This window comes from Vipera berus (genome assembly GCF_964194415.1).
Source record: "Vipera berus genome assembly, chromosome: W".
Classification (NCBI taxonomy): domain Eukaryota; kingdom Metazoa; phylum Chordata; class Lepidosauria; order Squamata; family Viperidae; genus Vipera; species Vipera berus.
The window spans coordinates 17,683,761-17,755,849 of record NC_138210.1 but is presented as its reverse complement, the minus strand read 5'-3'; the positions used below and the strand labels follow the sequence as shown (position 1 = coordinate 17,755,849).

Below are 72,089 nucleotides of genomic sequence, written 5' to 3'. Positions count from 1 at the left end.
TGGGGAACTCAATCACCAACCCAGAGAGGATATCGAGAAGCTCAGGCAGGGCTGCTGCTGCATGACTAGGTGAAAGGTACACCAGCAGCAAGCCCAACTGCGCACCAGGGCCACATCTCAAGAAGAGAGACTCACACCCGATTATCTGGGGAACGGTGGTCTCCCGCGGACACAAGGTCTCCCTCATGACAACCGCCACTCCCCCGCCCCTACCCTGAGCCCGAGGCTGGTGTAGCACCCGGAAACCTGGTGGGCAAAGATCGACCAGAGGAATACCGCCCTCTGGGCCCAACCAAGTCTCCGTGGTTGTATCCTCTCCTCTCTCACCCGTCCTCCTTTTGTCTTCAGTGCACCTCCAGCTATGCGCTGCTTCTGGAAGCACCAATCAGCTTGTAGCCATACACGCAGATCCTGGGGCTTCTGCTGAGCCCCAACAGCCCTGCAGCTCCAGCTGTTTCTCCCTCCGGCTTGTGCTGCACATCTGCCACCACTGCAGCTCATTCCCCTCCCCCACTGCTCTTGTCTAGGACAGTCACATACCACCTGCCATGTGCCAAAGTACCACCTGTGGTACACGTACCACTGGTTGAAAAGCCCTGGTCTAGGAAACTGAAGTTCTCTTGATGACACCAGTTTTTATGCCAGTGGTTTGTTTCTACTTTGCTCACTCATTGGATGTTGGCCTTTAGTTGGAAGTATAGATGAAAATACCACTTAAGCTCCTAATTCTTTAACTTTGTTCCCTAGCTGTTCATAATTGCTTGTTATTGTTTCCCACCACACACACTTGGGAGGGGGGAAGACACTGCCAGAAGGCCACCTTGCAGCCAGAAGCCGGTGATCCAATGCCGGAAACATTGCTAGGGAGGCCATGTGGCTCAGCGCGACTCCAGAGTCTCCAGGGGAGGCCTACTGGCCGGCAAACGCACTCCACGGCTCAGGCCCAGGGACGCCAATGCGGGGCAGGGGCAGTCCCATGGCCCAGACTGAGAGGCAGTGAGGGGAACAGCCTCCGGACACTGCATGGACCACACTAAAGCAGCTTACCGTGGTGGTAAGGGGAAGACCGGGTTCCTACCTGGAGTCCGGTACTCCGCAGCATGTCATGCAGTGTGTTGTCTAGCAGGGGTGGGGTGGGGCGGGGAGGCTATGTAAAGCGCTGGGAGCAGATTACTCCCAGCGCTGACTTTCTTCCTGCTCTGTTTAAACCGCATGTCAACCCATTCCTGCCTACTGGTCATTCTTCAAAGACCGCAAAGGACGTGTGAAAGTAAGTCAGCACTCACCTTTTTGTGCACCCTTCCCATTTCCCTTGTGCTCTCTAGGGAATGGCTGAGGGAACACAGGATGCCACACTGGTGGCTGAGGAGGGAGAGCCAGCCAGGGCAACAGGACCAATGCCTGATGCAGGGGCTGGGGATGCTCAGCCAGCGGTGAGGCCCAAGGTACAGGAAACACGACCCCATGGTGAGTGAGCCGATATGCCCTTTTGCTATCCCTATTGTACTGACAAGCCCATAGACAGGTCACCGGGGTGGTGGTGGTACAGGGCCCTGATTGATTCTGGCTGTACTCGCTGTCTGATTAGTAAGGCTGTGGTGGCTGAAACCGGGATCAGAGTGAGATGGCTGGCAAACCCGATCCGGTTTGAGCAGGTGGATGGGTCTCTCCTGGGGGGTGGCTCTGGCTACCCTCATAACAGAGCCTGTTAGGCTGGAGATGGGGGACCATTGGGAGCTCCTTTGTTTCATTGTGGCCCCTTCCATGACTGAGGCCGTGATCCTGGGACTGGCATGGCTGGACAAGTAGGGTCCAACGATTTGGTGGGAGGTTGGGGGTACCAGAAATTACGCCTCAGGATTGGCCCCTGGCCACCAAACCAGGATGCTGAGGATTGGGGAGGAGAAAGTAGGGAGGAAAAGGCAAGCCAAGAGAGCACCAGGCAAGAGAACCCCTTCCTGGCTGTGTATACTAACCTTGTTGAGGTGTTCGGCGAGCAGGAGTGCAACATCCTGCCACCCCACTAGTCGACCAACTGTGCAATTGACATTGTACCAGGCGCAAAACTATCCAAGCCCAGGATGTACACGATGATGCCCAGGGAGATGGAGGAGCTGCGTCGCTATATTGACTGGAATCTGGCCAGGGGCTTCATCCAACCAGCCCACTCATGGATCGCAGCAACAGTCCTGTTTAAGGAGAAGAAGGATGGCTCCCTACACTTGTATGTGGACTTCCGTGGCATCAACAGGGTTTGTGTGGAACATATGTACCCCAATCCCCTGATGAAGGACATGCTGGCCCATTTGGCAAAGGGAAAGGTATTTACCAAGCTGGACCTGCAGGAGGCATATTATAGGGTCCATATCAAGCGGGGGGATGAGTGGAAGATGGCGTTCAACTGCCCGCTTAGTAGCTACCAGTTCAGGGTCATGCCGTTTGGATTGCAAGGGGCCCCTGCAGTATTTATACAACTCATTAATGAAGTGTTACATGAACACCTGTACCATGGGGTGCTAGTATACCTGAATGACATACTCATTTACACCACCAACATGGAGGAACACATCCGATTGGTGTGACAGGTGTTGGAGAAATTGTTGAAGGCACACCTGTTCATAAAACTCTCCAAATGCGACTTCCACCAAACCCGACTGGACTATCTGGGCTACTGGATATCTGGGGCAGGGGTGGAAATGGACCCCAACAAGGTTAAGGCCGTACTGGAGTGGCAGGCACCACGAACCCACCGTCAACTACAGAGCTTCCTGGGCTTTGCCAACTTTTATTGGCAATTCATCCCCTCATTTTCTGTGGTGGCCTTACCCCGACAGATCTGCTCTGCACATGACAGACTGCAGCTAAGCCACACCCCAGTCAACCACTGGCATGGACTATGGCAGGGGTGTCAAACTCAATTTCATTGAGGGCCGCATCAGCATTGCATTTGCCCTCAGGGGGCTGGGTGGGTATGGCCAGGGTAGGCGTGGCCTACTGGGTGGGCATGGCTAGACTGCGTATGGCCTGCTGGGTGGGCGTGGCCAGCTCTACATCATTCGCATCAAGGGTGCCTATGGGGGCCTGGACAGGAGTGGGACAGATCTGAGGGTCTCTGGCAGAAGGAGGGTCTCTGGGCCAGGGCCAAGGCAGTGGGGGCCGTTCCCTCACTGTTTCCAGGATGGCTTCATGGGCCACATGAAACCACTTCGCGGGCCGGATCCGGCCCCCGGGCCTTGTGTTTGACATGTCTGGACTATGGCATGTCAGAAGGCCTTTGAGGACCTGAAGGCTTTTTTTGCAAGGGAGCCGGTCTTGCTCCACCCAGACCCTGACATGCCTTTTGTAGTGCACGCTGATGCCAGTGACATCACAGTGGGGGCAGTTTTGCTCCAAAGGAATGGCCAGGGGACATTACAGCCCTGTGTCTACATGTCACGGATACCGAGAGGGCATGGGCCATCTGGGAGAAGGAGGCATTTGCTGTATGGTGGGCACTCTCTACATGGAGACACCAGTTGGAGGGGGGCAAAGGAACCATTTGAGGTCTGGACAGACCACAAGAATCTCAAGGTACTGCAGACACTGAGGTGCCTGTCTCCTAAACATAACTGGTGGGCATAGTACTTCCGACGCTTCCATTTCCAGTTAAAGTATGTACCAGGGGGGAAAAACTTCCTAGCTGACGCCTTGTTGAGAATGCCCCAATACAACAGTAAGCAAGAGGAGGTGGTACAGGCAATCATGCCCCCGGTCCGACAAGCTGCAGTGCGAGCGGTGAGTGACCTGGTCCAACAACTGCAGAAGGCGGTCTGAGATGACCCCTGGTTACAGGACCACCCAGACCTGCTGACAAGATGGGAGGGGCTGGTATGGAAAGGTGACAAGCTCTATGTCCCACAAACTCTGAGACAGGGAGTGCTACAATGGTGCTATGACATAAAACAAGCAGGCCATTTCGGGTTTCTCAAGACCCTACATTTAGCAAGGTACCAGTTCTGATGGCCGCAGATGAAAGCGGACGTAGAGATGCCACATCTACATCCGGGGGTGCCACGTCTGTGCCACCACAAAGCCCTGTATAAGAAAGCCCTTGGGGTTGTTGCAAACAGTGGCGGACCCAACTCGACCATGGGAGGACATTGCAATGGACTTCATCATTGAATTGCCAGAGAGCTGGGGCTACACTGTCATCTGGACCATCATAGACCTCTTCTCCAAGCAGGCACACTTTGTCCTGTGTAAGGGGTTGCCTTCTGCCCAGAGACTGGCCAGGCTCTTCATCACGCATGTGTATCGCTTGCATGGAGTACCCCGACAAATTATCTCGGACCGGGGAGTGCAGATCATGGCCCACTTCTGGTGTGAGTTTCTCCGGTTCATCAGATCGTCCCAAGGTCTCAGCTCGGCGTACCACCCCAGCACCAATGGGGCAGCAGAAAGAGCAAATGCCATGGTGGAGCCCTATCCGTGCAGCTATGTGTCGTACCAACAAACGGACTGGGTTGGGCTACTGGCATTCACGGGAGTGGCTTACAATAATGCTGTGCACAGCAGCACTGGGTTTGCTCCCTTCTGGGTGGTGCATGGCATAGACTTCGTCCCGATCCCCGAGTACAACCAAGGGCCCCCCCTGCCAACCCCAGGAGTGGATAACGCATGTTGGGGGTGGGTGGTGGGTGGAATGCTGTTAAGAAGGCCCTAGTGAAAGCCAGGGAAGCCACAAAGGTGCAGGCCGACAAGAAAAGGAGGCCCCAAAAGCCTTTTCAGGTGGGCGACCTGGTATACCTCTCAATGAAATATCTACACCTGAGGGTGCCCTGTAAAAAGCTAGGGCCAAAATTCCTAGGGCCCTTCTGGGTTACACAAGTCATCAACCTGGTGGCCGTGCAATTACAGCTACCTCAGTTCTTGGGGAAAATACACCCAGTTTTCCACAGCAGTCTCTTGAAGCCGATAGGGGGATCCTTGTCAAGCCTCATGGGCTCGACACACTCGGGAGGGGGGGAAGACAGTCAGAAGCTGGTGGTCCGAGAATGCTGCCAGGAAAGCCGGGCGGCCCGGCATGACTCCAGTGTCACTGGCACGGGAGGCAACTCCACAGCCCGAGGCTGAGGATGCCAACGGAGTGGGAAATGGCCCAAGAATGCTGCCAGGGAGGCCGAGCAGCTCGGCTCAACTCCAGCGGAGTGGGAGACGGCATGAGAATGCTGCCAGGGAGGCTGAGTGGCTTGGCACAACTCCAGAGGAGTGGGAAATGGCCTGAGAATGCTGCCGGGGAGGCCAGGCATCCTGGCGTGACTCCAGCAGAGAGGGAAATGGACCAGTGACGCCATCAGGTGGTGGGGTGTCCACGCGGCCTGTGGCTCAAGCTCAAGGACGCCAGCGGCTCAGGGGATGGCTTGGTGATGCCCGAGGAAGACAGCAGCACAGGGGATGGGCTGGTAACATAAGCACGGCTCCCGGAGAGGACAGCAGGATCCCTACCTGAGGTCTGGTGCTCCACGGTATGTTACTCTGCATGTCTTCCAGCAGAGACTGGGACGGCGGGTCAGGGGAGAGGCAAGGGCCCGGACTGCTGTTTATCAAGACTAAACACCGGATGCTGGCTTGTTGACCGGGGGGTGGAGCTATGGGGCGGGGAGGCTATGTAAAGCGCTGGGAGCGTTTCACTTCCAGTGCTTTGTTCCTGATCGGATTAAACCGCATGTCAACCCATTCCTGTCTACTAGTCATTCCTCAAGGACAGTGAAGGACGCATGACAATCCTCATGTAGGCCTGTGAAAGGGGTACCAGGGCCTGTCACGGGGGATCACTATGAGATACAGGAGGTCCTGGACTCTTGAATCTGACAGGGACGGTTACAATACCTGGTATGATGGAAGGGGTACCCCATCACAGAGGCATCGTGGGTGGGGGAGGTGGACGTTCATACCCCTTGTTCCATCACTAGTGTCCTGGTAAGCCGGGTGGGGGGTCGGCCGAACCATCCACCATGGCAGACAAACGTGTTTCTCCTTGCCTTCCAGGTGGAGCCCTGATAGAGGGAGCCACCTGTCAAGCCCCATTGGCTTGACATACTTGGGAGTGGGGGAAGACAGCACCAGGAGGCCGCCTTGCAACCACAAGCCGGCAGTCTGATGCTGGAAACATTGCCAAAGAGGCCGTGTGGCTAAGCACGACTCCAGCATTGCCAGGGGAGACCTACCGGCCAGCGAACGGACTACACGGCTCAGGCCCAGGGACGCCAACATGGGGTAGGGGCAGTCCCATGGCCCGGAGCAAGAGGTGCTGAGCAGAACAGCGCCTCACGGCCAGAAGCCGGCGGTTCGATGCCAGAAACATTGCCAGGGAGGCCGCGCGGCTTGGTGTGACTCCAGCATCACCAGGGGAGACCTACCAGCTGGCAAATGCACTCCACAGCTCAGGCCCATGGATGCCAACACAGGGCAGGGGTGTTTCCACAGCCCAGACTGAGAAGCACTGAGTGGAATGGCCTCCGGACACCGCTGGACCACACCAAAGCAGCTTACCAGGGCGGCAAGGGGAAGACCAGTTTCCTACCTGGAGTCTGGTGGTCCACAGCACATCATGCAGCATGTCATCTGGCAGGGACTGGACGGCAGGTCAGGAGGGAGGCAGGGCCCTGGGTGGCTGCTTATCAGGCCTGCATGCCAGATGCTGGCTTGTTAACTGGGGGGTGGAGCTGCGGGGCGGGGAGGCTATGTAAAGCACTGGGAGCAGATCACTCCCAGCGCTGACTTTGTTCCTGCTCGGATTAAACCACATGTCAACCCGTTCCTGTCTACTGGCCATTCTTCAAAGACTGCAAAGGACATATGACATTTTTGCTGTGTCATTGGTTCCCACGTGTAGGAGAGAAAGGGGTGGTAATCCATGGGGTTGATTATTTTAGTAAGTTTCTCAGTTATATCTTTGATTTTTGTGCTAGGGAGACAACATACCTCCCCAGATTGACTGTTCAGTGTGCAAACTATAGTTTCTGTTCCCCAAAGAATTGAATCTCCTATCACCAATATTTGCCTTTTTTTCCTTGGGGAGCCTGGGATACTAATCTATCATCTGTCTATCTATCTATCTATCTATCTATCTATCTATCTATCTATCTATCTATCTATCTATCTATCTATCTATCATCTATCATCTATCTATCAAGTAGGAGATATAGGAAGCATATCCCATACCCACAAAGGACTCAAATACCTATACACAAATGCTCATAGTTTGCGGAACAAAGAAAGTGAACTTGAAGTACTAGTACACAAAGGCAATTATGATATAATTGTTATTACCAAAACTTGGTGGAATGAAAGTCATGACTAGAACATACTGATGGAAGGATACAAACTGTTCAAAAGAAACAGACCTAACAGAAGAGAAGGTGGCATTGCATTACATGTAAGAGATCAGTACACCACTTCAGAAATGTATAAAACCAAGAATGAAAGGCCTCTAGAATTCATATGGGTCAATATAAAAGGAAAAAAAGAATGACATTGCTATAGGCATATACTACAGGCCACCCAACCAAGTAGAAGAAATAGATGAACTCTTTGCTAATCAATTAACAAATGATTGTAGGAGACATACCACAGTAGTAAAGGGAGTCTTTAACTACCCTGATATCAACTGGGGGACAAACTCTGCAGCAAGCGGGAGATCAAAAAGATTCCTAACCAACTTAGCTGACAACTTTGTCATCCAAAAGGTAGAGGAGGGAACTAGAGGAAAAGCTATACTGGATCTAATTCTTACTAATAGAGAAGAAGTGATAGAGTGAGTTGCAATTGCCGGAACCATGAGCGACAGTGACCACGTCATATTGGAATTCAATATATTGCAAACACAAGCAATAAAATATAATCCAACCATTGCTTTAAACTTTAAAAGAGCTGATTTTAAAAAACTGAGAGACAGCCTAAGCAAAATTTCATGGATGAAAACTCAAGAAGCATGGGAAACACTGAAAAATACGATCATGAAAGCCCAGTCAAACACAATACCACTAAAAAAGAAAAACAAGAAATCCAAGAAGAAACCAGCATGGTTGCATAAAGCAGTTAAAAGCAGTTTTATTTATTTATTTATTTATTTATTTTTGGGACTTATATGCCGCCCTATCTCCTGAAGGACTCAGGGCGGCTAACAACAATAAAAACAACAATACAAAAGTTTAAAAAAATTAAATAAACAGCCCCAAAATAAATTAACTAAACAATTAAAAATTAAAACATTTTAAAAACCCGTCATCAATCCAGGTCAGCCTGATGAAAAAGGAAAGTTTTGAGGTCGCGGCCAAAGGACCGGAGATCCAGGGCCATCCGGAGCTCAAGGGGGAGTTGGTTCCACAGGGCTGGCGCTCCCACAGAGAAGGCCCTCCCCCTGGGGGTCGCCAGCCGACATTGTCTAGCCGACGGCACCCTGAGGAGGCCCTCTCTGTGTGAGCGCACTGGGCGATGGGAACTCGTCCCCAGCAGCAGACGGTCCTGCAAATATCCCGGGCCTAGGCCATGTAGGGCTTTAAAGGTAAGTACCAGCACCTTAAATCTCACCCGGAAGACAACCGGTAACCAATGCAGCTCATGCAGGAGGGGTGTAATATGGGAGTATCGGGATGCTCCCATCACAACCCGCGCGGCCGCATTCTGTACCAGCTGGAGCCTCTGGGTGGTCTTCAAGGGCAGCCCCATGTAGAGAGCATTGCAGTAATCTATCGGAGAGGTAACGAGTGCATGAGTGACCGTACGTAGGGCATCTCGGTCCAGATAGGGACGCAACTGGCGCACCAGGCGAACCTGGGCAAATGCCCCCCTGGCCACGACTCCAATATGATCTTCAAAACTGAGTCGTGAGTCCAGGAAGACGCCTAAATTGCGCACCCTTTAATGGGAGGCAACACCTCTCCTCCCATAACCAAAGATGGAACCTCTTGGACAAGTCGAGATGCCGGTACGTAAAGCCACTCAGTCTTGGCCGGGTTGAGCTGGAGCCTGTTCTTTCCCATCCAAATCCGTACCGCTTCCAGGCAACGGGACATCACATCAAGGGCATCGCTGGGTTGGTTCGGGGTGGAGATAAAAAGCTGGGTATCATCAGCATATTGATGATACCTCACCCCGAAACCACGGATGATCTCACCCAGCGGCTTCATATAGATGTTGAACAGGAGGGGCAAGAGTACCGACCCCTGAGGCACCCCACAACTAAGGGGCCTAGGGGTTGACCTCTGCCCTCCTGCCAACACCGTCTGTGAACGGCCTGAGAGGTAGGAGGAGAACCACCATAAAATGGTGCCTCCCACTCCCAACCCCTCAAGACGTCGCACCAAGATACCACGGTCGATGGTATCAAAAGCCGCTGAGAGGTCTAAAAGGACCAGGACAGAGGAATAACCCCTGTCTCGGGCCCGCCAGAGATCATCCACCAGCGCGACCAATGCCGTCTCCGTGCTGTACCCGGGCCTGAAACCCGATTGGTATGGATCCAGATACTCAGTTTCCTCCAGGACCAAAGGGAGCTGCCGTGCCACCACGCTCTCAACAACCTTCGCAAGAAAGCGAAGGTTGGAGACAGGACGAAAGTTATTTAAAATAGCTGGATCCAAGGCAGGTTTCTTGAGTAGGGGCCTTACCACCCCCTCTTTCAAGGCGGCAGGGAAGCACCCCTCACTCAAGGAAGCATTGATAACTGCCAGGAGCCAGCCTCGTGTAACCTCCCAAGCCGCATAAACCAGCCAGGAGGGACATGGGTCCAACAAACACGTGGCGGCACTTAATTTCCCCATGATCCTGTCCACTTCATCCGGAGTCACAGGATTGAACTCTTCCCAAATGTTATTGGCCAAACCCATCGCTTCCCCCTCATCAGATACTACCCAGTCGGAGTCCAAGCCAGCCCGAATCTGAGCGATTTTATCCACCATATACTCACTAAACTCCTCGGCCCGTCCCTGCAAGGGGTCCTCTCCCGTCCCCTGATTTAAAAGGGAACGGGTCACCCTAAACAGGGTGGCTGGGCGGTTATCTCCGGATGCAATGAGGGTGGCAAAGTGAGCACGCTTCGCCACCTCCATTGCCACAAGATAAGATCTAGAAAAGGATCTTAACTGTGTTCGGTCAGACTCGGACCGACTGGACCTCCAAATGCTCTCTATGCCCCTTCTCCGGCGCTTCATCTCCCGCAGGTCCGCAGAGAACCAAGGAGCGAGCCGGGATCTGCGCCGGGTCAGAGGCCGCAAAGGCACAACATGGTCGAGAGCCTCCGAAGCAGCCCGTTGCCAGGCGTCAACTAAGGTCTCGACCGGGCTGTGGGAAAGGGAGGAAGGAATCAGTCCAAGCGCCGTCTGGAACCTATCTGGGTCCATCAGGTGCCTGGGGCGGAACCACCTGGTCGGTTCCACCTCCCAGCAGTGGGGAGTGGCATGACGGAGGCCCAACCGCAGGAGATAATGGTCTGTCCATGAAAGGGGTTGAGATGTTGGAGTAACCCCACCCAGACCATTAAGCCACTGTCCAGAGGTAAAAATAAGGTCGGGCATGTTTCCCCCCTCGTGAGTCGGACCCTGAATAATCTGGGTCAGGTCCATGGCTATCATGGAAGCCATGAACTCTCGGGCCACCCCCGACGCACCATCCAGGGAAGGCAGGTTAAAATCTCCCAGAACCATAAGCCTGGGAAACTCAACCACCAACCCCGAGAGAGCATCGAGTAGCCCGGGCAGGGCTGTTGCCACGCAGCTGGGAGAAAGGTATGTAAGCAACAGAGCCAACTGACCCCCAGGACCTCACCTCAGGAGAAGGGACTCACATCTGCCTATCTGAGGGGCAGTGGTCTCCCGTGGACAAAGGGCCTCCTTAATAACAACTGCCACCCCTCTGCCCCTACCCTGAGCCCGAGGCTGGTGAAGCACACGGAGGCCTGGTGGGCATAATTCAATCAAAGGGACCCCTCCCTCCGGGCCCAACCAGGTTTCAGTGATGCATGCCAGGTCTGCGTCTTCCTCCTCAATCAATTCCCGAATGAGGGGAGCTTTATTCACCACAGACCTGGCATTCAAATAAACCAGCCTGAGCTCAGGTACCTGTCCTCCCCCACCCCCGGAAAAGCAGGATGAAGCCAGAGGGTCGGAACATGCCACTGCTAGGAGATAGCGGGGGTGCGATCCCAAGTTTTGATATGGCCCTCTGTTCATCCATCTGCCGCCATTCCCAATCACCATGGGTATCACTGTCCCCACCCCATCCCCTCGGCCGCCAAGACCCTCCCCCCCACCGCCGTGACCATTTACCAACCTGGATTGAGAAAGATCCAGCAAAATCCCCCCATCTTTCTGCTGGAACTTACACCCCTCCCCCCTCCCTAACCCATTAAAAAGTTTACATAAAAAATCCCTAAGCCTCCTTTTTGTGCCATGCCACCTCTCGGGATCCCAGGATCCGTCATTAAGGAACCGGCGGCACAAACCAGAGGGCCAGACCTGGGAGAGGGGGGAATCTCTCAGGGTAAGCAATGTGCCCGCGGAATAAATCATCAATAAGATAAAAAGATAAAATAAGCTAAAAGCAGGAGGAGATGAATCGGCAGGAATCGATACAACAACAATTGATGATAAAATTACAGAGCTGGACAGCAACTCCCGAGCGAAGTCACCCTCTCACAGTGCCAAGAAGATCTTCCGGCATCAGGGAATGCCACTATCCAGCTCCGGGCAGGTCGCAGAGAGGGAAAAGAAAAATCCAATGACTGGGAGGTAGTAATAGTCCATTTGTCGGTGGAGGCGTCCATAGTTCCAATAATGAATGGATGTAATCAAGTCTCTAGCTTCAGGTTCCAGGTCCGGCCAATAACAGCCGGGGCCCCCTGCCGCCCAACATCGCCAGGCACCACCGACAACACCTCCAAAGCCACCACAGATGGAAAATGGCAGCAATAAAGTTCAACCAGTCATGCATCCCCATCTCCAGTTAAACTCACGACCAAATGGCTATAGCAAGCCTCAGAATATAAATATCATCCAGGGAAATGGGGTGGTCTCACCACGATCTTCTTCGGGCGGCATCGTCGGCAGCCTCCATCCCTCAAAAAGCGGCCCCAAAAGGGCCTTCGCAGAGGAGGAAAAGCTCGTGGCCCCTCGGTCGGCATGTCTCCACCCCCGCGGAACTTCCACCAGAGGGGAAAGTCCACCAACCAATCGTCAGTTGGGCACTCGGCCATCCCAGGCCAAGTGCCCCTCTGCCCGGATCACCAATGGCCTTGAGAGAATCGTCCCGGCCGCCACAGGCCCTGGGCGTCTCGCCGCCCGGATCATCACCCCGAACGGGCCTCCAAAAATGTTCCTGCAGTTGTCGTAGGCCCAAAAAGCCTCGCCGGAGCATCCCGACTGCCGTGGATTCCAGGCGCCTCGCCGCCCAAACGTCGTCCCGAACGGCCTCGAATGGAGTTGTCGCGGTCGCCGCAGGCCCCAGGCGTCCCGCCGCTCAAATCATCCTGACCGCTTTAGGCCCCAGGTACCTCGCCGCCCGACTCATCTCCGGCGGCCTCAAGGAAGTTGTATTCGGCCGCCGCAGTTCAGGCCCGGTCCACCCGGACCGCCACACCACCATCTCCCACCGCCTCAGCAAGTTGTCATGGCCCCGGGAACTCCTGGTGCCCAGCCAAGGCCATGCGGCAAGCAACAGCCTCCTCAGGACTCAACAAGCCAAAACTCATCCTCCCGCATTCTCTAGCTCAGCCGCGGGCCGCGGCCATCTTCTCCAGAGGTAAAAAAAAAAAGTTTTCCATTCATCCCCCTCCTTAATTCTGACTCGATAATATGCTTCCTGTAAGTCCAGTTTAGAGAATATTTTGCCTTTCAAAAGATGGGCCAGCATATCTTTCATGAGTGGAAGGGGGTACACATTTTCCATGCACACTGTGTTCAGACCCCTATAATCAATGCAGAGATGAAGAGATACATCTTTCTTCTCCCAGAACAGAACTGGGGCAGCTGCCCTGGGTCTGGCCAGTTGAATAAAACCTTGGACCATGTTTTTGTCTATAAACTTGCACAGTTCATCTAACTCCCTTGGAGTCATGGAATACAGCTTTGGCTTAGGCAACTTGGCCCTGTGGACAATTTTGATGGCATAGTCTGTGGGTCGGTGAGGAGGGAGTTCGTCCAAACCTCTCTCACTAAATACATCGACCAGATTATGGTATTCTCAGGGTATGCTCTGCAGTAACTCACTTTTTGAAGCAGCCGCTGCTTCTCTGTGAGGTTCCTTTCTTGCTTTGTGGCCACTTTGCGTGGCCAATCCACCCATGGGTTCCATTTCTTGAGCCAAGCCAGTCCTAAGACAAGGGGCCATTCCATGCTGGGTGCCACTATAAATGTCAAAGTCTCAGAGTGGCTTCCAATGGCTAGGTCCAGGGGTTCAGTGGTGAACATGGCCAAGATGCCCCCTGCAACTGACCCATCTAATTGCCAGAAAGTGATTTGGTTCTTTAATCTCTTCATGCGGATCTCCAGTTTTCCTACTAAGGTTGGGCTTATTAAACATCTGGTGCACCCCGAGTCTAACAAAGCCTTTAGGGCCACTTTCTTCCCCAAGCTTTGGATTAACAGTTGTATGGGCATGGTTACTGGCATGATTGACCCACATACCAGGGGGTTGTCATCATAGTCACTGTCGGAGGGTCCCAGGTCTTCCAATGGGGTTGGAATTCCCTCTCTGCATTTTGAGGAGGGGCAGAACTCCATGACCTCGGTGGTCTTTAGGGCCGTTTCTTTGGTGTGCTGTGAGGGCTTCGTCGGCTTCCCCCCCCGACAGTCGGTCTTCTTTCTTTGTTGGTGTCTTCATGCAGCTTTTTGCTGCCCAATAGGGAGTTTCCAATTCAAGGTGATGCCTTTTGGCATCCAAGGGGCCCCTGCTGTATTTATGCAATTGATTAACCAGGTGCTGCATGATCACCTATACAAGGGGGTCTTAGTTTACCTTGACAATATCCTCATCTACACTGAAACCATGGAAGAGCACATCAAGTTAGTCTGCAAAGTGCTCAAGAAGTTGCTAAAAGAGAGTCTCTATGCTAAACTTTCTAAGTGCGAGTTTCATCAGATGTGCCTCGATTTCCTGGGGTACTGAATCTCCAGTGAGGGGGTGGAACTGGACCCTGCCAAAGTCAAGGCATTATTAGAATGGCAGCCTCCATGAATCCGCAAACAACTTCAAAGTTTTTTGGGATTTGCAAACTTTTACCAGCAGTTCATTCCCTCTTTTGCAAAAATAGCTATGCCAATCACTGAGCTATTGAAAACTGGAAAAAGGGGGGGGGAGCCCCAGCCTTGTCAATCTCTACCATGGACTATGCAATGCCAAGCAGCATTCAAGCAATTAAAAAGACTGTTCATGGAGGAACCAGTTCTTAAGCACCCTAATCCTGAAGAATGATTCTTCATCCAAGCCAATGCAAGAGATGTCACTGTAGGCACTGTTCTCCTACAAAGAAATAATAAGTGGGACCTACAGCCCTGCACCTATACCTCAAGGAAACTCACTGACATGGAGAGGCAGTAGACCATTTGGGAGAAAGAGGCTTTTGCAGTAAGGTGGGCATTGCTAACTTGGCACAATTCCCTGGAGGGGAGTAAAGTGCCCTTTGAAGTGTGGACTGATCATAAGAACTTAGAAGCACTAAACCCCACCCACCCCAAACATTATCCCCCAATATTGTGTCCCATGGGAACCAAGGTCATTCTCTCGCTTGGAAGAAATGGTTGGGTGTTTTGTTGGAAAGCCCACCAAACTGCTCTACTGGGTAGCATAGTTTATTGCATAGCACTGGGGTGGGAAATTTTACTTTGTAATAGTGTAATTCTTTGGAGGGAATTTCAGACTTGGTTTCACTTTTGATTGTGCCAATACTTTGTAACCAATAAACATGTTCTTTGAGGAAGCCTCTAGCCCAGGGGTCAGCAACCTGAAACAGTGAAAGAGCCACTCGGAACCGGTTCCCTCACAAAAGGAAAAACTGGGAGCTGCAAAAAATGTGTGCACATGCGCGTACATGCGCGCATGCGCAGAACAGGGTTTGACTGAAGAGTGGAGCCAAGGCGAGATATGCACTTACCCTGCATATTTGAATTGATTGGTTGAACTTTTTTAGTCCCACTTTTTTTTTGAACTGCACATGGCAGAGGACTGGGAGCTGCAGGAGACGGCTGAAAGAGCCGCATGCGGCTCCGGAGCCGCGGGTTGCAGACCTGTGCTCTAGCCTCACAGTTCTGATTTATCTGGTCTCATCTATTGGAACCTTGACATTATAGTTGCAATTACTGAAACTTGATGGGATAAAACCCATGACTGGAACATATTAATAGAAGGATATAAACTGTTAAAAGAAAGCAGACCACATAGAAGAGGAGGTGGAGTTGATTTGTATGTAAAAGACCACTATATTGCTACAGAAATGCATGAAAACAAAGACAAAAACCTCCTAGAATGCATATGGGTCAATATAAAAGAAAAAAAAATGACATTGCCATAGGTGTATACTACAGGCTACCCAACCAAGCAGAAAAAATAGATGTTTTTTTTGCTAACCAATTAACAAATATATGTAGGAAACACACTACAATAGTAATTTGTTGTTGTTGTTAGTTGCGAAGTCATGTCCGACCCATCGCGACCCTATGGACAACGTTCCTCCAGGCCTTCCTGTCCTCTACCATCTTCTGGAGTCCATTTAAGCTCACACCTACTGCTTCAGTGACTCCATCCAGCCACCTCATTCTCTGTCGTCCCCTTCTTCTATTGCCCTCAATCTTTCCCAGCATTGGGCTCTTCTCCAGTGAGTCCTTCCTTCTCATTAGGTGGTCAAAGTATTTGAGTTTTAGCTTCAGGATCTGGCCTTCTAAAGAGCAGTCAGGGTTGATCTCCTCTAGGTTTGATCGCCTTGCAGTCCAAGGGACTCGCAGGAGTCTTCTCCAGCACCATAGTTCAAAGGCTTCAATTTTTTGGCACTCAGCCTTTCTTATGGTCCAACTTTCACTGCCATACATTGCAACTGGGAAGACCATAGCCTTGACTATACGCACTTTTGTTGACAGGGTGATGTCTCTGCTTTTTAGTGTGCTGTCTAGATTTGCCATTGCTTTCCTCCCGAGGAGCAAGCGTCTTTTAATTTCTTGCCTACAGTCCCCATCTGCAGTGATCTTGGAGCCCAGGAAAATAAAATCTGTCACTACCTCCATTGCTTCCCCATCTATTTGCCAGGAATTGAGAGGGCCGGATGCCATGATCTTGGTTTTCTTAATGTTTAGTTTCAACCCAAGTTTTGCACTCTTCTTGTTCACTCGCAACAAGAGGCTCTTTAGTTCCTCTTCACTTTCTGCCATTAGAGTGGTATCATCTGCATATCTTAGGTTGTTGATGTTTCTTCCGGCAATCTTAATTCCAACTTTTGATTCATCTAGCCCTGCCTTTCTCATGATGTGCTCTGCATATAAGTTAAATAGTAATGGGGGACTTTAATTACCATGATATCAAATGGAAGGCTAATTCTGCATCAAGTGAGAGATCAAACAGGTTCCTGAACAACCTAGCTGACATCTTTGTTGTCCAAAAGGTAGAGGAGGGAACTAGAGGGACAGCCATACTGGACTTAATTCTTACTAACAAAGAAGAAGTGATGGAGTTGAAATTACAGGAACTTTGGGTGAGAGTGACCATGTCATATTGGAATTCAACATAATGCAAACACAAGCAATAGAACATAATCATACCAGAGTCTTAGATTTTAAAAGAGCTGATTTTAACAGCTTGGGAAAAATTCCTTGGATGAGAATCCTAAAGGGGAAAACAACTCAAGAAGCTTGGAAGAGTCTCAAAAATATGATCATAAAAACCCAGTCCAGCACAATACAACTGAAAAAGAAAAACAAGAAATCCATGAAAAAACCAGCATGGTTTCCTAAAGATCTCTCTAATAAACTGAAAGACAAAAAGGACAAGTACAAAAAATAGAAAGAGGGACACATAACTAAGGCAGAATATCAACAGATAGCCCGAAACTGCAGAGATGAAGTTAAGAAAGCAAAGGCTCAGAATGAACAAAGACTTGCAACAAAAGTCAAAGATAATAAAAAAGTTTCTCTCAACATATAAATAACAAGAAAAAAGTCAAGGAAACAATAGGCCCATTTAAGAGAGAAGATGGCAAGGAAGTAACAGGCAGTAGAAAGAAAGCAGAGCTGCTTCACTCATTCTTTGCATCAGTTTTCATGCAAAAAGAAACTATAGCCCAACCTGCCAAAAACCTAACTGTAAAAGACAAACTAGAAATAAAAATTAAAATAAGCAAGAAAATGGTAAGAGAACATATGTCTGATCTTGATGAATACAAATCACTGGGACCTGACGGATTACATTTCAGAGTTCTGAAGGCACTGGCAGATGTCATCTCAGAACCATTGTACCATATCTTTCAAAAATCCTGGAGCACCAGGGAACTACCTGAGGATTGGAAAAGAGCTGATGTGGTTCCCATCTTCAAGAAAGGAAACAAAACAGACCCAGGAAACTACAGACCATTCAGCCTAGCTGAAGATACTGGAAAAGATAATAAAAAACCAGATCTGCAAACATGTAAAAACAAACAAAGTTATAACTCAAAGTCAGCACAGGTTTGTTAAAAATAGATCATGCCAAACCAATCTTATTTCATTCTTTAACAAAGTGACTAAATTTGTATACCAGCAAAATGCTGTGAACATAGTATACTGAGAGTTCAGCAAGGCATTCAACAAAGTAGAGCACAACCTACTTCTTGGTAAGCTAGAAAAATGTGGAATAGACAGCATCACCACCAGATGGATTTTTAACTGGTTGACAAACCATACTCAACGAGTAGTCCTTAATGGTACTACATCTACATGGAGGGAAGTAAGCCGTGGAGTACTACAAAGTTCCGTAAACCCAACAAAGAAGCAAATAACTATCAGTCTCCCTGCATGTAGAAAGCTAATAGCTCAAGTCAATGTTACCTAGGCAAAAACTATCACCTTATAAATGTTTGTACTGTAAACCTCATTAAAGCATTTTTGGGGGGATGTTTGTTTATCAGTTTCAAGGATGCCTGCTACTTAGAAAGGTTTCCTTGCAATTTCAACATATATATGACTCTTAGCAATAGTCTTTATTCTAATTAGTTTTTCCTGTCATTCTGGATTTACTTGCTGCTACCATATTTACTATAGGGACGCGGTGGCTCAGTGGGTTAGGACGCTGAGCTTGTCGATCAGAAGGTCGGCAGTTTGGCGGGTCGAATCCCGAGTGCCGCGTAAAAGAGTGAGCGCCTGTTACTCATCCCAGCTTCTGCCAACCTAGCAGTTCGAAAGCACGTAAAAATGCAAGTAGCAGTTCGAAAGCACGTAAAAATGCAAGTAGAAAAATAGGGACCACTACGGTGGGAAGGTAACAGCGTTCCGTGCGCCTCTGGCGTCTAGTCATGCCGGCCACATGACCACGGAGACGTCCTCGGACAAGCGCTGGCTCTTCGGCTTTGAAACGGAGATGAGCACCGGCCCCTAGAGTTGGAAACTATTAGCATCCATGTGCGGGGGAACCTTTACCTTTACCTTACCATATTTACTAATTGGTAGTGACCACTTTACTGTAGTGTCTATTAAGTTAGCAGTGAAAGAGACCCTGAGTGCCTGGGTTCCCAAAATGGCACCTGAAGTAGCAATGCTTTTACAGCATGATAGCTTCTCCTTCATTTTGAGATAAAACATATAGGGAACGGTTGCTGGAATTGGGTATGTGTAGTTTAATGAAGAGAAGGGTGAGGGGTGACATGATAGCAGTGTTCCAATATCTCAGGGGCTGCCACAAAGAAGAGGGAGCCAAGCTATTCTCCAAAGCACCTGAAAGCAGGACAAGAAGCAACGGATGGAAACTAGTCAAGGAGAGAAGCAACCTAGAACTAAGGAGAAACTTCCTGACAGAACAATTAACCAGTGGAACAACCTGCCTCCAGAAGTGGTGAATGCTCCAACACTGGAAGTTTTTAAGAAGAGACTGGATAGCCATTTGTCTGAAATGGTATAGGGTTTCCTGCCTTAGCAGGGGGTTGGACTAGATGACCTCCAAGGTCCCTTCCTCCTCCTCCTCCTCCTCCTCCTCCTCCTCCTCCTCCTCCTCCTCCTCCTCCTTGTTATTGTTATTGTTATTGTTATTGTTATTGTTATTGTTATTGTTATTGTTATTGTTATTGTTATTGTTATTGTTATTGTTATTATTAAAAACAGTTAAGGTAAGCGAGCTTGAAGATATGTTCCTTGGAGCTCAGAAAGAAAAGAGGCAAGCCCAGGCCGACTGGGTGCTGATTTACAACCTCGTAGCTACCATCAAAGTCAGAACGCACTCAGCCTTAGAACCACCGGGCAGCCCTGGAACCAGCGACGGGCCGCCTCAGCCCTGCCACTGCCCTGCCCTCTAGGCACGTGCACAGGAGGCGGCGAGTGTGCAGGGTCTGGTGTCCCTGGGGACTGCGTTCTGAGCGCTTCACAGGTTTATTTTTTTTAAGCTGCCTAAGGCTCTGGGCAGGAGACTTCCCATTTTGACCCCTCCCCCCTGTCATTGCCTCTGTCCCTGAAGGGCCTCTGCATGGGTCTCAACTTACCTGTCCCAGACCTGTGCATGTGTTTGTGTGTGTGTGTGTGTGGGGGGGTGTCTCACACCTTGCAGCACCACGCTGTGACATTGGGGAGGAAAAGAATGGGAGAGATAAGAGAAGCTGCAATGGGAGCTTCTTGCAGCCTTCCACGGACCTGAGGGGGGCAGGGTGTTATGCAATTGGCGCACATTGAGAAAAAGAAACAAGTACTCCAAAAAAACAGCTTTCATTAGTTTGCAGCCTGCCATCGCAGAAGGTCTCTGTTGAGGATGCGGGGCTGCAAGGGGTGAGACACACACACCCCGCACGCACCCCCCCCCACATCCCCCCCACACAAACGAACATGTGTGCGGGTATGGGAGAGGTGAGCTGAGAGCCACGCAGAGGCAACAACAGGGAGGAGGGGTCAAAATTGGAAGCCTCTGCCCACTGCTGCCTGCCAGTTGCCACCTCTATTAGATTATGGAATAAAATACAAACATACAAAAGCAAATAGTAGGACACAGTGGAGAGGAAGAAGAGGGGAAAAAAGTGGGGAGAAGGGAAAAAGAAAAGGCATTGACTTCCGACTTCCTCTGTTGCAATAGAATGAAGCATTAACATCGAACCTCAACTTTTTACTTTTTCATAATAGTATAAACTAGCCATTTCTCTAACAACAAATGAATCTAATCAGTAAAACCCAAAATCCCGTGACTTTTTTTCCAGTCATCAAGTTTTTGACACCTTGCTAAGCACTGGTGGTACTCAAATATTGTCATGTCCTAAAAGTGGTACAATCTGTGAAAAGGTTGAAAAGCCCTGCCCTAGGTGTAATGTAGTGGGTCCGACGCAAGGAAGAGACGCCAGCCGGAGTACGTGTTCAGCTCTTTATTAAGGGGGGGGTAGCGTACTGCCAGAACAAGGGCTACCTGGCCTCCTTAAATACCCAGCCAGGTAGGTGACCAGCCAATGGGGTTGGCCATAGGTTTCCCGCCGAAACTAGGTTTCCCGCCTAAACCGGCCAGGCCAATGCCCCCTGGTGGCTGTTGCTATGCAAATGACTTGGATACATAACACCCCTCCCCCCTTAGAGAAGAACCACATTACCACTGTATGCATGCACAACTATATACAATGTGCCGATACCCATTCAACTACTGAAAGGTCACTTGCACACATAGTCCGCTAGATAGGCAGGTGTTCTGTGGGGCCTGGTGGACCGTCTGGGTGTGGCTTGGCCCTGGACTTGGACAGCCGGCTCGTGAAGCCTCTGTGCTGGGTTGAGCAGAGCTGGTTGCAGGAGGCCCTCCTCCTCTGGTTCCGGTTCTGAGTTGTTTCCGGTTGGGTTGACCTCCCCTGGGGTGTGGCTCTCCTGTTGGGCGTGTGTGGTGCACTCAGGAACCCTTCCTCTGAGCTGGTCGATGTGTCACCTTATGTGTCTGTCCCCCTTCACCCCCACGATGTAAGAGAGGGGTCCAGTTTTCTCAACCACTGTCCCCGGAATCCATGGATGCCCTGCCCCATAGTTCCTTGCCCACACCAGGTCCCCCATGTTGAGAACCCTGTGTGTTGGTGATGATGATGATGGTGGTGGCCTATCCGTCTCTGCTGCTACTCGGTCTGGGTGTAAACGGTCCAGCTTGGTGATGAGACGCCGTCCCCATAGAAGTTCTGCTGGGCTCTTTCCGGTAGCAACGCATGGTGTAGTGTGTTGGGCAAATAGAAATTTCGCCAGTCTGTGATGCCAGTCCCCACTGATGATGCGCCTGAGTGCGTCCTTGGTCGTCCTTACCATCCGTTCAGCTTGCCCATTAGTCGATGGATGAAAGGGCGCGGAGGTGGTGTGCCTAATCCAATTCGCCTTCAAGAACGCCTGGAAATCAGTAGCGGTAAACTGAGGCCCGTTATCCGACACAATTACGTCGGGGAGACCGTGTGTGGCAAAGAGGGCTCTGAGCACCTGGATTGTCCTTGCTGAGGTCATGTTGGGGACAGGGACTACCTCCAACCACTTGGAGTGGCTGTCCACTACCACTAAGAACAGTTGGCCCTGGAACGGCCCCGCATAGTCGATGTGAATGCGGGACCAGGGTGTGTGTGTGGCTTCCCACCTGTGCACTGGGGCGTGAGGCATCTCTGGCCTGGATCTCTGGCATGTATAACAGGCCTTGACCCGTTCCTCAATGTCCTTGTCCAGCCCTGGCCACCAGAGGTAGCTTCTGGCCAGTGCCTTCATCCTGACCACCCCCGGATGTCCCTTGTGTAAGGATTCCAATACCCTGCCCCTGACTGCGGTGGGAATGATGACTCTGCTTCCCCAAAGGAGACAACCCCGGTGCGTGGAGAGCTCGTGTCGCCTGGTGAAATAGGCCTGGAAATCAGGCCCCGGAGACTTGTCCTGCCACCCCGTGCAAACCCATGAGAGTACCCTGCTCATGATATTGTCAGCAGCTGTGCTGGTTGCAATGTCCTCGACATGTACTGGGCATTCTGATAGTTCCTGCAGGGCTAGGATTTGTGTTGCTGGTGCTGGGTCTGGCTCAGTGGTGTCTATGGGTAGCCTACTTAGGCCGTCTGCGTGGCCCATCTCCTTCCCTGGCTTGTGCACCAGCTTGCAATTGTAAGCTGCAAGGAAGATGGACCACCGGAGCATTCTGGGGGACAGTATTTGGGGGGGTCTGCTTGTCCGTGGTGAATAGGCCTAGCAGGGGCTTGTGGTCTGTGTAGACAGTGAACTCCCTGCCATACAGATAATCGTGGAACTTCTTGATTCCGGCCACGATTGCCAGGGCTTCCCTGTCAATTTGGGCGTAGTTTCTCTCTGCTCCAGACAGCATCCTGGAATAGTAGGCTATGGGGATTTGAGCCCCATTAGGCTCGAGGTGACTGAGTGCTGCGCCCACACCATAAGGGGATGCATCACATGCGACGCATATGGGATTTGTCTCCATGAAGTGGGTTACTGTGGACTTATCCGACAGTAGTGCTTTTAAAGCCCTGAAGCTTTGGTCGTGGACGGAAGTCCAGACCCATGCTGCCTGCTTGTCCAGTAACCTGTGAAGTGGCTCTGCAATGGCTGCCTTGTGTGGAAGGAATGCATGATAGAAGTTAAGCAGGCCCAGGAATGCCTGTAGCTCCGCCTTGTTCTTGGGTGTGGGTGCCAGTTTGATTGCCCTCACCTTGGACTCTGTGGAGTGGAATCCCTTGGCATCTACCCTGAATCCCAGAAATTCTGTGGACTGGACCCGTATGCTGAACTTCTCCCTCTTCAATTTGAGCCCATCAGTGCGCAGCCTGGTTAGTACCTTCCTCAGCCTACCTGTTCTGTACCAGCCTGCTACCGGCCCTGCAGAAAAGGCAGGGACAACCCCTTTTACAAGAAGGCAAGAGGCTGGAATTACGCCTGCCAAATTTATCACCACAAAAACAAACGGAACAAGACAAACCAAGAAACAGGAGCTTTAAGAAACATGAACTATCCAAGCGGTTGCCTTCAGCAAACCAGCCCTCCCCCACATTCCTCTTATATAGAGTTCAGGGCGTGGCTTCTCTCTGCCTCCTTCCGAGAAGCCCCATTGCCTTCCTCTGTTTACTCCTAATTGACTGCCTCCTGTGTCGGGCATCCTTGAACAGGGCCAGCTGTGGGTCATCTTCATCCACGCTGTCAGGCTCACACAGCTGGGTCTCCGTGGTGACCAAGTGGGAGGGGCCTGACTGAGGGCTCTCATCAGCAAGATCTTCAACCCCCTCAGCAAGGTCTTCAACACCCCCCTCCTCCTCCTCTGAGTCATCCGACCCAACTGCCGAACCCACAGGCTGACCCTGAATCACAACACTACCTGCCAGTTCCTCCGTTGATGCTCCTGCGATCAGGACGTCATCAAAATAGGGACAAACCCCCGGGATGCCCCTGAGCATCTTCTCCATGATCTCCTGGAAAATGCCAGGAGCTACGCTGATCCCAAACTGCAGCCTATTCACCCTGAACGCTCCCCTGTGAGTCACTATCGTCTGGGCATCAGCCGTTGCCCGGGTAACTGTGAGTTGCTGGTACGCCTGCGCAAGATCGAGCCTTGCAAAAATGGCGCCGCCTTGGAGGGGAGCGAGAACGTGGCTGACCGTGGGTACCGGGATAGGCGTGCGGGTTTAGAGCGCGGTTCTCCGAGCATTTGTAGTTGGCCCAGATCCTTACCTCCCCGTTGGGTTTGAGTGGGGTGACTATCGGGGTCTCCCATTCCCCCCCTCTACGGGCTCTAAGATTCCCTGGGCCACCAGCTTATCCAGTTCGCACTCGATCTTGTGCTTGAGTGCGAAGGGAACTCGCCGCGGCCTGACCCTAACGGGGGGAACGTTCGGGTTTAGTTTGAATGAGATGGGGGGCCCTGTGTACCTGTCCAGCGTCCCATCGAAGACGTCTGCGAACTCTTTGCAGACGGCCTCGATGGATTCTCCCTGGATCCGGTGGATCCCAGAGACAGCGATTCCCAGGGCCTCAAACCAGTCTAGGCCGACTAGGCTGGCTCTCCGGCCCTCTACCACTACTACCTCCAGGTGCTCTTCGCGACTCTTAAACCCCACGGAAACGGTGGCCTCCCCCTTTACCTTGACCGGTGAGTTCTGGAAGTCGGTCAGGGCTAAATTTGAAGGCCGTAATTTAATCCGCTGCTTGCTCCGGCCATTAATGTAGTTAAGGGTCTCATCCGAAATGATGGAGACCGCGGATCTGGAGTCAAGCTCCATGCTGCAAGGAACGCCTTGCAAGCGGATTGTTAATCTAATTTTAGGTTTGAGCAGCCGGCAGCTACCCGTGTGGTGGATGGCCAGCCGGCTCTCAACATAGCCAATTCGCGTTTTTGTCAGGGCCCCAGTACCTTCGAATGGCAATTCCTCCGGTTGCAGCTCGTGGATCTCCTCTCGGGGGCGGCGGCTACAACAGACCGTGGCTATGTGGCCTGTTTTCTTGCAGGCCCGACACGTGGCCGACCGGAACTTGCATAGGCTGCGCATGTGGTTTCCACCACACCCTGCGCACTTCTGCGGGTTGGTAGCATTGCCTGGGCTTGTCTGGGCGTCTGCCTCGCTGGTCGGGGGTCGACTTCCGCTGGAGGAGGTCGATGCTCTGTCCGCTCTCATCTGAGGCGACCTGCTGGTGGATGCTGGCTGCCAGGCCGCTGGGGTTGGCTTCCTGGATGGCCTGGACAGCCCCGCAGGCTGCCTCGTGGGCTAGGATGGCGTCCTGGGCTTCCTGGAGCGAAACCTCCTCCCTCTCAAACAGGCGCTCCTGCAGCCTCGTGTCCCGTAGGCCGCAAACCAGCCTGTCTCATAGCCGCTCCTCCAAATTTGAGAACTTGCAGGCGACGGCGGCTTCTCGTAAGGCGGTGATGAAATCGGCCTCGGACTTGTCGGGCCGCTGGTTCCTCCTCTCGAACTGGGCTCGGGCAGCCAGCTTGGATCTGCGGGGCCGGAAATTGGCATTCAGCTTAGCTACGAGGTCCCAGTAAGAGATGGTATCGATGGCCTCTGGAGTGAACAGGTTTGCGGCGACCTCAAGGAGTGCTGGTCCGCCTAGGCAGAGCAGGGCTGCCGCTTTCGAGCCGTCTTCCGAGATTTGGTTAAATCTCATGTACAGCTCGACGTGCGACAGGTACCGGGCCCATTTTTCTGGGTGGCGAGTGTCGAACTCGCGGGGTTGCCCAGCTCGTGCCATTGTCCCGTCGGTCGTTGCGGCGTGTGGGTGGCCGGTGGCGGTGGCTGGCGGTCGCGTTGGGAGGAAGGGAAGATTCCTCCTTCCTTCAGCGTGCGGTGCGCTCCCCAAGTGACTTCAGCTCCTTGTCAGCAGCAAATCCCACCCTCGTCGCCACTGTAATGTAGTGGGTCCGACGCAAGGAAGAGACACCAGCCGGAGTACGTATTCAGCTCTTTATTGGGGGGGTAGCGTACTGCCAGAACAAGGGCTACCTGGCCTCCTTAAATACCCAGCCAGGTAGGTGACCAGCCAATGGGGTTGGCCCTAGGTTTCCCGCCGAAACTAGGTTTCCCGCCAAAACCGGCCAGGCCAACGCCCCCTGGTGGCTGTTGCTATGCAGATGACTTGGATACATAACACTAGGGGTTGTTAACAGTCAGTTATGTCTTTTTCTACAAAGATGCATTGCTGGTGCTTCTCAAAGTTTTCAAGTCCTAGTTGCACAGTCACCTCCATTTTTTCAACCATTCTTCAGGTTCATTCATTTTACTCTCCAACAGGGCTGTAGAATCTGATATGTCTTCTTTTCTTTACTGTAATAATTGCTCCGCCAAAGATCTTGAGGAGCCCTGGAGAACTTACTCAAGAACTTTTGTTGTGTATGTAGAACTGCCTGGCTAGTACTGCCACCATAACACCAGGTGGTACTGGCCGGGTGTCCTGGTTGGTTAACCTGTCTGGTGGGAAATATACAACACCGGGTTGGGTGTTACCTGGCCAGCGGGAAATTAGAGCAACCGGGTTGGCTGGTGGCATGGACATCAGTCGGATATAAAAGGACACTGGGGGGTTGGGGACTCAGTTCCATCTTGTAATCAATAAAGGCATCTTATATTATGTTGACTCGTTCCTGTGTGCACACGGTCGCCCACACTACAACAACTTTCTTGGGGTTTAACATGGAAACCTGACCAGGGCCTTCAGTGAAACCAGCCAGTCTCTTGTTGTGTCCCATCAATATTCATGTTTTACTTTTGCAATACTCTACTCCCAAAGTTGAATCAAATGCTGAGTCCTTCTGTAGCTAAATAATTTTAAAAAATACAGATCCAAGGAAAGCAAGAGGGTCTGTTAGATTGTCAGAGCCCCAACAACAGCCATGGATGTGTTTCTGTGTTGCCAGACTTACTGGATCTCTCTACTTCATTTGAAATATTTTTGTCTGCTTTAAATCTTATGAGTTCTAGAAGGCTACAAATGCTTCTAGGAAAAACAAATGTGTAGTGCACTTGCCAGTTCAAAACCAATCTGAAAGAAGTGGATTCATCCTGTCTCTCTACCTTTTCAGGAAACCTTTTTGATTATCCAACTCAGGTAAACTTTTCTCCATTCATATTTTTTCTCAAATGTATCTTAAAATAATGGTTGAGTTCACATTTTTATTATGTGTCTTCAACACTACTGTCTACACAAGACAGAGTGAGTTTCATAATGTCAACTAAACACTGGATATCTTAAGGCCAGGACCTGGCATTTGGAACATACCTCCATACGACCTCTGTTGACATTGCTGATGTGTCCCTGCAGGTAAAAGATTATGGTTAAATTTCTGATATTGTTATGATGAATAGTAAAGTCACCTTTCCCAACTGTTAGTGTCCAGATGTGCTAACTCCCTAAATTTTCTAGACCAACAGATCTATACAATATCAGGTTAAGGACATCAAGCAAATCATTTGGAAATGACTATTAGAATTATCATGTTTCCATATCTTCTGTCATAAAATCCACTATACTCATATATGGCATGTGTTAAAATATTTTATGCAAGCTGGCACAGATGATCACAGTATTCTCAAATGAGGAGAACTTCAAGGAAGAAAAAAATGTTTCGGGATCTACATTTACAAAATCCGTACTTCTCAACCACAGCTGCTTAAATAAAAATAGTCTTATCAAACATATTTTATTAACATTATACAGAAAGGTTCTGTTTGCTACCAAGCAGAAAGGAAGCGCAAGCAAAGTTTTCAGCTCAGTGAGATGAATCTTTACATTTCCCTAAGATTTAAAAAAGAAAAATGTTTTTTAATTTAAAATAAGCTTTACACAAATTAGCCATATGTACTGTACATTACCCTCACCCGTCTCTTATTATTTATTATACAGGGCAACATAAACATCAACCTTGACACTGTACAACATAAGAGAATGCTTATTCAAATTGCAACCCTTTTTTTCTTAAAAAATCCACAGAGTTTAGTTTAAAAATATCCAAGATGAATTTGTTCTTGCTTTTGCTTTAAAAATAAGCTTTCCTCTTTGACAACAGCTTAAAATGACTTAAGTAGAACACACTACTTTCACTTGATTTTTTTAAAAAATAAATTATTCTGAAATATTTTAAATATCCCCCTAACTTTTAAATAAAACATTTCTCCTGCAACCTTTTCAAGAAAAAAAACCCCTAAATTAAGGTCATATTCTCAACTGGAATCAAATGCATCTGTTATTTTGATTCTTGGAGTAATTCTAAATTCCAACCCGAAGTAAGTCATTTCTGAAACTGGAATAAGCAGACACTAAGACAACAAAGGAACTTTGGAGTGATTCCCCCTCTTCATCAGAGTTTGCATTTCACTGAAGTGAAAATCAGGGTTCCTACAGTGCAATCCTATCTGTGCTTACATGAAAGCAAATTGCATTAACTTCAGTCAACTCAAATCCAAGAAATGGAGTAAAGAATATGCAGCCTTACTGTATTGTACATCTGGAATTACCTATGATGACCGGCACTCTTTTTCTTTCTCTCCATGGCCTCTTCATTCCTTGATACAACCTTTGCCAAACTAGTTTCCTGTAGTTGGCATGGAGCAGAGAATCCATACCTTTGATGTCCCAATTCTGTGTACTGTATAATTAGCATTTCTACAATGTAACTTATGAGTTACTCTATTTGAGTGGATAGCTTCAAATATTATTCACATATTTGGCTAAGTCATATTTACAGAATTTATACCTTGTGCTAAGGTTTGTGTTTTGGTTGATTTTAACTTAGATTGTCATACAGCTACAGTGGTTTGTAAACTTTGGTTTATCATTTACCATTTTGTATGAATCCATGACTAAGGTTAATTGGGCAAAACATGCTTATGCCATGTCTTTGTACACTGTGTGAGCCCAACTACTGTAATATGTTAGGTTCTGGTTTAGCATGTTGAATGAAGCCAGGAATTCTGTTTTGTTAACCATAACCATAATGTTAAGCGAATTAGGCTACTAGAGTTTATTCAACAAACAATGGTTTAAAAAAACCTTGGTTTAGGACAATGTGTATGCCCAAAATTATAAAGGACATCAGATTCTTTTGTTCCCTTGAGTATTAGAATTCTTCAATCTATTAATTGAAGCTGGTATAACTGGGGTCACTTTTTTTCTTTCTCTCTCTCTTTTTTTTTAGAAATTTTATTAGTTTTTTTCCCCTTACATACATATGTTCGTTTTTCAACCAGCGTGTAGTCTGGGTTCAAAAGTGCTAATACATAGTCAAGTCCTAATCTTTGGTTCTTTCCTCTAGCCATTTGTAGAATGACTCCCAGGTTTGGTAGTATTCTGTTTCTTCTTTATCTTTCAATCTCATAGTTAATCTCTGCACATTCCAATATTTTTTTAATTACTTCTTCCTCTGGTGGTATTCCTTCATTTTTCCAGTGTTGCGCAAAGGTTATTCTTGCTGCTGTTGTAATGTGTAGAACCAAATATAAACTTTGTTTATTACTCTTTTCTGGTATTATACCTAATAGAAAAAGTTCAGGATTAAACTCTACATGTTCTCCCAACATTTTTTCTAACCAAGCATGTATTTTTTTCCAATAAGCCTTTGCTTTATCACATGTCCACCAGATATAATAATATGTGCCAGAATTATGTTTACATTTCCAACATCTATCTGACATATTTTTAAACATTTTTGCTAATCTTGCTGGTGGCAAGTGCCATCTATAAAACATTTTATATAGATTTTCTTTATACGAAGTTGACATTGTCAATTTATAATTTCTCTCCCATAATTTTTGCCATTTTTCTAGTTCTATATTATAACCAAAGTTTTTCGTCCACCTTGTCATAGTTTCTTTAGTTTGTTCACTTTCCATCTCCAAAATTAACAAAAAATTATACATTTTCTTAATTAGTTTCTCATCAGAGGTTAACAATATCTTATCAAATACAGTTTGTTCTTTATAAAACCCATACAGTTTCACATCTTTTTCATATCTATTTTGCATTTGTAGCTGTGCCCACCATGACAGGTTGATACCCTGATTATCCAGTTCTTGTCTAGATTTTAATGTGCCATCACTGGACAGCCATTTGTCCGAAATGGTATAGGGTTTCCTGCCTGAACAGGGGGTTGGACTAGATGACCTCCAAGGTCCCTTCCAACTTTTTATTATTATTATTATTATTATTATTATTATTATTATTATTATTATTATTATTATTATTATTATCTCTATATGTCCAAATTTTTTCAAAGTCTACCAAGTTTGCATGTGAGAAAGCTTCCGTCGTTGATAGCCACCCTGGAATTTTTACATATATTTTACTTTGATTTTTTCCCATACTGTTATCAAAGCATTTCTAATATAGTGATTTTGGAAATACTTATGAATTTTATTTTTCTCGTACCACAAAAAAGCATGCCACCCTAATTGTAAATCATGTCCTTCCAAATATAACAACCTTTTATTCCTGAGAGTTATCCATTCTTTCACCCATGTTACTACAGATGCTTGATAGTACAAAGCCCACGCAGGTAGCCCAAAACCTCCATTTTCCTTAGCATCTTGCAACGTTTTCATCTTTATTCTAGCTTTCTTTGCTTGCCAAACAAACTTCAAAAATAATGAATTTAAATCTTGGAAGAATTTTTTCTCAAGTTTTATCGCAATTGTTTGAAATAAAAATAAAATCTTCGGCAATATATTCATTTTAACTGTAGCAATTCTTCCTAGTATTGACAGTTGAAAATTCTTCCACTTTTCCAAGTCTAATTTTATATGTTTCAATAGCCTTATATAGTTGTTTTCTTTTATTGTTGAGCATTTGGCTGATAAGTATATACCCAAATATTTAACCTTTTTCACTATTTGTACCTCTATTGATTCTGACAATCGGTTTGTTTTTTTTGCTTATCTGTAAGATTCTTTACTATTATCTTAGTTTTTTTCTTTATTTATTTTTAATCCCGCTATTTCTCCATACTGTTCTATCTTTCCCCACAATTTAGGAATCATCTCCAGAGGTTCTTCCAAAATAAATACTAAATTGTCAGCAAATGCTTGTAATTTATATGTTTCACCCTTTATCCCCAACCCTTTAATTTCTGTATCTTGTCTAATATTTCTCTTTAAAACTTCCAAGGTAAAGATGAATAACAGAGGGGATAATGGGGATCCTTGCCTTGTGCCTTTTCTTATCTCAAAGCTCTCAGTGCAAACTCCATTCACAATCACTTTGGCTATTTGTTATATATTGTTTTTATCATATTTATAAAATTCTGTCCAAAGTCCATTATTTGTAGTTGGTGAATCATAAATTGCCAGGAGAGATTATCAAATGCCTTTTGGGCATCTAAGAATATTAGTGCCATTTGTTTCCCTGGGTGTAGCTCATAATATTCTAATACGTCTATTATCACTCTTAGATTGTTTTTAATTTGTCTCTTTGGTAAAAAGTCATTTTGATCTGAATGTATAAATTCGACTAAGTATTTTTTTCAATCTCTCAGCCATTATTGAAGTAAAAATTTTATAATCCACATTGAGCAGTAAAATCGGTGTATAGTTCTTAATCTGAGTCAAATCGGAATCTTCTTTTGGTATTAGAGTAATATTTGCTTCCATCCATGTAGATGGAAGTCTAGCTTCTAATAAAAGTCCATTGCAAACATCTTTCAGCGGTTCACTTAGTATCTCTTGGAGGTTCTTATATAGCTCTGCCGGAAGCCCATCTGGACCTGGTGTTTTTCCATTTTTTTGTCTTTTTACGGCCTCTGATATTTCCATCATTGTAACCCTTTCATCTAACATATTTTTAAATGTCTCTGAGATCTTTGGAAGATTATTTTCTTCCAGATATTTTACAGTTCTCTCTCTTGAAGTTTCCTCCTTATTGTACAATTCCTTATAGTATTCTTTGATTATCTTTTTTATTTCTTCATTTTTATATTGTAAATGACCTTTCCCATCTAGTAAGCTATATATCGTTTTCTTCCCTTTCTGTTTTTTAAGTTTATAAGCTAGCCATCTTCCTGGTTTATTGGCATTTTCGAAAAAGTTCTGTTTCACTCTCTTTATCTGTTCTGCCACTTTTTCTGAGTCCAACAGATTTAGTTTATGTTTTATTATGTCCATTTCTCTTTTCAAAGTCTTTTTTTGTGGATTTCTTTGCAGTTCTAATTCTAACTTTCCAAAAAAATTTTTAATAATACATATTGCTGTTTTCTCTGTTTATTTTTCCTTGCCATATATTTTATAGCTATGCCTCTAAAGTATGCTTTAGCTGTATCCAATACATTTTGTACTGTTGTATCTTCTTATTTTCTTTGAAGAAAAATTCCATTTCTTTTTTCGCTAACTCTATGAATTCTTTTTCTTTTAATATGGATTGATTTAAAGTCCATCTTGGTCTTTTTTGTATTCCTTTCCAGGTCACTTTCAGAGGGTTATGATCTGCCCATGCGCCTATTTCTATCTCAATATCCTGTATGTTCATTCTCACGTCAGCAGTCATCCAAATCTTATCAATCTCCATCTTGGAGAACTGCTTTTATCTCTCTGATCCCGAAGGAAGACCAAGATGCTACTCAAGTAAAAAACTATAGACCGATATCACTATTAAATACAGACTACAAGATATTTGCTAAGGTGCTGGCTAATAGACTGATGAGGGTTCTGCAACGGGTGATTCATGGGGATCAAACTGGGTTTATTAGTGGTAGGCAAATGAAAAATAACGTGAGGCATATAGTTGATGTGTTGGAATTTTTGGAAAGGAACAACCAGATCCCTGCGGCGCTAATTTTTTTAGATGCTGAAAAAGCTTTTGATCAATTGAATTGGCAATTTTTGATGAAAGTTTTAGATAAAATGAATTTTGGGGATAAATTTTTGCAACCAATTAGGGCATTATATCAAAAACAAACAGCTCGAATAATAGTTAACAATAGTTTGTCAGAAGTATGTAGTATTGAGAAGGGTACAAGGCAAGGGTGCCCGCTATCGCCTTTGTTATTTGTGTTAACATTGGAGATATTATTGGTAAAAATACGAAATTCGGAAAGAATTAAGGGTATACGGATTAGAGATCAGGATTATAGATTGAGAGCGTTTGCAGATGATCTGGTTGTTACAGTGACCCAGCCGGAGAGCTCTGTTGTGGACCTGATGGAGATAATAATGCAATATGGGAAGGTTTCTGGATTTAAAGTTAATGTACAAAAAACTAAAATCTTGGCCAAAAACATGACAGCATCGCAAAAGGCCCTTCTACAAGGGTTAACTGGATTTGAGATTGTCAAAAGGGTCAAATATTTGGGGGTGCTTTTGTCGCCCTCTAATACAAAGTTATATAAAAATAATTATGAAAAATTATGGGGAAAAATTCAAAAAGAAATGGAGAGTTGGGAAAAATTGCAATTGTCTTTACTGGGAAGAATTGCAGCAGTGAAAATGAATGTCCTGCCTAAATTTTTGTTTTTATTTCAAATGATACCGATTCTTAAGAAAGATTCTAACTTGGAGGAATGGCAGAGAGGTATCAATAAATTTGTTTGGGCAGGGAAAAGACCACGAGTCAAACTTAAGATCATGCAGGATACTCGTGAAAGAGGTGGTCTTAAAATGCCTAATCTTAAATTATATTATGAAGCTGCTGCGTTAGTAGGTATAAGTGATTGGATTAATTTGACACAAGACAGATTATTAAATCTTGAGGGCCACGACTTGTTGTTTGGTTGGCATGCATATTTGTTGTATGATAAGAAGGTAGATAATGTGTTTAGAGTGCATATTTTAAGACAGGCATTGTTGAGAGTTTGGAAGAAGTACAGACATAAGCTAGACTGCAAGATACCATTGTGGGCAATTCCAAAACACGCAATAGAAAATATACATGCTGGTTTCAAACATGATGTGACTACGTACAAGGAGATTCTAAACTTGGAAAGAAATGTCTGGTGTTTGAAACCATATAGTCTCTTGCGAGATGAGAAGATTGTTCAGAATTGGTTTCAATATACTCAGCTACGGGCCAGGTGGAAAGAAGATCAGAAAAATGGTTTTACAATGACTGATGAAAATCTGATAAAGCAAATCAGAAATCAGGGTCCAGCACATATTAAACGGATATATCTTGCATTGATAGAGATCGACTCAGAAACAGAACTTGTTAAGGATTGTATGATAAAATGGGCCCAAAATATTCAAGAAGTTATTACAATGGACATGTGGGAAAAGATTTGGGTGAGGAATGTAAAATTTACACAAGCTCAAAATCTAAGAGAGAACTTTTATAAAATGTTTTATAGATGGCATTTAGATCCTAAAAAGCTGGCAAGTATGTATCCGAATTATCAACCAAAATGTTGGAGGTGTGGTGATGAAGATGCAACATATTTTCATGTATGGTGGACTTGTAAAAAGGTTAAGGCCTTTTGGATAAAAATTTGGTGGAATATGCAGAAGATTTTCAAGCAAAGGATAAAGTTTTGTCCGCAACTCTTCTTGTTGGGAATAATTACAGATGCTACGGTTGTGGACACTAAGTTGATGTTGAATTTAATCACGGCAGCAAGACTTTTAATAGGTCAGTATTGGAAGAAAGAGGAACTGCCGACTATAGAAGAATGGACTTTAAAGGTTTCCAACCTGGCAGAGATGGCAAAGATTTCGGCTTACTTGAAAGATCACTCGCAAGAACGTTATATTATGGAATGGAGAAAATGGGTTGAGTACATCCAGAACAAATATAGGGTTAAGAAGTTTCATGTAGCATTTGAATAAGTCTTCCTTCGTTTTTTCTTTCTTTATTTTCTTTTTTTCCTTTCTTTTTTCTTTTCTATATATATTTAATATCATTAATATTTGTATTATCCTGTATAAGCTAGAGAGTGATGGATTTTAGAGTTTATGGTTGTTAGTATATGGTTGCTTATGATTGGTTTTCTTTTCTATACCTTGTATTTAGCTCTGGGAAGTCGGGGGGGGAGGGAGGGAGGGGTAGGGAGGGAGGGAGAGGGGAGGGGGAGGGGGGACTGTTAAAGATAAACTGTATGTTAAAACTTTTCAATTAAAAAAAAAATCCTTGACCAAGATTTTTGGTTATTTGAATAAAAGGTGTATTGCAATTTTTGTGGATTAATCTCCCTCCAGACGTCTTGGATTCCAATTTCCTCTGCCATATCAAAAAATGTCTTAGGTAACCTTCTTCTTCCAGTTTTTCCTGTTTTATTGCTTTTATAATCAATTTTTCCATCTATTATTGCGTTGAAATCTCCTCTTTTTTTTCTTTCTCTTTTATCACCAGCTGAAAAACCAGCACAAAAGTTTTCTCTTTTTCTTTTTAATCTTGAATAATCCTCCCTGGAGTGCTTTTAGTATAAATCCAAAACAAACATTACTAAGATCAGAATTGTTTCTTTCCAAGTTCCCTGACCCCTTTTCTGTGCTAGCCAATAGCACTACTATAAATTAACACTATATACTGACCAGTTTTGTATAACATCTACACAACTAAAATTGACTTTAACCCTACATTCATTACAAAAATCTATCCATTAAAAGTTTGTGACATCTACCTCTCCCTTTCATTATGTAAAAGATTGCTATAATTTCTAACAGGATAGCATTTCCAAGGACGTGAATAAAAATGAGAGGTGGATGTCTTACATTGTACCCCATTCCTAATTGCATGGATGAAATAACATAATCCTACTCCTGCCACAGGTGCCAATAATTGATTGGTATTTAGAGCCATGACAGGTCTTTCAGAGGGGACATGAAGTTGACACCTCTCAAAACCACTCTGCTTGGGGAGGGCATCAGGAAATTAAAAAAAAATCCAACAGAACCAGAGAAAAGGAGGATATAGGAAATCAGTGGTACCTTTTCTCCTTTGTCATGCAACACTTTGCTCTTCTTTAACCATGGTGAGAGCCACCCAACTATATGTCTTGTAAACAAAGCTGATGGTAGTGATTGGAAACAATTAGCCCGGAGATAAATCATCCAGGAAGTTGGTAACGTAGATCTTGATGAAACCGATTTGATATAGATACAACATAGGCTGCAAGCAGTTTCTCTCCCTTTCATATTTATTCCCTGTCCCCCAAAGTCTTAACCCTGCTGCAGTTCACTTGTTTCTGAGATGAGATGGAATGTGTACTGTGAAACACATCAAAGAGTTTTAACATGTTGCCTTCTGTCTCCCTCTCCCTCATTCCTTTTTTCCTGCTCCACTGGTTTCATTGAGGAGGGAAAGGAGATTAATAAACCGCTCCAGGATTGGGAGGAGGCCCTGGAGATGGGTGATGCATAGAGCCAGAAGTGGGCGGAGGTCCCTGTTGTTGTATGTGAGGCCCGTTCAAGTTCTGATGATGGAACCAAGAATTGTGATGTTCCAAGTAGCTTGGGGGAGAGTTATAAGAGAGTGGCTGGGGGATTTGGCTCCTGCTGGCTTGGTTATTATGAGAGTTATTGTCCCAGACGGTGGGAGATGGTGGAGAATTGCAAGCCATGGAGTCACTGTTATTTGGGCTGTCTTCCAAGGGGACCTCTCCATTTTTGTACAATTTCTTAAATTTGGATCTTCTATTCTGGAACCAGATTTTTACCTGAAGAAAGAGAGAAAATTATTTAATTTGTAGAATAGGCTGCATCCACATGTGACTTGAAGCCAGTCCTTTTCCCACCAAAGATAAACCCTCTGCTAGGGGATTCTGCACTTTCTCCACCAGCACAAGGAAAAGTATTACTTGTTCAGTTCAAGGGAAGAACTGTGGCTCAGTGGTTGGGCACATTCAACGCTTTTCATGAAATAGGTAACAGGCTCAAATCCTGGCATTTTCAAGTAAGGCTAGGAAAGACTGGATTAAATGGTTCAAAAGTCTGGTTTGGAATGTAGATTCACACATTGCACTAAACCATGACCCACAATTATGCCTAATAAGCAATACTTTGCTTAGTTTTGACTTGACATAATCAGTGAATCAAATTACTGTCCCTCAACCTGACCCTAAAACGCAGAACTTTTGTGAGAATAAATCAGAGGGATAACAATGAGCTCTGCTCAAAACTCATTTGAGGAATAGGCAGAAAAAAATAAACATATCCCCCATTCCATTTGAAAAGAGGGGCTGCATGTTAGTTTCTAATATGGTCTGCCAACTGATTTGATGAAAGAAACAGGGAATTGTGGGTCATTGCAAAAAGTCAGATGACAGGCTTGCTCAAAAGGTTTTACAAGTCTTTCAAGGATGCTAAAACATTGGGATTGGGAAGACTGCCATGATGAAACTTAGGGCAGGACTAGAACAGTGGCCTAGCTTGCTGGAAGTCTCCTCAATACCATTGTAGAGTTGTGTGACTCCATCCACAACCCACTCCAGAGAAAGAGTATAAGTAAAACAAAAGAAAGTGGGTGGCAAATGGGAAGAAAGAATAAAGGATCAAAGATAGTAGAGAGAGAAACTCTAATCAAAACAAGGAAGCAAGAAGACTTAGGAACAAAGTCTGCTGTGTTTGACAAACATCCATATTTCTTCTGGGGGTAGGGAAAAATTCTTTGCAGTTGGTAACCAATGCTATGAAATTGGCAAGTTCATATTCTGAGCAGTCAATTAAATTGTAGCTATACTGACTGTCTGATAACTCTTTAGCCTGAGGAGCATCCTCCTGTCTGGTACTTTTTATACGTGTTGGACTGCAACTGTCAAAGCCCCAAGCAGAAGAGCAAAGGCATATCTGGAAATTTTAGTTCAGGAAAGGTGCATCAAATCTACTGTACTTCTGCTCAAGGTAAAAAGGTACAATGTGTGTAGTAAACAAACTGCAATTAATATATAATTCTTCTAGTATTATTCCATTTTAGAGGGCCAATAGTACATAAGGGGAGGAAGTATGCTAAACCATATGAGTGTATGCAAGCATGTATGTATGTGAGACAGTCAGGAAAACAACAGAAAAGAAATGCTAAAGAAGAGGTAGAAAGACAACTGATCAACTAAGAGATATTTTACAATCTATCAAGATTAAAGAAAGAGCTCCTCCTCATGTCCAAAGAAAAAGACATTCTGGGTATTTCATTTTCTAAAATCTGACCTTAGAAAAGGTCCTACCAAACTGACCTTGGAAGTGAAGAGACTTCCGTAGTATTTGTTGATATATTTTAATTAAGACAAGCATCACAGCCCATATATCTTGGTGATACTTACAGAAAAAACACTGACAGTATAAAATTTGGGCAGGGAAAATAAGAAACATTTGGCCAGTGAACTACAGAGATCATTTATAGAACTGTACAATTTATGCATTTTGCTCTATAGGTTTACATTATGATATGGAATATACACATCCATGGGATTTTTTTGTTAAAAAAACAATCTATTGGGACAGGTGTAATTCATTGATAAGAATTTCTGATTCCCAATAATTTATCAATAATAATAATAATAAAATGGCTACCATAATTTACAGTACAGAAATGAAAGTTTAAAGTAACCAAAACTGGGAATGGGTGGGGTGGAAAATATATGAAAAGACAGCAAGCTTCATACAATTTTGATTCTCAGAACATATTCTCAGATTCTTACTCAATTATGAGTATTTGTTGCTGGCAAAAAACTCTGATTGGCGGATCTTGGGGGTTCTATTAAATGAATAGCCCACAAGAGTAAAGTTGGCTTATATCTACCCCAAGATCATCAAACCGCTAGAGAAGTTTATGACACCTGACCCCAATCTTGTGCCTTCCAAAGTAATGGATTTCATAACCAGCCTCCTCCAGAGGTATTACATTATAATTATAGCCATATATAACAAAATCAGATAGTAGTCCATTACTTTGGAAGGCAAAGCATTTTTAGGCTACCACCCCCCCAAAAAAAAGTCCAAACAAAAAAAAAAAACCTGGATCACTGACCATGATGACCCTAGGGGAAAATTTGTTTCTGTCATGGGGCAGTCTGTTTGTAGGAACAAAAACACTTCTGTACACCCTGAGAGCATTTTGTCTGGTGCAATTTTCAATGTGTCAGGTTGTCACCACTATGCTATGCTCTTGACCTATCAGAATCCGGACACATGCCAACTTGCTCCCTTATTTTAGATCAGGGGTGCCAAACTGCCGGCCCACAGGCCGGATGTGTCATGGCGAAACCACGCCCACCCCATTGCGGGTAATGGGAAAAAACTCACAATACGTCACGACACGTGATGTTGCAAGTTTAACACCCATGATTTAGATCAAAGCAGTTAAGAAGCCTTGTTGTCCTCAGGGTGCTTGACTGGCTCCACATTCCAGTTCAGCTTCTTTACCAGCTCCTCATGACCTGCTTAGGAGGGAAGGCTTGTGGGAGAGGATGGCAAACAAGGCAGCTTTATGTCTGAATGTGGGAGCTGAAACAGGAAGCTAACTCTTTTGGCTGTGTGTGTACATCCAATCACATGTTTGGTTTACATCTGTTTAAGAATATCATGTCAAGCATGGTGAGTGAGCATTTGACAAAAGACCATAATATTTTAATAGGAGTCCAAAAAGTTTAGTTTTTATCAGATTAATTAAGAGGTAACATGTCCACAGAACTAAATCCATGTTTGCCTAAAATCCAAGCTTGTGATAAATGACTCCTTTCTATTTTGGTAACCATCCTAGCGTTTCCTTTGTTGTGAACTGTGATTTAAAAGACGACTCTTTTCAAGGCTGAGGCTGAGGCCTTTAATCTGCTGAGGCCCTGCTAACACAATTTTTGCTAGATATTTTTGTGTAATTAATTAATTATAATTAATTAATTAATTTTCTAATGGAACAAATCTCAATCTCATTCTTTCTAAGTTGCTTTTCCTCTCCTATCCTCAAAATTTTTCAGCACTTCCGGGTGGCAAGGCTCCGTCGATGGCGGTCATTTCTGACTGTCAGCCCCGTTGCCCTGTTTAAATTGCAAAAACAGCGACAATCAGCTGTTTCGCGGTTTGGGAATCCCCCCTCGGGAGAAGAGGGGGGGGTGAGCATTCAGGTAGAGGTAGAGCTCCCCTAGACCCCCAGAATTATCACTCTGGGGGTCGAACGGTGAGAGCTCCCTCGGAGCCTGAATTGGCTCCAGACTTGGGGACTCCTCTGTTTCAAGGCTTTGAAACAGAACAGGACGCTGCAACCATCCCTGCTCCCAATATTGTACTTTGGATTACTTGGATGCAGGCAGAGCTGAGCAGGAGAATATTGAAACAGCGCCAGAATAAATCTTTAGAGAAAGTGGGAAGAACAAAGAATAAGGAAAATAAAATAAAAGAAGGAGGAAGATATAAAGTGGATTTTTAAAGTTGTAAAAGACTCTGTTAAAAACATTTGAAGTTGGCTCAAAAGTGATTTAAAAGTCTTGGATAGTTAACAGTGAAGCAACTAAGTTGCAATTTGGGCAGAAAAGTGAAAGTGAGAAACGAAAGTTAATTGGGTGTTAAAATGGCTTCCAAACCACCTAGATTCTCTGCTTCTAAAAGTGCGGGGGCTTGACCAGTTCAACAATCTGGACTTCAAACATTGATGCCACCCCCGCAGCACCTACACCTATACTCACATTGACATTAAAAGACTTACAAGATGCTTTAAAACTTCAATATGAGCAAATATCTGAGCTCAATAATGAGAAAAATAAGGAAATACGAGAGGATATTTTGCTGGCATTTCAGGGACTGACAGTTTGTACTGAGAATCTGAATGAACGTGTGGAAGAAGTTAAGCAAAATAATTTGATATTGGAAGCTAAAATCAGTGAAGCTGAGAATAAAATGGATAAAATTGATGATGAGGTGGTAATGACACAATATAGAGACATGGAGTTTGCCTTGAGGATCAGAGGTCTGAAAGAAAATACACAAGAAAACTTGGAAGAGATGTTGGCAAAAGCTGTGGCACCTATTTTGGGTTGGCGAGCTGAAGATTTTATACTGGAAATAGACAAAATATTTCATGTTAATTGCTGGATTGCTAGACAAAGAAAACTACCAAGTGATGTGGTTGTTTACTTCACAAAGAGAAAAATCAGAAATGCAATCATGCAAGCCTTTTATAACAACAGATTTAAAGTGGCTGATCAAGAGGTTTTAATTTTGAAAGAAATATCACCTAGAATTTTAAGAAATAGGAAAGAATTTGTTTTTCTGGCAGATGAATTTAAAAAATGACAGATTCATTTTAGATGGGAGATACCAACTGGGATAGTGGTGAATTATGTTGGTACAAGATATCGTCTTAATACAGTTCTGAAGGCACGAGATTTTTATTGTAATATACCGAAGGCAGACTCACTGACATCCCCAGAAATTAAAAGAAGAAAGGAAAAAGAAGTGCGACAGACACAATTGGAAGATACACAGCGAGATGAAGAAATGGTCTCGCTGATTTCAAAAGAAACACAGCAAACTTTGGAAATTGCGCGGCCCTTGGCTCCATTAGAAGAATCAAGGGCTCAAAGAGTGACACGGGCTGCAACCAGACGAAAGGAACAACAACAACAACAGAAACAATATACTACAATTACAACTCAAGAATCTACTTACTGTATACTGAAGCAGTGGGAGGAGCGAGACCAAAGAAGCAGATGCTTGTGGATCTGCAAGATATGCTCCGAAAGCTTCAAGTTGCACAAAATGGTGACAAAGTTTCTAACATGGAACGTTAATGGTTTAAATTCACCGCAAAAGAGAAAGAAAATATTTCAGTACTTGAAACAATTTAAAAATGATGTTATATGCTTGCAGGAAACGCATATCCATGTATCTGATCAAAAATATTTGATAAACTCTAGATTGGGTATGCAGTTTATTGCATCTGCTCCAGAAAAGAAAAATGGTGTAGTCATTTATGTGAAGAAGAATTTAACAGCTAACTTAATTGAAGCAGATAAACAAGGAAGATATATTATAATTGAACTTTTAATAGAAGGGAAGAAAATACTTTTAATTGGATTATATGCACCTAATCAACAGCAAGGAGAATTTTATAAACTTCTACATAATAAAATAATTCAATGGGATTATAAATTGTGTATTTTAATGGGAGACTGGAATGGAGTATTGGACACACAAAAAGATAACAAAGGACCTTTTAAAAGCACTCCAAATCATGCTAGATTGCCTAAATCTTTTTTTGACATGAAAGATGATCTGGAACTGAGATGTTTGGAGAGAACGAAACGTGGAAGAAAGGGATTTTACTTTTTTTTCTGACAGACATCAATCTTTCTCCAGGATTGACTTTGTATTAACTACTAATGATTGTTTTTTCTAGGGTTAAGAAGATCAAGATATGTCCAAGAATCTTATCAGACCACAGTCCAGTATGGATGAAATTGGAGAAGGGGAAGGAAGATAGGAGATCTTGGAGATTAAATGAAAATCTGTTTAGATATGAAGAAAATGTGGAAGAATGTAAAATACAAATGAAAGAATTTTTTACTATAAACATGCACAAGGGTACTCCAATTGAAATGGTTTGGGATGCAAGTAAAGCTTATATGAGAGGAGTTTTAATATATTTGAATAATAAATATAGACGTAGATTGGAATATAAGCGTAAAGAGTTAGAGGAGGAAATAAAGATGAAAGAGAGGGCTTTTATCTTGAACTCATCGAATAAGAGGTTGAAAGAAGCAATTAATTTGTTAAGAGGGCAGTTTGATATGTTGATGGCAGATCAAGTGGCAACTAACTTACGATATGTTAAACATAATACTTTTTACAATGCTAATAAGCCAGGTAGATGGTTAGCTTATTTGTTAAGGAAAAAACAAAAGTCACGTAATATAGACAAGATAGAATATAAGGGTAAAGAGGTGTTTCAACAAAATCTTATTAAAAAGGCTTTTGTTGAATTTTATTCTAAATTATATGCAAGGGATATAACTCAAGGTTTAGATATAGATAGGTATTTACAAGAAGTGAATATCCCTACACTTACACAAGAACAGAAGGAAGGGATGAATCAACCGATAACTGCTAAAGAAATTATTTTAGCAATTAAACAACAAAAAGTGGGTATGACAACTGGAACAGATGGTTTGACAGCCACTTATTATAAAAAATTACAATTAGAGTTGGTGGAACCTTTGAAAGAATTATTTAGGACAATTCAATCTGGAGGGGAAGTGCCTCCATCGTGGAGAACAGCTTTTATATCATTGATTCCAAAGGAAGATCAAGATCTTACCCAATCAAAAAATTACAGACCTATATCGCTTCTAAATACAGATTATAAGATATTTGCAAAGATCTTAGCAAATAGATTAATGAAGGTTATGCAGCAAATGATTTATAGTGATCAAACAGGATTTATAAGTGGTAGACAAATGAAAAGTAATGTGAGATATATTGTAAATGTATTAGAATATTTGGAAAGAAATAATCAAGTCCCTGCAGCATTGATTTTTTTGGATGCTGAAAAGGCGTTTGATCAATTGAACTGGCAATTTTTATTTAAAGTTTTAGAGAAGATGGAGTTTGGTGATAAGTTTTCACAACCTATTAGGGCAATATATCAGAAACAAACAGCCCAAATAATAATTAATGGTAGTTTAACAGAAGCTTGCAAAATTGAAAAGGGCACAAGACAGGGATGTCCGTTGTCACCATTGCTGTTTGTTTTAACATTGGAAATATTATTGATTAAGATACGTGACTCAATTAAAATAAAGGGAATTAAAATTAATGATCAAGATTATAGATTGAGAGTGTTTGCAGATGACTTGGTTATTACATTAGGTCAACCGACTCAGTCGGTTATAGATTTAATGGAAATAATTTTGCAATATGGACAGGTTTCTGGATTTAAGGTTAATAGGCAAAAAACTAAACTTTTGTCTAAAAATATGACTACAGAACAAAAGGTAGTTTTAGAAAAATTAACAGGATTTGAAATAGCTAAAAAGATTAAATATTTGGGGGTATATCTTTCAGATTCAAATGTGAAATTATACAAAAATAATTATGAATTGTTATGGTTAAAAATACAAAAAGAATTAGATACTTGGAAAAAATTACAACTGTCTTTATTGGGAAGAATTGCAGCAGTTAAAATGAATGTTTTACCAAAATTTTTATTTTTGTTTCAAATGATAGCTATACTTAAAAAAGATTCAAATTTGGAGGAATGGCAGAAAGGTATTAATAAATTTATTTGGGCAGGGAAAAGACAGAGTAAAACTTAAGATAATACAAGATATACGTGAAAGCGGTGGTCTTAAAATGCCTAATTTTAAATTATATTATGAGGCTGCGGCTTTATCGTCAATTAGTAATTAGTTTAATTTAACAGAAGGAAGATTATTGAATGTTGACGGATGTGATTTATTATATGGTTGGCATGCATATTTATTGTATGATAAAAAGGTGGATAATATCTTTAAGACACATATATTAAGGTATGCTCTGTTGCGAGTCTGGAAAAAATACCGATACAAGTTAAATTATAAAATACCAATTTGGGCAATACCTAAACATGCGATAGAAAATATAAGTCTGGGATTTAAACATGCTGTGACCACATATAAAGATATTCTCAGACTGGAAAGGAATGTATGGCAATTAAAGCCATTTAATACTTTAAAAGAAGGGAAAATAGTACAAACTTGTTTCAGTATGGCCAGATACAAGCTAGATGGAAAGAAGATCAGAAAATTGGCATTTCAACAACAGATGAAAATCTGGTAAAACAAATTAGAGATCAAAGTCAAGCACATATACTGTAAGAAGGATATATAATGCATTGATAGAAATAGATTCAGAAATGGAACTTGTTAAAGATTGTATGATAAAATGGGCCCAGAATATTCAAGAGCCAATAATGATGGATGTTTGGGGAAAAATTTGGGTCAGAAACGTAAAATTTACCCAGGCACAAAACTTAAGAGAGAATTTTTATAAGATGTTTTATAGATGGCACTTAGATCCTAAAAAATTAGCATGTATGTATTCAAATTATCAGCCTAAATGTTGGAGGTGTGGTTGTGAGGACGCAACGTACTACCATATATGGTGGACTTGTAAAAAGGTTAAAGACTTTTGGATTAAAATTTGGTGGAATATGCATAAGATATTTAAGAAAAAGATAAGGTTTACTCCACAGATATTTCTACTGGGTATTATTACTGATTGTACTGTTATACACCCCTTCATGGATTACTGCCTTGTCGTGGCGAAGGGGCTTGCGTAATTCAATGAAGCTATGAGCTATGCCATGCAGGGCCACCCAAGACGGAAAGGTCATAGCAGAGAGTTCTGACAAAATGTGATCCACTGGAGAAGGAAATGGCAAACCACTCCAGTATCTTTGCCATGAAAACCCTATGGACAGTACCAAAAGGCAAAACGATATGACGCTGGAAGATGAGCCCCTCAGTACGGAAGGCGTCCAATATGCTACTGGGGAAGAGCAGAGGGCTAGTACTAGTAGCGCCAGAAAGAATGAAGTGACTGGGCCAAACCCGAAAGGACGCTCAGCTGTGGATGTGTCTGGTGGTAAAAGGAAAGTCCGATGCTGTAAAGATTTTTTTTCCATAGGAACCTGGAATGTAAGATCCATGAATCAAGGAAAGCTGGACGTGATCAAACAAGAGATGACAAGACTAAACATCGACATCTTAGGTATCAGCGAACTAAAATGGACAGGAATGGGTGAATTTAATTCAGATGACCATCAGGTATACTACTGCGGGCAAGAATCCCTCAGAAGAAATGGAGTAGCCTTCATAGTCAATAAAAGAGTAGGAAAAGCAATACTGGGATACAATCCTCAAAATGACAGAATGATCTCAGTTCGAATCCAAGGCAAACCATTCAATATCACAGTAGTCCAAGTCTATGCCCCAACCACCAGTGCTGAAGAGGATGAAATTGACCAGTTCTATGAAGCTCTACAGCACCTTATAGAACTAACACCAAAAAATGATGTCCTTATCATCATGGGGGATTGGAATGCTAAAGTAGGAAGCCAAAAGATAACCGGAATAACAGGCAAGTTTGGCCTTGGAGTACAAAATGAAGCAGGGCACAGGCTGATAGAATTTTGTCAAGAGAATACGTTGGTCATAGCAAACACTCTTTTCCAACAACCCAAGAGACGGCTCTACACATGGACATCACCAGATGGTCAACACAGAAATCAGATTGACTATATGCTCTGCAGCCAAAGATGGAGAAGCTCTATACAGTCAGTAAAAACAAGACCAGGAGCTGACTGTGGCTCAGACCATGAGCTTCTTGTTGCAAAGTTTAGGCTTAAATTAAAGAAAGTAGGGAAAAGCGCTAGGCCAGTCAGGTATGAATTAAATCATATCCCTGTTCAATATACAGTAGAGGTGACAAATAGATTTAAGGAATTAGATCTGATAGACAGAGTGCCTGAAGAATTATGGACAGAGGTTCGCAACATTGTACAACAGGTAGCATCCAAAATCATCCCAAAGAAAAAGAAATGCAAGAAAGCAAAATGGCTGTCTGAGGAAGCTTTGCAAATAACTGAGGAAAGGAGGGAAGCGAAAGGCAAGGGAAAAAAAGAAAGATACACCCAATTGAATGCAGAATTCCAAAGAATAGCTAGAAGAGATAAGAATGCCTTCTTAAATGAACAATGCAAAGAAATAGAAGAAAACAATAGAATAGGGAGGACCAGAGATCTTTTCAAGAAAATTGAAGAGATGAAAGGAACGTTTCATGCAAAAATGGGCATGATAAAGGACCAAAATGGCAGGGACCTAACAGAGGCAGAAGAGATTAAGAAGAGGTGGCAAAATTACACAGAAGAACTATACAAGAATGAGCTTAATGTCCCTGATAATCACAATGAGGTGGTCACTGACCTCGAGCCAGATATCCTAGAATGTGAAGTGAAGTGGGCCTTAGAAAAGCTGAGCAACAACAAAGCTAGTGGAGGTGACAGTATTCCAGCTGAGCTATTCAAAATCTTAAAAGATGATGCAGTAAAAGTGCTACACTCAATTTGCCAGCAAATTTGGAAAACTCAACAGTGGCCACAGGATTGGCAAAGATCAGTTTACATTCCAATTCCAAAGAAAGGCAGTGCCAAAGAATGTTCAAACTATCGCACCATTGCACTCATTTCACATGCTAGTAAAGTTATGCTTAAAATTCTACAAGCTAGACTCCAGCAGTATGTGGATCGAGAACTACCAGAAGTACAGGCAGGATTTTGAAGAGGCAGAGGAACTAGAGATCAAATTGCTAACATATGCTGGATCATGGAGAAAGCTAGAGAGTTCCAGAAAAACATCTACTTCTGCTTCATTGACTATGCTAAAGCCTTTGATTGTGTGGATCATAACAAACTGTGGCAAGTCCTTAAAGAGATGGGCGTACCAGACCATCTTATTTGTCTCTTGAGAAACCTATATGCGGACCAAGAAGCAACAGTGAGAACTGGACACGGAACCACTGATTGGTTCAAAATTGGGAAAGGAGTCCGGCAAGGCTGTATACTGTCGCCTTGCCTATTTAACTTATATGCAGAGCACATCATGAGAAAGGCAGGGCTAGATGAATCAAAAGTTGGAATTAAGATTGCCGGAAGAAACATCAACAACCTAAGATATGCAGATGATACCACTCTAATGGCAGAAAGTGAAGAGGAACTAAAGAGCCTCTTGTTGCGAGTGAAGAAGGAGAGTGCAAAACTTGGTTTGAAACTAAACATTAAGAAAACCAAGATCATGGCATCCGGCCCTCTCAATTCCTGGCAAATAGATGGGGAAGAAATGGAGATAGTGACAGTTTTTATTTTCCTGGGCTCCAAGATCACTGCAGATGGGGACTGTAGCCAAGAAATTAAAAGACGCTTGTTCCTCGGGAGGAAAGCAATGGCAAATCTAGACAGCACACTAAAAAGCAGAGACATCACCCTGTCAACAAAAGTGCGTATAGTCAAGGCTATGGTCTTCCCAGTTGCAATGTATAGCAGTGAAAGTTGGACCATAAGAAAGGCTGAGCGTCAAAGAATTGAAGCCTTTGAACTATGGTGCTGGAGAAGACTCCTGCAAGTCCCTTGGACTGCAAGGCGATCAAACCGGTCAGTCCTAGAGGAGATCAACCCTGACTGCTCTTTAGAAGGCCAGTTCCTGAAGCTAAAACTCAAATACTTTGGCCACCTAATGAGAAGGAAGGACTCACTGGAGAAGAGCCTAATGCTGGGAAAGATTGAGGGCAATAGAAGAAGGGGACGACAGAGAATGAGGTGGCTGGATGGAGTCACTGAAGCATTAGGCGTGAGCTTAAATGGACTCCAGAAGATGGTAGAGGACAGGAAGGCCTGGAGGAACGTTGTCCATAGGGTCGCGATGGGTCGGACACGACTTCGCAACTAACAACAACAACAACAAAACTGTTATATAAACTAAATTGATGTTGAATTTAATAACAGCAGCAAGACTTTTGGTTTTGCAATATTGGAAGAGGGAGGAACTGCCTACTATAGAAGAGTGGACTCTAAAAGTTTCAAACTTGGCAGAAATGGCAAAAATTTCGGCATATTTGAAAGAACAGTCACAACAGAGATATATCTTGGAATGGAGAAGATGGATTGATTATATTCAGAATAAATATGGGACTAAAAACTTTCACCTAGCATATGAATGAATATTAGAATTATAAGATGTATTATTATTTACTTATGTTTAAGGGGAGTTAAAGTGCGATAGGATTTAAAGCGTATTTATAGTTGGTTAGCATATTTTAGCTTAAGTTTGTTAGAGGCAATACCCTGTATTCAGCTCTGGGAAGTCCGGGGGGGAGGGGGGGAGGGAGGGGGTGTGGGGGGGAGGGGGAGGGAAGGAGTATATGTTTAAAATGTACTGTAAAACTTTTCAATAAAAAAAAAGAAAAGGATTTTTTCAAAAAAACAAGTTACATCAGGGTGAGGCAATAAGTTTCCCACATTTTACCCTCTATGTAAAAAAGTATCTCAGAGAATACACTCAGTGTCTGTCTCAAACATGGAAAAAATGGCCAAAAGAATAAGGAAACCAAGACTATAGAAGACTTCTTTCTTCTAAAGAAGCAAATGTCTTTACCCTGCCTATCAGTTCTTCTCTCAGACCTCTGAGGTATAGACTCCTAAAACTCTGCACATGTCCTAGATAGACAGAAGTTTTATGCCAAAGGACACTAGCACATGCAGAATAGCATTTATCCTGATAAACACACTTTGCAGAAGGGAACTTTAGTTTTGAAGAGGAAAAATCTCTACTGTTGATTTGTGTCTGGTGAGGACAATGAAAGAAACTGCTTTGACCCTATACTTTATTTGTAGGAGAAAGTGAAAGGTGTCAGAAAAGAAAAAGCCATTTGCACCATCATATTCAATTACCTAAATATGTTGTGGACTTTGATTAAGATGTATTATAAATTGTATTATAATTTATTACAATGTTTTTATTTAGTTTTATCCTGATTAAAAGGATAGTCAGTTAAGTCCTGACAACCAACTGTAGGACAGCACACACACACACACCCAGAGAAAGAAATATTTTGGGGAATATTAAAAAGGCAGAATATTATATTTCCCCAAACCCCCAGATCTCTCTGCCCCAAGCAGAGGCCAGGTCTGTAGAAATGCAGATTTGATAATCCTTTCAGAAAGATTGGAGCCAGGAAGCTTGGATCTGATGAGATTAGAAAGACAAAGACCCCTACAATCTACATCCCCCACCCAAACTCTAAGAACAGGAAAGATGACCTTTAGGACATAATAGGATTAACCCACCAATACCAAAAAGGACACACTCAAAAGAACCTCAGGTCAAAGTTCATGTCACAGGAACAGGAACTCCAAACACAAAAGCCCAAGAAAGTATAAAAACCCACCACTCCTAGCTACATGTGGTCAGCTGCTCCAGAGACTCATGTCTTGTGCTTCTGCTCTTTAATAAACTACAACCTTCTTTCTAAACCAGTCTCCATTTTGTTTATTCCCAGCTTGGACTGGACCCTGATGAAGATTTTTCTTTCAACACAACAAGGTACGTTTTACTCTGATTTCATCCTTCCCTAAGGAGTTATGTACTTTTTGGCAATCCAGCTTTGTATATTATTTTTCTATCTTTCATGTGGGCATATCTAGGGTGCATTAATCTGGATGACCACTAATGGCAGTAAAGACAGTTTCCTGTATCTCTTTACTGCCCTTCCATGGTTGCCTGAATATCTGCAAGCAAGATATGGTATGCCTAGCCTCATTTAGTAGAGGGAATTTCCAGAGCTATTTAAGTTCTAGCTTTGTACTAATCTCATAAACTTCCCATCCTATTTCCCTCTAGGAATATACAACTTCACATACAGCATCAAGATGGGCTACAGAAGATGATAACATGAGGGTTTGTTTGGGAATGGTATGTATGCATGAATGTGTTATTTCTTCTGTTCTTCTACATTTGGCTTCATCTTAAATTAGTTGACTGAAATGAAGAAACATTAGGGTAAACAAGAGGGGACATTTGGATAAAAGGACAATGGCCTCAGTTCACTTCTAATATTGGACCCAAAACCTCCTCTAGAATGTGCTCAGAGGCACCCTGTTTCTTCATTCTGTGACTCTGATCTTGGTAGTTTTTGGAATTTCAGTAAGGTAGATTCAACAAATCCTGCCTTAAATATAGGCTACCCATCATCTGGATGGGGAGGAACAGACTTCAGCTCAACCCTGACAAGACCGAGTGGCTGTACATTCCGGCATCCCGGGACATTCAAAATGTTCCATCTCTTTCTATGGGGGGTGAGTTTTTACCCCCCGTGGATAGGGCTCGCAACTTGGGAGTCCTCCTAGATTCACGGCTTACTCTAGAAGATCACATAGTAGCCGTGACTAGGGGGGCTTTCGCTCAGGTTCGCCTGGTGCGTCAGTTGCGGCCCTATCTGGACCGGGATGCCCTGTGTACAGTCACTCATGCGCTCGTGACCTCTCGTCTGGACTACTGCAATGCTCTTTACATAGGGCTTCCCTTGAAGACCACTCGGAGGCTCCAACTGGTACAGAATGCGGCCGCGAGAGTTGTCTTGGGAGTTTCCCGGTACTCCCATGTTACACCTTTGCTCCGCGAGCTGCATTGGTTACCAGTTGTCTTCCGGGTGAGGTTCAAGGTCTTGGTGATGGTTTTTAAGTCCTTACATGGCATGGGTCCGGAATACCTCGGGGACCACCTGCTGCCGGCGTCGACTCCCCTCCGCCCTGTGCATTCCCACAGAGAGGGCCTCCTCAGGGTGCCACCGGTCAGAGAATGTCGACTGGCGGCCCCCAGGGGGAGGGCCTTCTCTGTGGGCGCCCCGGCTTTATGGAACCAACTGCCGGTTGAGCTCCGGACGGCACCGGATCTTCGCTCCTTCCGGCGCGGGTTAAAGACCCATTTATTCGAACAAGCTGGCCTGGCCTGATGGGGGAACCTTAGGGTTTTAATGAGTTTTACATTTTGATTGTTTTAATTGGGCAATTATTTAATCTTTTTTTAACTTTTGTATTTCTATTTATATGCCCTGTTCACCGCCCTGAGTCCTTCGGGAGAAGGGCGGTATAAAAATTCAATAAATAATAATAATAATAATAATAATAATATTTGACAGATCACCTAAATATTTTCTTTCTGTTGCCATCTTTACGTAAACCACGATAACTTTGCAAATTGGATTGCAAATTGCCCATATACCAAAGTAGCCTGGGTTCTTACAGCAAGGCAAGCTAAAATAAAATTGACATTGTAGTGATGTGAACTTAATCAATACTATTCATTTATAGTTCAGTGTATCCTTGAATATAGCCACTGGAAACAATGAAAGATGCAACTAGCTTTGAGGGCCACTGTATGTAGCAAGAGGGCATTTATATGTTTTAAAAACATTTATAATTATAGAGAAAACCTGGGTGCCTACTGGTTAGGTTTATGCATTACACTTCACTATTAAGGAACACAGTGACTCACGTGGTTAGGACGCTGGGTTGGAGGTTAGCAAGCCTGTGTTCATGATCTGAGTGCTGCTGTGTAGCAAAGTGAGCTCCTGTCATTTGCTCCAGCTCCTTGGCGGTGTTCTGTACCAGCCTGCTGCCGGCCCTGCAGAAAAGGCAGGGACAACCCCTTTTACAAGAAGACAAGAGGCTGGAACTAAGCCTACCAAATTTATGGATACAAAAGCAAACAAGACACGAACCATGAAACAGGAGCTATTCAAGCGGTTGCCTTCAGCAAACCAGCCTTCCCACGCATTTCCCTTTTATACAGTTCAGGGCGTGGCTTCTCTCTGCCTCCTTCCGAGGTGCCCCATTGCCTTCCTCTGTTTACTCCTGATTGACTGCCTCCTGCGTCGGGCGTCCTTGAACAGGGCCAGCTGTGGGTCATCTTCATCCACGCTGTCAGGCTCACACAGCTGGGTCTCTGTCGTGACCAGGTGGGAGGGGCCTGGCTGAGGGCTCTCATCAGCAAGCTCTCCAACCCCCTCAGCAAGCTCTTCAACACCCCCCTCCTCCTCTGAGTCGTCCGACCCAACTGCCGAACCCACAGGCTGACCCTGAATCACAACACTATCCCGCACCGCAGGGCCCTTCCCCCGGGTCTACCGATCTGGATGCGGTCGGGATGGAAATTGTTCATGAAAAGCGGTCACCAAAGCAGGGGCATGAACGGCGGTCGCGTCTTCCCAGGTGAACTCCTCTGGTCCGTAGCCTTTCCATTCAATCAGGTACTGGAAACGACCTTTCAGCCAACGGGAGTCCCTGATGCTGGCGACCTCATACTCGGGGGTGCTGTCTCCATCACGAGGTCCTGATGGGGGAGGTTCTGCTTGGCGGAGTGGACAGGCCGGTTGCTCGGGAACCAACAGAGACCGATGAAAAACTGGGTGCACGCGCAGGGAACGTGGCAGAGTTAAGCGATAGGCGACCGGATTGATGACAGCCTCGATTGGGAACGGTCCTAAATATCAGTGATCTAACTTTCTCACCGGCCGTGTTGACGGTAGGTTCCTGGTGGACAACCAGACCCGATCTCCCACCGATAGTGGAGGTGTATCCCGCCTTGACCGATCAGCAAACCTTTTTTAATCGGCCTTGGCCTTCTCTAACTGACGTCGCACCAATCGATGGATCGATGGATTGCCTGTAACTCTGCCATGAAGTCGTTCGCTGCCAGCTCCGGTGAGTCCACAGGAGAAAGGGGGAAAAACCGGGGGTAATATCTGGTGTCATCTGTGTGGAGGTGTGCTGCTAATTGTTAAATGCAAACTCAGCTATTGCCAGATAGTCCACCCAATTGTTTTGCTGCAGATTGACGTAGCAGCGCAGATATTGTTCCAGGATACCGATGACCTTCTCGGTTCCCCCGTCAGTTTGAGGATGATGCGCGGACGAGAGGCAAATCTTGATATCCAACGCATGCATCAACTCCTGCCAGAAGCGGGCTGTAAACTGGGCCCCCCTATCAGAGACGACCCTATCAGGGAGGCCGTGCAGCCGAAACACCTGCTAAATGAACATACGACTAGTGGCACGGGCTGACGGTAAGCCGCGACAGGGGATGAAGTGCGCCATATTGGTCAGCATGTCCACCACCACATACACTGTCATAAAACCAGAGGATGGGGGTAAATCCGTCAGGAAGTCCATGGACACAGTCCCCCAGGGTCTTTTGGGTGTCGGCAAAGGCTGCAGTAATCCAGGCGGGGCCCCTGTCGCTGACTTGGCCTGCCTGCATGGGATGCAGGAGGTGACATAGGACTGGATGTCGTGTCGGACTCGGGGCCACCAGAAGGTACGGGAGACCAGGTTCAGGGTCTTGAACAGGCCAAAATGCCCCGCCGCCGGGTTATCGTGACACTGGCTGAGGATGAGTCCCCTGAGTGGCCCTCCCGGAACGTAGAGCCGGTCACGATAATACAAGAGTCCATCCGTGACCGTCCAAGGAGAATCTGGCCCCACCTCCTCCTTCCGCTGAGCCACCCACACCTCCTGCTGCTGTGCCTCCCGGATCCGAGCCCGTATATCAACTGGCTCCCGCACCGCAGCAAAAGACTCGACGGGGATCACTGTCCTGGGCAGAAGCTTGTCTTCCACTCGGGAATATTCGGGCTTCCTGGACAGAGCATCCGCTCTTTGATTGTGCCCGCTAGGTATGTACCGAACTCGGAAGTCGAACCTCGCAAAGAAAAGAGACCACCGGATCTGGCGTTGTTTCAAATTCCGAGTGGTCTGCAGGCTTTCCAAATTCTTATGGTCCGTCTGGACCTCGATTTGATGCCACACTCCCTCCAGATGATGCCTCCAGGCCTCGAACGCCACTTTGATGGCCAGCAGCTCCTTCTCCCAGATTGTATAATTGCGCTCCGAAGGGTTCAGTTTTCATGAATGGTACACGCAAGGGAAGAGGGTACTGCTGGGCGTCGTTGCCTGGAGTAACACCGCCCCAATGGCAATGTCGGAGGCGTCCGCCTCCACGACAAACGGCCGTTGCGGGTCAGGATGCTTCAAGATGGGCTCCTTCATGGACTTCCGGATGGCAAGGCGTCGCCGGAGGCAGCCATTCTTCGGCTGTCAGCCTCGCGGCTCCGTAGAGCTGCCGAAAACAGCGCCGATCAGCTGTTTCGGCAGCTCGGAAGCCCCCTCCTCGGGAGAAGAGGAGGGGGAGAGCGCCCAGGTAGGGGTAGAGCTCTCTGGGGCCGCCTGAAATTAAAGTTTTGGCGGCTGAAGCATTGAGCCCCCCCGAAGCCTGGGCATGCTCCGGACTGCGAGGCGCCTCTGCTCCGGGCTTTTTGGAGCAGAACAGGGCGTTTGCAACCATCCCTGCTAGCAAGGAAGAACTCTGGAGAACGAGGACGCAGGCAGAGCGATACAGGAGATCTAGGTGAAGATGGTCTTTTGATCTTTAACTCAATGGACTTTGCTGAGCTTGTAAGTGGAAGTGCGTAGCAAACAATAGTGGGTGAAAATGGCGGCTATATCTTCTAAAGTTTCTGCTCTGGTGCAGCAGTCTTCGTTGCAAGCTTTATTGCCCCCAGCACCCATATTTGCATCAGCTCTTACAGTTAAAGATTTGCAGAATGTGCTGCAAGAGACTATGGAAAAGCAATTGCAACAATTTGCTGAGATAATGGATAAAAAGTTGGAGGAGAAGTTAACAGAAAAACTAGCTAAGGTTATGGATGAAAAGATTACAGAGAAATTAACAGAAATGAGAGCAGACATTTTATCTGCATTTCAAGGCATGGCTATATGTATTGAGAATTTGGATGAAAGAGTGGAAGACCTCAGTCAAAATGATATGAGACTGGAAGCAAAAATGACAGAAACTGAAAATGTGGTAGAGAAAATTGATTGTGATTTGACCTCGGTACAGTATTATCAGATGGAGTTTGCTTTAAGGATTAGAGGCTTAAAAGAAAATCTTAAAGAAAATTTGAAGAAAATGGTTTCTGAGGCTCTGGAAGGGGTGCTGGGGTAACCAGCAGATGAAATAATGGAAGATATAGATAAAATTTTCCGTGTTAATTCGTGGATTGCAAGACAAAGGAAATTACCCAGAGATGTGGTGGTTTATTTTACAAAGAGAGTGATTAGAAATGAAGTTATTCAAGCCTCCTACAACATTGAATTTGTAATTGCTGAGCAAAAAGTCTTGATTTTAAAAGAGATCCCTCCAAGAATTTTAAGAAAAAGGAAGGAATTTGTTTTTTTGACACAAGAATTGAGACGACGTGATATCAAGTTTAGATGGGAGATACCAGTGGGCATGGTGGTGACCTATGAAGGGATGAGGCATCGACTTACTACGGTGATTCAGGCACGTGATTTTTACAGTAATGTTTTAAAAGCAGCCCCCATACCACTTTTGGAATCTACAAAGAAGAAAGGTGAGAGAGAGTCTCAACGATATAGAAAGAATCTACAAGGTGCTGAAGGAATAATGCAGACAGATGAGAAAGTTACAGGAGTGGATCAAATTTCAGTATCACTGGAGGAGGCTAGAAATTGGAAGAGGCGTGCTGCTTCTAGACGAATGAGCCAAGCCTGAAGATTGTTGCATAACTGAAGGATAATAATGTAATAAGGATTATGGGAATTGAAATTGTTAGAAGGGCTAAATATTTGGGGATATATTTTTCACCCTTATAAAATAACTATGTGTTGTAATATTTTATGCTGTTTTAATTTTAAGATAATTATGAAAACTTAATTGGGAAGAATTGTAGTAGTGTTTACTGAAATTTTGTAGATTATGATTTGCTATTTGGTTGGTATGTATGTTTATTGTGTGATAAGAAGGTGGATAATGTGTTTAAGGTATATATTTTGTGATATGTTCTGGTGCAAGTTTGGGAAAAATTATAGATGAAAGCTAACTTGTAATATTTTTATGGGCAATAATGAAACACGTAATAGAAAACATAAGAATGAGGTGACTATATAAAAAAAATTAAGTTTGGAAAGTAATGTATGGTACTTGAAGCTGTATAATATATTAGGAGAAGGAAAGATTGCATAAACTTGGTTTTAGTATGGAGATTTAAAGCCCAGCTGGAAAGAAGAATAGTTTTTAATGATTGATGTAAAATTGTTTTGCCTGTAATTGTTTTTATTGGGTATTTTTATTGACACTATTGTGGCGGATATCAAGTGGATGTTGAATTTAACTATGGCAGTAAGATTTTTAGTAAAGAGGTAGAACTACTGATTATAGAAGAATGGACTGTAAAGTTTTTAATATCGAGGATATGGTAAAGACTTTAGTGCACCTGAAAGACTATTTGCAACAGAGAGATACTACGGAGTAAATATGGGACTAAAAAGTATTATTCAGCATTTGAATAATTATTGATTTGATATTTATACGTTTGGAGTTTATCTATATGAGTTAAAGTGCGATAGTTTTAATAGTCTAGGATTGTTTGCATAAGGTAGATTATGATTGTTTGTATTTTTATACCCTGTACTCAGCTCTGGGAAGTCGGGGGGAGGGGAAAGGGAGGGAGGGGCTGGGGAGGGCTGGGAAGTGGGAAGAGGGTGGGAGGGGAGGGGGTTGGGAGGGGTTTTGTTTTGATAAAATGTATTGTAAAACTTTTTTTTAAAAAAAAGATGGGCTCCTTCATGAAGGCTTCCTTCAAAGTCTGGAAAGCCCGTTGTTCTGGAGCGTTCCACTGGAACTGAGTCTTCTTCTGCAGGAGCCGGGTGAGGCAGCAAACCCAGGGATGAAAGTTCGGTAATAGTTGGCGAACCCAAGAAGTCGCTGAACATCCTTCACGTGACGCGGGGGTTGCCAACTCTGCAAAGACTCAACCTCCATGGCGATGCCCTCAGGAGAAATGCGGTGACCCAGGAAATCGATGGTCACCCAGTAGAACTGGCACTTCTCTAACTTGGCAAACAGCCGATGTTCTCGGAGTCGCTGCAGGACCTGATGAAGATGCTGATGGTGCACCTCACGAGACGGGGAGTAGATCAGGATGTCATCCAAGTAGATCACGACAAACTGATCCAACAAATCCCGGAAAATGTCGTTCATGAAATGCTGAAACACGGCGGGGGCATTGGTCAGGCCAAACGGCATCACCGTGTACTCAAAATGTCCATAGCGAGTACCAAACACCGTCTTCCACTCATCACCCGGCTGAACCCTGACGAGGTTGTAAGCTCCACGCAGGTCCAGTTTCGTGAAGATCTTAGCCTCCCGGAGTTGGTCCAAGAGTTCGGGGATGAGGGGCAGCGGGTAACAATTGCGCACCGTGATGGCGTTGAGTTTCTTATAATCGCAGCAAAGCCGCAATTCGCTGGACTTCTTTTTGACGAAGAGCACGGTTGCAGACACTGGCGAGGACGAGGGCCGGATGAAACCATGAGCCAAATTCTTCTCCAGAAAGTCCTGCAATGCAGCCAACTCGGGGTCCGACATGGAGTACAAACGCCCCACTGGGAGAGGCGCATCAGGGACTAAATCAATGGGGCAGTCATAGGGCCTGTGTGTGGGTAATTGATCCGCCTCTGTCTCGCTGAACACATCAGCAAAGTCGGACAGTTCGGGAGGCAAGGAAACCCCTGGGGAACCCTCCACCTGGCCGGCACAGATATGGCGGGAGTGGTCCACACACTGCAAGCTTGGGAAGGTGACCAAGTTCTGTGACCAATAGATCTGTGGGTCATGCGCCCGGAGCCACACCAGTCCCAAGACCACGGGGAAATGCAGATCTGAGGTGATATAGAACTGGATGGCCTCCACATGGGAACTGATGGCCATACATAATGGTTGCGTGGCAGCCGTAATTGGCCCAGACAGGAGCACTCGACCATCGATAGTCTCCACTAACATGGGTGGATCCACCGGGCACTGGGGAACAGCCCATTTGGCCACAAATGCTGAGTCCATAAAATTTGTAGTGGCCCCAGAGTCAATTAAGGCATGGACTGGAATCCCCTCTGGCTTGCCTGGAAGGATCAGACGTGCCTCCAATATAAGATGCCGTGGAGGTCCACAGGCAGCATCGGAAAGACGTCGCTCAATGTTGTTGTGGGACGCCCAATCTATCACACCATCTAGATCGGGCTCGGGGCATTTCCCGACAGAAAAGTAGGGGACTTTCTCGGGGCAGACTCGGTCACTGATGCCCGCTGTTGCTTCTTTGGGCAAAAAGCAGCCAAATGCCCAGGGTCCCCGCAGTAAAAACACAACCCCCCCGATCGTCGTCTGTTTATTTCAGTCACCGATAGACGAGACCTGGCGGCACCCAGCTCCATTGGCTCTTCCCTTTGAACTGGGGTCTCATGCACAACAGGGGCTGCAGGGGTCTGTGGGGTGGCACGGCGACTCCTTCGCTGCTGCAACCGAGCATCGATCCGCAGGCAGAGATGGATCAGCCCATTCAGGTCTGAGGGAATATCCACACGGGCCAGCTCATCCAACATCTCCTCCGACGATCCATCCTGGAAGGCATCCACAAGCGCAGCCTCATTCCAGGCGGAATCCTGGCTAAGCAGCCGAAAATCGCTGATATAGCCCTATAGGGGGCATTGACCCTGCCTCAGAGCTTTCAGGCGTCGAGTAGCAGTCTGCGTTTTTATAGGGTCCTCATACATCAGACGCATATGATCACAAAACCCCACAAAGATGTCCAACAATGGGCTAGGTTGATCCAGCAGAGGCGTGCCCCAAAAAGCTGCATCACCCGAAAGAAGGCTTAACACAAACCCCACCTTATCCCGGTCAGTGGGGAAATCAGCTGCTCTCACGCTGATAAAGAGCTGGCATTGTCCCAGGAAAGCAGGAAACAGTTCTGGATTGCCAGTAAATTTATCCGACATCGCAATTTGGCATTTTCTCCTGGGTGGGGGTGATGGTGGGGGTGCAGCATGGACCTGAGCTTGCAATTGAGCCACCTGAGCTGCCAACAAAGCGGGTTGCTGGGCGAGCTGGGCATTCTCAGCACGTAGCTGCTCCATAATAATAGTGCGGGGTGGGAGGCTGAAGGCAAATTGTTCTGTACCAGCCTGCTACCGGCCCTGCAGATAAGGCAGGGACAACCCCTTTTACAAGAAGGCAAGAGGCTGGAACTAAGCCTGCCAAATTTATTAACGTAAAAACATAAGCAGAGCAAAGAGAACAAAGAGAGCAAACACGAACCATGAAACAGGAACTATTCAAACGGTTGCCTTCAGCAAACCAGCCCTCCCACGCATTCCCCTTTTATACAGTTCAGGGCGTGGCTTCTCTCTGCCTCCTTCCAAGGTGCCCCATTGCCTTCCTCTGTTTACTCCTGATTGACTGCCTCCTGCGTGGGCGTCCTTGAACAGGGCCAGCTGTGGGTCATCTTCATCCACGCTGTCAGGCTCACACAGCTGGGTCTCTGTCGTGACCAGGTGGGAGGGGCCTGGCTGAGGGCTCTCATCAGCAAGCTCTCCAACCCCCTCAGCAACCTCTCCAACACCCCCCCTCCTCCTCTGAATCATCCGAACCCACAGGCTGACCCTGAATCACAACAGCGGGGTGGAAAGTGAAAGTGTGCAACGAAAATTAACTGGGTGTTAAAATGGCTTCTAAATCAACCAAAGCTTCTGTTACTAAAAGTGCTGGTGTTTCACCAGTTCAGCATTCTTCATTACAGGCTTTGATGCCTCTTCCTGTGGCACCCGCACCTGCATTAACATTAAAAGATTTACAAGATGCTTTAAAAATACAATCTCAGCAAATAGCTGAACTTATTGAGGAGAAAAATACTGAAATAAGAGCAGACATTTTGGCTGCATTTCAGGGGCTTGCAGTTTGTATTGAGCGTCTGGATGAGCGGGTGGAAGAGGTGAATCAAAATAATTTGAGATTGGATGCTAAAATGTTGGAAGCCGAAAAGAAGATGGAAAAGATTGATGATGATGTAGTTATGATACAATACAGAGATATGGAGTTTGCTTTGAGGATTAGAGGATTGAAAGAGGACCCAAAGGAAAATTTGAAAGAGTTATTGGCACAAGCTCTCGAACCGATCTTGGAGTGTCAAGCGGAAGATATTATGGGGGATATAGACAAAATATTTCGTGTCAATTCTTGGATTGCCAGACAAAGAAAATTACCTAGAGATGTGGTGGTCTACTTTACAAAGAGATCGGTTAGAAATGTGATTATTCAAGCTTTTTACAATAATAAATTTAAAGTGGCTGAGCAAGAAGTTTTAATTTTGAAAGGGATTCCACCAAGAATTTTAAGGAAAAGAAAAGAATTTGCTTTTTTGGCAGATGAATTAAAGAAACGGCAGCTTCAGTTTAGATGGGAGATACCAGCAGGCTTGGTGGTGACTTATGCTGGTACAAGATATCGTCTTAATACAGTTTTGAAGGCACGAGATTTTTATTCTAATGTATTGAAGGCAGGTCCTCCACCATCTCCAGAATTTAAAGGAAGGAAGGAAGAAGGAGCGCGTCAGACTCAAATGGAGACTCCTCAAGGAGATGAAGAAGTTGTTTCACAGATGGTTAAAGAATCCCAGCAAATTTTAGAAGTTGAGCAGCCCCAGACGTTGTCAGAAGAGGTTAAGGAACAAAGAATGACACGGGCTGCAATCAGACGAATGAGACAAGAACAAGAACAACAGAAAGCTACAATCATATCTCAAGAATCTACCTAAAGTGAAGCAGTGGGAGGAGCGAGACCGAAGTGGCAGGTGCAGTTGGTTTTGCAAGATGCGCTCTGAAAGCTTCAGGTCGCAAAAGATGGCGACAAAGTTTCTAACCTGGAATGTTAATGGATTAAACTCCCCGCAAAAGAGAAAGAAAGTATTTCAGTATTTGAAACAATTTCAAAATGATGTTATTTGTTTACAGGAAACGCATATTCATGCATCAGATCAAAAATATTTGATAAACTCTAGATTGGGTACACAGTTGAGCGCGTCTGCTTCAGATAAGAAAAATGGAGTAGTTATGTGAAGAAGAATTTAACAGCTAACTTAATTGAAACTGATAAACAAGGAAGATATGTTATAATTGAACTTTTAATAGAAGGCAAGAAAATACTTTTAGTTGGATTATATGCACCTAATCAACAGCAAGGAGAATTTTATAAACTTTTACATAGTAAGATAATTCAATGGGATTATAAATCGTGTATTTTGATGGGAGACTGGAATGGAGTCCTGGACACACAGAAAGACAAAAAAGGCCTTTTCAAAAGTACACCAAATCATGCTAAATTGCCTAAATCTTTTTTTGAGATGAAAGATGATTTGGAATTGAGAGATGTCTGGAGAGAACGAAATGTGGATGAAAAGGATTTTACCTTTTTTTCTGATAGACATCAATCTTTTTCCAGGATTGATTTTGTATTAACTATTAATGATTTTTTCCAGGATTAAGAAGATTAAGATATGTCCAAGAATACTATCAGATCATAGTCCAGTATGGTTGGAATTGGATAAAGAGAGTGGAGATAGGAGGTCTTGGAGATTGAATGAAAATCTGTTTAGATATCAACAAAATGTGGATGAATGTAAAAAACAGATGAAAGAATTTTTTTAATATAAACATGCATAAGGGTACCTCTATTGAAATGGTTTGGGATGCAAGTAAAGCTTATATGAGAGGAGTGTTAATATATTTGAATAATAAATATAGGCGTAAATTGGAATATAAGTGTAAAGAGTTAGAGGAGGAAATTAAGAGGAAACAGAAGGCTCTAATTTTGAATCCATCTGACAAGAGGATGAAAGAAGCAATTACTTTGTTAAGAGGTCAGTTTAATATGTTGATGACAGATCAAGTGGCAACCAACCTACGGTATGTTAAACATAATACTTTTTGTAATGCTAATAAACAGGGTAGGTGGCTAGCTTATTTGTTAAGGAAAAAACAAAGGTCACGTAACATAGATAAAATAGAATATAAGGGAAAAGAAGTGTTTCAGCAAAATCTTATTAAAAAGGCTTTTGTTGAATTCTATTCTAAGTTATATGCTAGGGATAAAATTCAAGGTATAGATATAGATAGATATTTACAAGAAGTGAATATCCCTGTTCTTACACAAGAGCAAAGGGAAGGGATGAATCAATTGATAAATGCTGAAGAAATTATTTTAGCAATTAAACAATTAAAGGTGGGGAAAGCACCAGGAACAGATGGCTTGACTGCCATTTATTATAAAGTTTTATAGCTAGAAATGGTGGAACCTTTAAAAGAATTATTTAGAACAATCCAATCTGGAGGAGAAGTGCCTCCATCGTGGAAAACAGCTTTTATATCGCTGATTCCGAAGGAAGATCAAGATCTTACCCAAACCAAAAATTATAGGCCAATATTGCTCTTAAATACTGATTACAAGATATTTGCAAAAATTTTAGCAAATACATTGATGAAGGTAATGCAGCAAAGGATTCATAGTGACCAAACAGGATTTATAAGTGGTAGACAAATGAAGAATAATGTGAGACATATTGTAGATTTATTGGAATTTTTGGAAAGAAATAACCAGGTCTCTGCAGCGCTGATTTGTTTGGACACTGAAAAAGCTTTTGATCAATTGGATTGGCAATTTTTATTTAAGGTACTGGAGAAAATGGAGTTTGGGGGTTATTTTTTACAACCTATTAGGGTGATATATTAGGGTGATATATCAGAAGCAAACAGCTCAAATAATAATCAATGGCAGTTTGACAGAAGCATGTAATATTGAAAAGGGTACAAGACAGGGGTGTCCATTGTCACCTTTGTTTTTTGTTTTAACATTGGAAATATTATTGATTAAGATACGTGACTCAAATAAAATTAAGGGAATTAAAATAAAAGATCAAGATTCTAGATTGAGAGCGTTTGCGGATGACTTGGTTATTACATTAAGTCAACCGACTTACTCGGTTGTAGACCTGATGGAGATAATATTGTTATATGGAAAAGTTTCTGGATTTAAGATAAATATGCAAAAAACTAAAATATTGTCTAAAAATATGACATGGAACAAAAGATTGTCCTAGAAAAATTAACAGGATTAGTTAAAAAGACTAAATATTTGGGGGTATATCTTTCAGCTTCAAATGTGAAATTATATAAAAATAATTATGAACTGTTATGGTGGAAAATACAAAAAAAGTTAGATAGTTGGAAAAAATTACAATTGTCTTTTCTTTATTGGGAAGAATTGCAGCAGTGAAAATGAATGTTTTGCCAAAATTTTTATTTTTGTTTCAAATGATACCTATACTTAAAAAAGATTCAAATTTGGAGGAATGGCAGAGAGGTATTAACAAATTTGTTTGGGCAGGGAAGAGACCGAGAGTTAAACTTAAGATAATGCAAGATGCACGTGAAAGAGGTGGTCTTAAAATGCCCAATCTTAAATTATACTATGAAGCTGCGGTATTATCATCAATTAGTAATTGGTTCAATTCAACACAAGAGAGATTATTGAATATTGAAGGATATGATTTGTTATATGGTTGGCATGCTTATTTATTGTATGATAAAAAAGTGGATAATGTTTTTAAGACACATATATTAAGATATGCCCTGTTGCGAGTGTGGAAAAAATATCGTTATAAGTTGAACTTTAAAATTTCAATTTGGCAATACCTAAACATGCGATAGAAAATATAAATGTGGGATTTAAGCATGATGTGACTACATATAAAGAAATTCTTAAATTGGAAAGAAATGTCTGGCAATTAAAGCTATTTAATATTTTAAAAGAAGAAAAGATAGTACAAACTTGGTTTCAGTATGGGCAGTTACAAGCTAGATGGAAACAAGATCAGAAAATTGGTATTTCTATAGTAGATGAAAATTTGGTTAAACAAATTAGAGATCAAAGTCCTGCACATATAAGAAGGATATATAATGCATTGATAGAATTAGATTCAGAAACGGAACTTGTTAAAGATTGTATGATAAAATGGGCCCAGAATATTCAAGAACCAATAACGATGGATACTTGGGAAACAATATGGGTCAGAAATGTAAAATTTACACAGGCACAAAATTTAAGAGAGAATTTTTATAAGATGTTTTATAGATGGCATTTAGATCCTAAGAAATTGGCATCTATGTATTCAAATTATCAGCCTAAATGCTGGAGGTGTGGTTGTGATGATGCAACGTATTATCATATATGGTGAACTTGTAAAAAAGTAAAAGCTTTTTGGATTAAAATTTGGTGGAATATGCAAAAGATATTTAAGAAAAAGATAATTTTTTCTCCACAATTATTTTTGCTGGGTATTACTATTGACTCTACTGCTATAGAAACTAAATTGATGCTGAATTTAATAACGGCAGCAAGACGTTTGGTTGCACAACATTGGAAGAAGGAGGATTTGCCTACTATAGAAGAATGGACTTTAAAAGTTTCGAACCTGGCAGAAATGGCGAAAATCTCAGCATATTTAAAAGACCATTCGCAACAAAGATATATTTTGGAATGGAGAAGATGGATTGATTATATCCAGAATAAATATGGGACCAAAAAGTTTCATTTAGCATTTGAATGAGTATTAGATTTAGAAGATTTGTTATTATTTAGTTATTTTTAAGGAGAGTTAAAGTGCGATAGGACTTAAAGTGTTATTATAGTTAGTTTGCATATTATAGTTTAAGATTGTTAGGGTTAATACCCTGTATTTGCTCTGGGAAGTCAGGGGGGAGGGAGAGGGAGGGGGAATTGGGTGTGGGTGGGGGGGATGGGTTTTTATGTTTTTTATGTTTAAAATGTATCTGTAAAACTCTTTAATAAAAAAAAAGAAAAAGACTCCATTGGCGGTGTTCTGTACCAGCCTGCTACCGGCCCTGCAGAAAAGGCAGGGACAACTCCTTTTACAAGAAGGCAAGAGGCTGGAACTAAGCCTACCAAATTTATGGATACAAAAGGAAACAAGACACGAACCATGAAACAGGAGCTATTCAAGCGGTTGCCTTCAGCAAACCAGCCCTCCCACGCATTCCCCTTTTATACAGTTCAGGGCGTGGCTTCTCTCTGCCTCCTTCCGAGGTGCCCCATTGCCTTCCTCTGTTTACTCCTGATTGACTGCCTCCTGCGTCGGGCGTCCTTGAACAGGGCCAGCTGTGGGTCATCTTCATCCACGCTGTCAGGCTCACACAGCTGGGTCTCCGTCGTGACCAGGTGGGAGGGGCCTGGCTGAGGGCTCTCATCAGCAAGCTCTCCAACCCCCTCAGCAAGCTCTTCAACACCCCCCTCCTCCTTTGAGTCGTCCGACCCAACTGCCGAACCCACAGGCTGACCCTGAATCACAACAGGCAGGGACATGAAAGGAGCCCCCACAGGCATCTTTCAACCTGGAAGCACCTTAAACGGTGCCTCTGACACAAACAGGACAGGACTTCACTATTCAATTAATCCATTTTCTAAGTTCTCACAATACAATGGCACATAAATTAACCAAATAAATATATAGCTAAGTCATCAAATTAAAACATTAAAGAAACCTCCCACCCTCAGGTTAAAACCAACCACTGTTTAGCATGTGTTCTAGGAACCTAGCTCTTGAAGTTCTGCTTTGGAAAATTAGAACTTTTCCACTAATTTCCTGATAAAAATGTTATTCCTGATTCTCCCAACATCCAAAAATACACAGATATCATAAAAAATAAATGACTTATTTTTAGGCTTATTCTTGGGTAATGTTTATAGAATTACAGCCAAAGTTAGTACTCACTTTTGAATGGTTTCATATATTCGAAAAGTAATATTTCTGTTTTGTCGTTAGTTTTGTTTTAGTTTAGTACTACTATTCAGATTTTTCCTAAGGAAGGGATGAGTACCAAATGTTATTTTAAAAAGGCAGCATTCTCTTCCATATATATTACCCCACTGTTTTAGCTCTTATCAAACAAAACTAAGAACTTAAGAATTGTTTTCAATCTGACAGATCTTATCCATGCTTGTTTGGAAAAACATCCCACTGACTTTGATCAGCTAGACTCCAAGGTAAATATACGTAAGACTGCAGACTCATGTATCCCTTCAAGATTTCCCAGAACTACCCTGCAGGTTAATTCCTCCTAAGTATTTTTGCAAAATATTGTAACTTGTCCCAGCTTGCTTACTGTTGTTCTATTATTACATTTTGTATTTATGACAACTCATGCTTTCTCTTAATTAGAATTATTGTGATCATCATTGTTTACCTTCCATATGACAACAGATGAATTCACCACCTCTTTTCTGTGATCCCCTTAATCCTAAATCATCACTGTGTTATCATAGAATTCACACAAATATTTTACTTCTCAGCATGCAAAGAGTTATCTACTGTAAATGGTTAACAATCCTGAAAAACAATAGACTCTTTTTTGTTTTTAAACTTTAAACAAATCTAGGGATACACAAAGACTGGGATAAAGAAATGAAATATTTAAGAGGACAAATATGGAAAAATCAATTACAAAATATAATGAAAAGAATGAATGGATTGGGAAAAAATTAATAACTAGAAGTTACTGAACCGATTTTAATTCAACCAGCCTGTCTAAAGCACTAAATTTTGCAGTTCCCTGAAATTTTGCTGGAGTTTCACACAGATATACACTCATGTTTCCAAAAGGCTAAACAAAAGTTCTCTCTCTCCCTCTCTGTCTCTCCCCCTCCTCCCTCCCTCCCGTTTCTAGAGTTTTACCTGAGTTTGGGTCAGTCCAAGTTGTGCAGCCAATTTTGCCCTCTCTGGCAATGCCAGATACTGTGCCTTTTGGAATTGTGTTTGCAGAGCAGCCAGCTGGTAGCTGGAGTAAATTGTGCGGGGCTTTCGGATTTTTTTGGGTTTTCCATTGACTATCTGCACTTCAGATTCTTCCTTCACTGAAACTGGAGAATTGAGACAAATGAAATACACTGGGGGGAAAAACCCAAATAGCAGAGAGAAATGTTGCAATGATGTTCAAAAACAAAGTACTGCTGGTTTCTAAACCTTTGCTTTTATAAAATAACATAGTCTGTTCCATTTGTAGAACACATGCTTTGTTTCAGCAGAAGAATACAAATTCACAGTCACTCAACTGCTGGAGATGAGAATGAATCTATTGTCTTTATTAATTCCCAACAATACAACACAGAACAATCTGAGCAGGTGCTGAGCAAATATATTCAGAATAAGCCTCCCTCAGCTCAGTAGAATTTACTCATAGGTAACTTGTATCAAAGGGCAGCTATATGTAGTTTGTATGAAGATTGTTTGAATCAATCAATCCACCTATTTGTACTTCAGAAATTAATTCAATCACTTGCTTGTTGGCATAAAAAAGTTAAACTCCTAAAGTTCAGAGGCTTTCTACCATTCAATTTACTGGAGAATTAGAAGGTGGAATTCCATTAAAAGAAAGATTTTTGGAAATTGATTAAACTTTTATTTGGTCTCTCCTTTTGCTTGATATCTGTCCCCCACCACTGCTTTTTATTACTTTTCCACTGAATTTTTCTTGTTAGCCTCTCCTTTCTCCCCTTCCTTACCCCTTTTAGTTTTCATTTTTTGTTCCCCTGATATTTTTAACAGGATCAAGAAATAGTTCAACATAGGAGACCATTGCAGGATTCAGCCTAGGTGCTTTATTCCATCTCAAACTTTCTGCCTCACAAATGGACTTCTCCGTTCTTCCATTTTGACCTAGCTTCTTTTTAAAAAACAGAATTTGTTATTTCTCTGTCTCACTAGATCCTTGATGTGTTTTTTTCCTCCTTTGCAGGCAACATTGGCCAGTTAAATCAGAAGAGTTGGAACCACACAACCCCGGCATACACCCTTCCTGAAATGTTTGTGGGGAATGAGGGCATGAGTTGTAGGCCTCAGACAGTTGTAGCTAGAATCTACATGCCAGTTCTGTTTAAAGATAGCATTCTTTTTTTATCTTTACCATTTTCACAGTTGTGTATTTTGTCTTTCAGTTTTCCAACTTTTATGCTACTTCTTTCCCTGTTTTTTTAATTCATAAAAATAAACAGGTGCCTTCAAACATATCAAATTGTGGACAATAGTGTCAAGATTTTAAGCAGAAAATGAGCAAATTTTGCACACATCACAGGTCTGTGTGTGGGAGAAAAACAAGCTACTAAAAATATCACATTTGGTGAAATAGTGTTTTGGGGGGTGGGGGGGGAAGGGACCTTTCTTTTTAAGGGGAAGGGGAAAATAGATTTTTTGCCTCAGGAAAAAAGTCTCAAACTTAGCACTGATATTTTTTTCTCTAAGAAAAGTTCCAATCTTCCCTTCCTTAAACAAAAGATGGAATGTCAGGTACTGTTGCAACAGTAGCATTTGCACTTTGCAAATTAAAAAATAATCCATGAACTAGCACACAAAAATTGAAAAAAAATGTGCAGACATTTTCTTGCCCAGGAACATGGAAGAAATAATTCAAGGGAAGGGGGAGAAAGGCTGATTTGATTCTTTTTTTACCCTTATCCTGGACGGGAGCAAAACACAAATCTTGATCCACAATGGATCAGTAATCAGTTCTTCAGAGAATCTCCACTCATTAAGGAAAAAGGTTGTAGAGCCCATGACTTTCTATTGCTGAATTTCATAGCCCTGCAAAATCAAGCTTACAATTGTAAGAGTTGTTTCATGGCAAAATCTGAATTGGGCAAGAAAAAAATGAGGACCAAGATAGAAAATATATTTCAGTTATCCCTCAATTGTCTTTTATAGGTGGATGGTGAAGTGTGTGTGTGTGTATATATATAAATGTTTATATGTATATGTATATTGTCCTAACACTGTCACAGAAATCATTTGAGCTCTCTAAAGTTGATGGATATTTTTACTGATGGGACAATTGATTTTTTCCAAACATTACAGAAATAGTCACAAAGCACAAAACTCTAAAGGAAGACTAGGGGAAGAGAGGACATAATTCCATCCAAGGGTTCAATGGTTAGCATTGGAACACCAGAAAGGTTTGGATGTCTTGTATGTAATAATAGAAAGGGACATTGTGTCTAATTCATTTCTTTCTACTAACTAAGACAATACTTTCTGGCAAGGCAAAATCTCTTACACACCTTTTAAAATATTTTCAACAGAATGGGGGAGAATAAATCCCACATTCCAAGAGATTCCAAGGTATTTAATCTCCCTGAACCCCAAATAGGGACAATCAACCTCTCAAACTCACATACTCTGGACTTTGATTCAAAAACTTCCTTACCTGTTTCTTGTCTAGGCAACTGCTGATCCCGGAAAGATCCATATTGCCTATACGAGGTGCAATAAAGATAATCAGATTTAGGGGAATATGTCCCAGCAGCCCCAATCCCATTGAAGTTAAATTGAGGTTGGTATCCATAGTGGTTCAAAGGTTGAGTATAAGGTTGACTGGTATAATATACATGTTGAGTAAGTGGGGTGCTGTAGCATTCCAGATCTGTAATAGGTGATTCAGGAAGCGTAGGGGAGTCCTTGGTGGCTGCATGGCAACTGAGTGAGCTGGAAATGTCAGTCAAAATGCTGGTAATCATTTTATCAAAGGATCCACTCATGATGAGAAGGGCCCACTAATGGAAGGTCCACCAAATGACCCAGGAAACCAAAGAACAAATGTGTGCAAGGCTTGCAACTAACTTGGGCAAATCCTCTCCACCACCACCTGTTGAGTAGGCTTACTCAGCCATGGCTCCAGTAATTGTTGCTGCTGCTGCTCTTGCTGCTACTACTGCTGCTGTTCTCCAGGGAAAATGTGTAAGAAATCCTACCCAGCCAGCTTGCTTAAACCCTTTAATTAGGGAGCAGAGAAGGGTGGATGCTACATTCCAATTGGCTCCAGAAATATTCCCTTCCAGGCAAAACATATTCTTCCCCTCCCTCTGTCTCTTTCTATCTCTCTATACTTTTTTTTAATAGAATGGGTTAGAAAATAAATTCACTCCCCCACCAGCCCCCACAAGCACATATTTCTTCTGCTGCTGCTGAGAACCTGGAACTCCTCAAAGGGAGCTAGATGCTAGAAGTAGGGGATTCTCTTGATCTCCCCTCCCTATTTGGGGAAAAGGATTAGCTGGATCGCAGTGGGAAGTATATATTGAAACAGAGAGAGAAATGGGGAGATTCAGTTGAGGGTGTGCTATGAAGCATATTTTGTTCTAAATTAAGGTACTGTACATTAATCTGCATCTACATTAATGTGGATTTCAGATTTAGGAACTGACAAATATTTTCTAGTTGTGGGTGGCCTACTTCCAGAAGACCAGTGGGAGTTTCTAAAATTACACACACACACACACACACACACACACACACACAAAACAGATAGAGCATTTTCTTAAAAAAAACCATGTAAAATAGTTGCTTCTTATTTGAATTCAGTATTACTGCATGTTCTTTGGCATCTCCTTAACACTTGAATTGTGGAACAACTTCATCTGGGAAGCACTTTATAGTTCTTCATTAGCTCCCACCCCAACAAAAGCAAATAGATTAAAGAGTTAAAATTATCTATCAGTACTTTCTATTGAGAGCAATGGAATGTAATTTAGTTGTTCACTAGGTTCTGTGGGACTTCCATCATAGTTAACTTTTTAAATTGGTTCTTGCAAAACATCTTACCTCATCTCTTAATCACCTCCTGAGAGAGACCACAGTTTTATGGATAAGGAACAAAATCAAGAGGTAACACACTCAGGGTATTCATAGCTGAGATTGGATCTGATTTGATTTCCATGTATTTGTGACCACTGCATCACCCTGGCATAATACAAATGAAAGTTCCTTTATAAATCTTATAAAAATAGATAAAATATAAGATAGATATACAGTAAGTTAGATATAAGATATAAGAGTTTGAGCTATGTGAGCAACTTTTCATATACAGCTTTTTGTGTCTCTCTGTAGTTCTGGATAGGATGAGAAAAAGTCCAGTAAAGTTTCATCCAAATTCAAAACTTAACAAAAGTCTGGATCTGAAGAATGTTCCCATTCAACTTTTAAGACCAAGTATATTTTTTTAACATGAATCTTTCAAATAAGTAGACATTATATATTTCCTAAGAGGACATGCTGGATCTCACAACTACATTTCACTACGAAGACATGAAAGAAGCAATGGTGGGAAGTCCTTGGCTTTCTAAAATACAATCTCAAATGCCTGGCTTCCTACAGACTTATGTTTTTTTCTAGAAATAGAGAGACATGAAGTCTAACTGAACAGCCTAACCCCAAACCCCCATGCTGAACAGGGATTGATAACCAGTCAAATCAGTAGCCATCTTGCAGAATTGATGTCAATGCTATTTGGAATTTAATCCTGGTACAAAGAGCATCTTCTGGGGGAAGAACCCCAGCAAAGGGTTAAATTTGCCCTCCCCTACATGCTGCCATGTAAATCTTACACCCTCAGTCCTCACAGGTACCTTTGAAATTATGCCTGTGTGATTTGTCCTTGAAGAACCAAACAGCATGAGAATCATGAAACCCACCTGAAAATGTGGAAATATAAACACCTCATTTACTTTTTCCACCCGCCCACTCAAATTTGGTGACCATGGAACATGATGTTCCCACTTTATTCCTAACACCCAGATCACCCCTTGTAATATCTTAGATGTAAAATGTGTTCCTTGATCACTATCAATTACATTCACTACACCATATCTTGGTATAATGTGTTCCAATAGGATCCTAATTACTGTATTGGCTGTGGCTACAACTGTAGGAAAAGCTTCCACCCATCCTGTGAGATGATCAACCATGAACAATAAATACTTCATTTGGCCAATAGGTGGCAGTTCAGTATAAGCAATCTGCATATGTTCAAATGGTCTTAGGGCAGGAGGTCTGCCTCCTAACCCTGATTTCCTCAGTGTCTGCTTGTTTACTTTCTTACAGACTAAACATCATTCACTTACTTGTTTTGCAATTGTATAAACCCCCTTACACCCATACTTTTTCAAAAACACATCTACCAAAGCTTGAGCTTCCTAATGAGATCCCTCATGGAGTGTTTTAATTACCTCCTATGTTAGGGGTTTATTTA

The 72,089-nt window shown here is 43.6% G+C and overlaps 1 protein-coding gene across 1 annotated transcript; it reads right to left on the bottom strand.

Annotated features, from left to right (window-relative positions):
* Positions 1-35,889: 35,889 nt before the first annotated feature.
* LOC308676580 (homeobox protein DLX-3-like) lies at positions 35,890-69,600 on the bottom strand (the record flags this gene model as incomplete). The annotated part of the gene is made up of 3 exons (XM_081342458.1): positions 35,890-36,237; positions 66,749-66,933; positions 69,270-69,600. The coding sequence occupies 3 exons, from the start codon at positions 69,598-69,600 to the stop codon at positions 35,890-35,892; spliced, it is 864 nt and encodes a 287-aa protein (XP_081198584.1).
* Between the last annotated feature and the right edge of the window lie 2,489 nt (positions 69,601-72,089).